Genomic DNA, 72,089 nt, shown 5'->3' with positions numbered 1-72,089 from the left:
TGTGCAGTGTACCGCTGCATCCATTTTCAATAAGCTACCACAAGAATGCAAAGATCTAAGCGGTAATTCACGCGATTTCAAATCTATACTGAAAAGTGTCCTCTTGGGTCTCTCCTTCTATTCTGTCGACGAGTTCCTTGAAAAATTACGCTGATTGTTGTGTTATGTTGTTGATTGCGTTTACATAAATTTATGTCTTGTCTTTTTTTGAGATCATAAACATTTTATTTTATGTGTTATTGCTTTAATGTTGTAATTTCATATACTGACACGTTCCATGACCGTGGAGATTTGTTCCTTAATTTGGTCCTATGGAACTAGTGCACTAGTAAATAAATAAGGGTCATTGTTCATACTAACTAGAACATCGTTGACATCAGCCAGGTGGCCTGTGCAAGGATATTTTTTCTCATCTTGAATGTTTCTGAGTATCCGTAAATTTGAAGTTAGTTATCTCAGTTTTTGCTAATAATAATAATAATTAAAGCGTTGAAAGACATGAATCAAATTACTAAATCAGTTCAAAAGATACTGTGATCAAAAATTCCTCAACGCTATCTAAAAGCCAAATTGGTGCAGAAAATAGTTCCTTGAAATTTTTTTGCTTAATTTGGTGCTATAAAATTTAACCTGTGTGATACGCGTTTCTGTATATAAAAATACTACGAAAAGTGTTGTTGAATGATACCAGCGTCCTACGTGCCCCATTTTTAGCTTATTGTTTTGATTAGTGAAAGACTAATTTTCATTAAAGAAGTATGTTGTTTGCTGAGCTGGTCAGTTAGTAAACTTTGTAGTGTGGAAAATTATATTGCTTTGCTCACGCCTAACAGGAATAAATATTACAGCAGTTGTGAGTGAATTATATCCGTAAAAAGTTCTCAAATAATTCTAGTGTTAAGAGTTTACATATTATTTCTGAATTCTGAATGTAAAGATAAAAAGTTATTGACAATTACTGTGACATTAATTGCCCGTTCTTTACTGGAGACGATTTTTATTTATCCGATTACATGCTATTACTACTGCTTAATGAATCTGGGATCGAATACCGTGTCCTGCTTTATTATCTCTTTTTAATACACTGTTATATTTGGAAAACAAGTTGACAGTCCGATTGCTTCAATATTTACGACACATAATGACGTTCAGTTCATGCTGTAATGGGGTAACATATATTAATTTGCGTTTATGAAAAAGGGTACTATAGTTTCTTTTCGGAGCTTACACTAACGCACACGTCGATCGTGATCGCTACACAGAAATGATATTCGCACGGAGAGGCGTTTTAATTTTTGCAAGTGCACCACGCTACGGTGTTCTTTCTACCGCCACATCACTGAGAGCCTCAACAAAAGTCGCTGTGCTGAATGTCTGAATGTTCGTATTGTTCCAGATGTCGCACTCACCGTGTAAATACGTGTTTTGCTTGCAAACGTGACCGTCTCCTGACGAACCTACACGGTCAACCGAACAACATACCTTACAATGAAGAAATTAACGACCGGATGTCTTAGCTGCTGGTCAGTCATTCCTGTTGTATGATCATTGTCCAGTTACGGAGATCTTCGTCAGCATCGAAGTAGGTATATGAACTCTCCAGAAAGAAAACTGCAAATGCAGTTCTAATCGAAGGCATACCCAATTGTGGCGCCGTATATGTCTGAAAAGCAATTTAACAAAAGCTGAAAGAAAGGCTCTGAAAGATTTGAACGTTGATGAAGTGATAGTAGTTCTTCCTTTTCACAGTGGGACAGCTACTATTGTTGGGTTTTTTGGGTGAGGAGACCAGACAGCGAGGTCATCGGTCTCCTCAGATTAAGGAAAGATGGGGAAGGATGTCGGCCGTGACCTTTCAAAGGAACTATCCCAGCATTTTCCTGGAGCGGTTTAGGGAAATCACGGAAAACCTAAATCAGGATGGTCGGACGCGGGATTGAACCGTCGTCCTCACGAATGCGAGTGCAGTGTGCTAACCACTGCGCCACCTCGCTCTGTAGCTACTATTATTACGAATAAAGAGAATTACCGATGCACAATTTGAAATCTCTTGACGAACAGTGCAAAAGCTTAGGAAAGACACGACATTCAGCATACTAAAGGAAACAAATATTCTGATAAAGTCCTCTACCATAATTCAAAGAGAAGAAAAGCTTTCGTGAAGACTGAAGCTGTTTGTCTCATACTGTTTGGCCTGCACCTTTGTTAGAGCCATAAGATTTCCTGCGTATCAGCGATATATTTCACAACTCCTTTACAACCATATAATGAGACAACTGACTGAGATTTAAAAGAATTCCATCATTTGGTCGGGAAACTTAGAGTTAACTTCGGCTCCTTAAGATATTCTCTTAAGTTCCAACTGAATTTCTTCATTCACTACGATTCTATTCACTGAAGTTCGGATTTTTATGGTAAACATGATGAAATCGCATTTGTACGGAAAAAGTCATGCCTTCAGCTCGAAAAAAAGAAACCAGCTTGTAGATCAGTTTGTGGCTGAAACAGTTTGTGGTTTGGTCACGTGGTAAAAAAGTTCTCGAAGAATAATATTGTGAGATAGACCGCCAGAAGGATGGAACAAACATTTACGGAACACCTCGCACACGGATAGATATTTACATAAAAACTCCCTACATCATTCACAACAGGAAATAAGTGTACAGTTTAATAAAGTGACCTGATACTGCTATCAGGCATTTAAAAAAGTACATTTTTGCCATTAGCTGTGCAAATGTCTGTTTGGTTTTCAAAAACAGAGTTGTACATTAAATGGACATGCAGTTTAACTTACCGTAACATTTCCTTGGATAAACTCAAAACCATAAAATGTTTACAGAAACACATATCATGCTATGATTGCCATACCTGCACAGAATTCACTGTCTACTTCTATACGATTACTTGGAAAATCCAAGGTAAGAGCCTGACAAAGGATTCATGGAACCACCCTGAAGCAACTTCGCTACCGTTCCACTCTCGGATAGTGAGTAGGAGAAACGAAAGCTTAAATCTTTCCTTGCAAGCTCTGATTTCTCATATAGTATTATGATGGTAATTTCTCCGTAAGTAGGTACACGCCAAGAAATATTTTCACAATCTGTGGAGGAAGTTCGTGATTGAAATTTCATAAGAAGATTCTCCCTCAACAGAAAACGCCTTTGTTTTCAAGATTGCCACTCCAATTCTCGGATCAGATACATGACTCTCTCCTATGTACCGATAATACAAACAAGCTGCTCCTCTTTTAACATTTTCAATGTCCTCCGTCGATACTATCTGACGTGGATACCATACTTCACAATAATACTGCAGAAGAAGGTGGACAAGCGTAGCGTAGGCAATCTCTTTAGTACACCTGTTGCATGTTTTTAGTGTTCTGCCAATAAATCGCAGTCTTGGTTTGCTTCCCCAACAACATAATTTGTGTGATCGTTCCAGTTTTAGTTATTTGTAATTGTAATCCCAAGTATTTTGATCAATTTATACTCTTTAGATTTATGTGTTAACAAAATTTGGTGGGTTCCTTGCAGGTGATTTCACACTTTTCATTATTTAGAGTTAAATGCTGTTTTTCGCATCATACAGATATCTTGTCTAACTCATCTTTAAATTTGTTTCGACCACCTTATGTATTTGCAAGACGGTGAATGACAGCACCATCCGGAAACAGCCTAAGAGGACTACTCAGATTGTCTCCTAAATGGTTTATGCATATAAGTAGTAACTGAAGGCCTCTCCTTGGGGGGGGGGGGGGCGGGCAGCAGATATGAATCTGTTTCATTCGATGATTTTCTGTCAGTTATTACGAACTATGAATTTTCTAACAGGATATCACGAATCCTGTTGCACAACTGAGGCGATATTCCATAGGCATGCAATTTTATTAGAAGTCGCTTGTGATGATTAAACGAGACTATCGTATTACAACCTTAAACAGAGACACCAAAAGTTTATAGAACTACGTAAAACAGGCTACGATTTCGTTACCCGCAGAGAACTGATCACGGCTATGAAACAGAACGATCATTAACGTGTTAAGACTAGGACACTTGTTACCATCTCCATGATCGTACTGTTTATTCATAGTGTCAGTTCTCTGCTGGTAACGGAATCATGGTGGTTTTGCAAAGATTTTTGGGTTGGTTTTATCACCTTAGTGATCTTTAATCATAGTAGAATTGTTTTCTGTCGGTAGTTAAATCAAGGCCTTTTATAATTGGTCCTGTAAATTCAGTGGAAAGCTGAATTGGATATCCTTCTAACGTAGAGTTATTTTCTCTTCCTGTGAAGATGTTCACTACGATCTAAATTTGTAGAAAATAATTTAAAAAATTTGCACAGCTGTTGATAAACATGCAGATCTTCAGAAAATCGTTGTAAGTGAAAGTATTGTCCGCAGAGTCTAGAAAATTTTAAGCTCTAGCCACTCGATGCCGAACTAAAACCTGTGAAGTACAATGCAGGAAAAAAATAAGTAGGGTTATACGACTAAATAACAGTGGGGCCAAGGACAAATATTAAATAGAATGATGGACGAACACACTTAATCTCGCTTTTATTAAAAAAAATTAACTACTTCGAGAAGATTTTACTTAAGCGTAACATCATGTTTGAGACCAACATTTAAAATCTATGAGACCCTAAGATCTGTAGAAGGTAACCGCCATCATCTGTCAGCATGTGCGTTACATAAAATTCCTTGTGCGTTAGGTCTAGATTGGATCTACCAAGAGAAGCATGATACAGATAAAAACATAAATGTCTTTGTCGACGAGATAAAGTTGAAGTCTCAACGGTAGCAGAGGAAATAAGGAAGCGAAGTTGTCCGAAACGACAATGACGCCTCTATTGTCTAGTGCTATACAGAGAATCTATCAAAATTTACAAACAAACGACGAAGCCACGAAACTCAGTGATGTATGGGTTGCAGCCCCATAAAATCGATAGTTTTTATTTTTGACAGACGACAGTTCTATATTAAGTTTTATCTGTAAGAAAGATTATCCCTGCCCTTCACGTGTAAACGTATACCGCGCCGATTTAAATCACTCTCCGACGTCCGACCTGTCAGTCGGCAACATTCAGCGGAGCCACGCGTGCCTCCGAAGAAAAGTCTTATGGACCACGACGATACAACCCGGAATATTAACGAGCACCTACGAGATATGCGAGAAATGTTACGCGACTGATGTTTTATTCACTGAAACTTTCACATTTCTCAAGCAAAAATATTGTCTCCTTCAAAATACACTCCTGGAAATGGAAAAAAGAACACATTGACAGCGGTGTGTCAGACCTACCATACTTGCTCCGGACACTGCGAGAGGGCTGTACAAACAATGATCACACGCACTGCACAGCGGACACACCAGGAACCGCGGTGTTGGCCGTCGAATGGCGCTAGCTGCGCAGCATTTGTGCACCGCCGCCGTCAGTGTCAGCCAGTTTGCCGTGGCATACGGAGCTCCATCGCAGTCTTTAACACTGGTAGCATGTCGCGACAGCGTGGACGTGAACCGTATGTGCAGTTGACGGACTTTGAGAGAGGGCGTATAGTGGGCATGCGGGAGGCCGGGTGGACGTAGCACCGAATTGTTCAACACGTGGGGCGTGAGGTCTCCACAGTACATCGATGTTGTCGCCAGTGGTCGGCGGAAGGTGCAAGGTGCACGTGCCCGTCGACCTGGGACCGGACCGCACGCCAAGACCGTAGGATCCTACGCAGTGCCGTAGGGGACCGCACCGCCACTTCCCAGCAAATTAGGGACACTGTTGCTCCTGGGGTATCGGCGAGGACCATTCGCAACCGTCTCCATGAAGCTGGGCTACGGTCCCGCACACCGTTAGGCCGTCTTCCGCTCACGCCCCAACATCGTGCAGCCCGCCTCCAGTGTTGTCGCGACACGCGTGAATTGAGGGACGAATGGAGACGTGTCGTCTTCAGCGATGAGAGTCGCTTCCGCCTTGGTGCCAGTGATGGTCGTATGCGTGTTTGGCGCCGTGCAGGTGAGCGCCACAATCAGGACTGCATACGACCGAGGCACACAGGGCCAACACCCGGTATCATGGTGTGGGGAGCGATCTCCTACACTGGCCGTACACCTCTGGTGATCGTCGAGGTGACACTGAATAGTGCACAGTACATCCAAACCGTCATCGAACCCATCGTTCTACCATTCCTAGACCAGCAAGGGAACTTGCTGTTCCAACAGGACAATGCACGTCCGCATGTATCCCGTGCCACCCAACGTGCTCTAGAAGGTGTAAGTCAACTACCCTGGCCAGCAAGATCACCAAATCTGTCCCCCATTGAGCATGTTTGGGACTGTATGAAGCGTCGTCTCACGCGGTCTGCACGTCCAGCACGAACGCTGGTCCAACTGAGGCGCCAGGTGGAAATGGCATGGCAAGCCGTTCCACAGGACTACATCCAGCATCTCTACGATCGTCTCCATGGGAGAATAGCAGCCTGCATTGCTGCGAAAGGTGGATATACACTGTACTAGTGCCGACATTGTGGATGCTCTGTTGCCTGTGTGTATATGCCTGTGGTTCTGTCAGTGTGATCATGTGATGTATCTGACCCCAGGAATGTGTCAATAAAGTTTCCCCTTCCTGGGACAATGAATTCACGGTGTTCTTATTTCAATTTCCAGGAGTGTCGTTCCTTTCGGCAGATATACAGTGGTGGAGTCATTGGTCCCACTTTTGGTAGCAGCAGTGAAAGGCTTTAACTGGTAAGGTCTTTAACATATCAGTCACATTTTCTGAATGTTCTCCAGAATCCCAAAGTGACGTCCTTGTATGACATTTTTCGATTTCGGGGAAAAAAATTGTTCAAGTTCTTGTATCAGCCAAGTAGTGAGGGAATGGGGAGAGAGAGGGGGGGAGGGAGGGCTGTGGAACAACAGGAAAGCGGTCTGAGGTGAAAAATTCCGTATGGAAATGGCCGTGAGACATGGGGCGTTGTCATGATGCATCATCCGTTTGTCTGCAATGTCAGATCTCGTTCGACTCTCCCTTTTCCTGAGCCTGTCATGGAAATTTTTGTAAACCACATAGTTGACAGAATGCCCTTATTGTTAAATATAGGTCTGATCTCGCAGGAGCACGGCTTTTGATGTTGAAGGTCTCTGTGAGCGAGTTTCATCTTCGACTTGTTCTCGGCCTTCCAAAATTGATTTGTACCAGCGAACGGCTAGCAGTCTTGAAATGTAACGTTCCCCAAAGCTCCATTTCAACATTCTGAAGCTCAAAATCGTGGATTCCACAAGTTAAGTGCAAAACGTGTTAGCATAAACTTGATGGCGAAGTTAGGCCACAACAAAAATTCAACTTCTCTTATGGCGCTCTCAGAATTCTCGTGATGGATGTACAGATCTGGAACTCGGCTTGAGCATGTAGAAGGGGAAAACACTCCAGTCTACACAAGAACGAGACCACAGCGTTGTCATATCGACCGCATGGCGTAACAACCCTAAACATTTTAATAATTATGACTATTCCGAAAGTGAAAATTTGTATTTTACAAGTGTTATCAGTGTCATTACTTTGCTCACGCACCTCATAAGAACAATATGTCTGTCCTGTCGGGTGCCTGTATCACCGGGCTATTTAAGATCGTGCATGCATTGAGCATGGCCCTCCTAAATCAATATACGCATTACAGACATGAGATCTCGACCAAATTGAGCAACAATATCGCTGAACCACGAAACGTAGTGTTGGTGGCAACGATTCTATCACCGCAGAATTTCAACTCTTGTGGTAGACATTTCTGCTTCTCGTGCAAGGAATACCACTATCTGTTCTCGAACGACCTACATTAAATGGTGATTTCTCGACACCACTTTCAGTAGCCTCAGTGTAAAGTAATGCAAAATTTAGAAAGAGGCAAGCAACTTAATTTTGATTATTGAAGATTGAACTGGATTTTCTTTCAGGAAATGAGAAATTGGTTTTACTTTTAAAATAACTACAAGAAAATAAATATCAAGCCCGCAGAAGTCACTCACTATGCAAAACAAAATGGTTCAAATGGTTCGGAGCACTATGGGACTCAGCTTCTGATGTCATTAGTCCCCTAGAACTTAGAACTAGTTAAACCTAACTAACCTAAGGACATCACACACATCCATTCCAGAGACAGGATTCGAACCTGCGACCGTAGCGGTCTCGCGGTTCCAGACTGCAGCTCCTAGAACCGCACGGCCACTTCGGTCGGCACTCACTAACCCAAATACAAAATAATTGAAATTGTGCGCTCTTAATTTGTGCTGTATCTTCCGTTATTAGTTTTACCAGCGAAATTTTACTTTACTTTAAGCAGCCTATGTAATGCTATACAAGATTAAACAGTTACTGTGGCAGAAAATTTAGACTCAAACTGGTCTTTAGCAAGCACACACAATGGTAGTAAATGGTTAATCGCTTTTCATATTCTGACGTCACTCGGTGACTGCTTGGAAAAGTAAAGGGACCCTCCTCGGTAATAATATCTGCATTGACAACACAGGTGCCCTACAAGTTTTAACTATTTCAAAGTTATTATTCAAGCTTCAATTTTAGCATTGGAGGGCAGCGTGGAGGGTAAAAATCGTAGAGGGAGACCAAGACATGAATACAATAAGCAGATTCAGAAGGATGTAGGTTGCAGTAAGTACTGGGAGATGAAGAAGCTTGCACAGAATAGAGTAGCATGGAGAGCTGCATCAAACCAGTCTCAGGACTGACGGCCACAACAGCAACAACATTCAAGCTATCCATACTTTGCGAAAGAAAATCATCAGAGTAAAGCCCCTACATTTCTACATCTGTCAGTTAACAGTCTTACAGTGTTGTAGCTGTGCAGACGGCGAAGAATGTAGCCGACGACAATTGCTGAGCTGCCATCGTTGCTGCTGCTGCTGTTCCAAGAGAACCCCGAGCCGTCTCCAGGGCCACGGATAATTACGGGACAGGCAGTAGTCGGGATTGCAGCCTCTTCCGCCTGTCCACTCCTACCGTGCTCTCAATACTCGCGGGTTTGCAAATCGGCGCGTCTACATTGGCGCGCGTGGATGCACACAGCGTCGGCGGGAGCGCCCAACAAACACTTCCGCACTCTTTCATAACTCAAGATGCTCAGCCTCTTCTCTGCTCACAACGCGACAGAGACTCTCAATAGGCGAAGATAAACAGCGGCATAGCTACTACCATTTTATCGCTGCTATCGATACATTTCAATAGAGTTCTCTTGGCTATTACCCAGCAATTTAGAATATTTTCATTATAATTACAATCAAGTATATACAGTCAAAAATAAATACACTAGTAAACCGATTACGTATGAAATATAGTTTCTATAATACTGCTTACAGCTTCTGAATCAAAAGTGCAGTACAAGGTATGAACCGACATTAAGCTGCTAAAATTTTGGATAGTGCTGAAGGTATTAAACTGTATTTTCGGTGTTACATTATTATTGTCATGCCCCCCATGTGGCTGCAGGATATTTCTGTTCCCAATACACAGTGGCGGGAAGCCGCCCTAATCTGTGTCGAAACTGTACTCATTCTTAGACATTCCAACTGCTTCCCAGACAGTCATTCAGCAAGTAGTATTTTCCTTTGCTGGCATTAGTACGCAATTAAGAGTCAATATTCCGACCACATTCAAGTTCATTTGAAGGCGTAATTTGTTATTAAATCATCTTATCTCTGTGACATCGGAGTTTTCGTTAGTAATTACACAAATTATCGTGAGCTGTTATTGTCGCTGATTTCGGAACTTACGCCAAAGTAACTGTACAGAACAGCTTGCGTCTATGATGAGTGGTCGAGCGAAGTAGTGTTTAAATATCTGTTAGTGTTGGTAGGCTACCTGTAAACTTTGTGTGCTAGAACATTCCCAGGACTTCTATAGGCCAACACACCTAGGCACGAGAGGCTGACTTCACTATACGAGTATGATTTGGCGATGGATGTAATTCAGGAAATCGTAGTCCCATATTGAGTTATGTGGTATGCAGTTGATCTTAATTAAATCTGAGAGTTGTTTTACTATGTTATGTTTAATTGCAAGAACTATGCTCGATTCTGTGTCCTGAGGCAAAATTTGTTTTCAATTATATTTGTTGACCATCCCTAATTTGTAGTTTAATATGCTTCAACCTACATCTGTATCTTGTTTTCCGCCCTAGGTTTCCAAACAACTCTAGAACCTCTCCTAGGATCACGAGAACACAAATCTGTTATTGTGTGGGAACTTGGTAGCTTAGGGCTCTTGTTGGAATATACAGCTGAAGGCTTCAGGTGTTTGGTTATCCGTGCCGGCGATGTGCCTCGCTTCGAGTTGGAAAGCCGAAATCTTTACTGCTCAGCTAGTGAGCCTTCGGGTACTAAGAGACCTGATGAGCACCCAGGTCAAAGCGTGGCTATCGGTTTCCATTTGAAACACTTAACGCTCCAGATAAAACATAAGTTTTCTTTTCCATCCCGAATATGATGGCCGGTTGCCTCCAGTTCATGAACTACTTGTTCTCATTCTGTTCCCTTTCTTCTTCATATTCTTAGAGGAAAATGGCCACTTTTCCAGAATTAGATGCGTAGCCCTGTAAGAAAAAAACCAAAAGTGTGTGTGAAATCTTACGGGACTTAAATGCTAAGGTCATCAGTCCCTAAGCTTACACACTACTTAACCTAAATTCTAAGAACAAACACACACACCCATGCCCGAGGGAGGACTCGAACCTCCGCCGGGACCAGCCGCACAGTCCATGACTGCAGCGTCTTAGACTGCTTTTTTTCTTTTTTTTTCCCTTTTTGTTCATTATTGATCGTTGTGTTTGGTCATTGCGGACGTCGCAAGGCATCCTGTTCAAGTTCGGTGGTTGATCCTTCCACTCAGTTTTTTTATTACGGAGGCCAATCGGCTCTCTGACCGAATACGCTGAGCTACCGTGCCGGCTATAGATTAAACTTTTCACTCGAGGGAAGACTTGAACCAAGGACCTCTCATTCCGCCACTGCTCACGCTAACCACGGGACCACGGCGCCCCTATGGCCGCTCGGCTAATCCGTCGCGGCTGTAAGATAAACTCATGATCGAAATTCTAAACAGTCAACATAGGTACCGTAGCTAAAGCTATTCTTAAAGAGTAACTGCGGCTTGCTAGGTAACGGTCTTCAGGAACGTTTCGCCCTTACTCTGCGACCGCTTTAGCGGTGCAGCCAATTGGGCAACAATTTCGTAGTAAATTTAATGTCGTTTAAATTTTTACAGGAAATTATTTTCTCACAAATCTGCGATTCAATAGATATTAAAGAAAAACCTAAATAGTTGACCTGTACACTTCCAGGACCCCCTCGGTCACATGCCACTGGTATGTTCTTCATGATAATCCCACCTGGTATGTACAAAAATTTGCAATTTCACAAATTTTTTCATCCAGGCGATATGTTTTAGTCTTCATTGACTGCACTATTATGAGAGAATGTGACCTGAAAGTGTGAAGTATGTACCTCAAAAGACGATATACATTTGTTATTCCAATGTAGCAAGGAACGAAAGTTTTTCTGAGATATTAAAACAGCGTCCTCGAAACAGAATTATGCAGAAAGCAGTGAAGGGAAGAGAATAGAACATTGATTTTTGGTTTTACAGTGATTATATTTTTTTCTTCTTTGTTGTAGCCTTCCCTCCAAAGTTTAGTTTAATGCAGCCCTCCACGCCTATCGATTCTTCGCCCGTCTCTTCACTTCTGCGTAGCTACTGCAACCCTACATCCATTTGAACGTAATTACTGTAGCGAAGCACCAGTCTGCTTTTGAAATTTTATCCCCGCCCTGAACTTCATTACGAAACTACTCCATGACGCTTGAGTATGTGCCTCTCACTTTATCTCATTTTTTAGTCAAATTTTACCACAAAACCGCATTCTTCCTGATCGGATTCTGTAACTTCTTACTAGTTATCTTTCCATCGAATCCTCTACGTTTTTCTGCAACACATTATTTCATGAGCTTCTACTCCACTCTCACCTGTACTGCTTGTCGTACCCGTTTGGTTTCCACACTGTGATTCACTCCAGACAAATGTCTTCAGTAAAGACTTATCAGCACTTGGCTCCATATTACGTGTTAACAAATGCATATATGTTTTTGGAGGCGTGTTTCCTATTGTTGGTCCTCATATTTGCTTTTATTCGCCAAAAGTCATTTTACTGAATTTCATGTCTTCACATTTGTAGTTTTCCTCCGCAAAACATGCTTACTTTTATTTCTCCATTTTACATTCACTTTGAGCACTCAAATACTCTTCCGTTACGCTATGAGACAACAGCACTCCGTCCCACCACGGACCCTGAGGCGCACATCGCTTTAACCAGACGTTGCTATGAGTTTCTACATATACTTCAAAAGAACGCCGTAGTTACGCAACGTCTGGGACATGTGCATACTATTTAATAAAATTCTCGGACACCTCTGTTTAAATGCCGAATTGAGCCCTAGAGGTAACGAGACGTGGACACCCAGTATAAAAGGATGTGGGTAATACTGTGTTGACTGTTGCTAGTAGAAAAGGAGCAACGACTGCAAGGGCCAGCCAGGAGAACTCAGTGACTCTGAAGTAGCAAAATGCATAAGTGCTTTGGGAGAGGCTGTGGGCATTTAATGCACCCAAAAACTGATCTTAATCTTAATTTATTTATTTCACGCTACCTTACAGGTTTCGGCAATGCGACATTTTCAGATCTATAACAGGAACATATGAAAGGGTATCACTGAAAAAAAAAATATACAGTAACATAAAACGTGCCGCGTAAAATGGAAATGAAAGAAAAATTATCGCCACAAGAAGGCTTCAGTGTATAAAAATGTATTTAAAATAAGTGCACATGTAACTGTTCAATAAAATGATAACAGATGCGTAATTTAGTATCCATAATACACTCCTGGAAATGGAAAAAAGAACACATTGACACCGGTGTGTCAGACTCACCATACTTGCTCCGGACACTGCGAGATGGCTGTACAAGCAATGATCACACGCACGGCACAGCGGACACACCAGGAACCGCGGTGTTGGCCGTCGAATGGCGCTAGCTGCGCACCATTTGTGCACCGCTGCCGTCAGTGTCAGCCAGTTTGCCGTGGCATACGGAGCTCCATCGCAGTCTTTAACACTGGCAGCATGCCACGACAGCGTGGACGTGAACAATATGTGCAGTTGACGGACTTTGAGCGAGGGCGTATAGTGGGCATGCGGGAGGCCGGGTGGACGTACCACCGAATTGCTCGACACGTGGGGCGTGAGGTCTCCACAGTACAACGATGTTGTCGCCAGTGGTTGGCGGAAGGTGCACGTGCCTGTCGACCTGGGACCGGACCGCAGCGACGCACCGATGCACGCCAAGACCGTAGGATCCTACGCAGTGCCGTAGGGGACCGCACCGCCACTTCCCAGCAAATTAGGGACACTCTTGCTCCTGGGGTATCGGCGAGGACCATTCGCAACCGTCTCCATGAAGCTGGGCTACGGTCCCGCACACCGTTAGGCCGTCTTCCGCTCACGCCCCAACATCGTGCAGCCCGCCTCCAGTGGTGTCGCGACTGGCGTGAATGGAGGGACGAATGGAGACTTGTCGTCTTCAGCGATGAGAGTCGCTTCTGCCCTGGTGCCAATGATGGTCGTATGCGTGTTTGGCGCCGTGCAGGTGAGCCCCACAATCAGGACTGCCTACGACCGAGGCACACAGGGCCAACACCCGGCATCATGGTGTGGGGAGCGATCTCCTACACTGGCCGTACAACTCTGGTGATCGTCGAGGGACACTGAATAGTGCACGGTACATCCAAACCTTCATCGAACCCATCGTTCTACCATTCCTAGACCGGCAAGGGAACTTGCTGTTCCAACAGGACAATGCACGTCCTCATGTATCCCGTGCCACCCAACGTGCTCTAGAAGGTGTAAGTCAACTACCCTGCCCAGCAAGATCTCCGGATCTGTCCCCCATTGAGCATGTTTGGGACTGGATGAAGCGCCGTCTCACGCGGTCTGCACGTCCAGCACGAACGCTGGTCCAACTGAGGCGCCGGGTGGAAATGGTATGGCAAGCCGTTCCACAGGACTACATCCAGCATCTCTACGATCGTCTCCATGGGAGAATAGCAGCCTGCATTGCTGCGAAAGGTGGATATACACTGTACTAGTGCCGACATTGTGCATGCTCTGTTGCCTGTGTCTATGTGCCTGTGGTTCTGTCAGTGCGATCATGTGATTTATCTGACCCCAGGAATGTGTCAATAAAGTTTCCCCTTCCTGGGACAATGAATTCACGGTGTTCTTATTTCAATTTCCAGGAGTGTAGATGCATAAAAACTTTACAATCGGTATATTGGTATTCCAGCCACAAGATATAGAAAAATTTATAATTCTACACACATAATGTTAAGAATCGTGTAAGACTAACAGTTTTGCAGAGAGAAGCATCAGTATATTAAAATATAAAACGTAATAATGTGTATTTAATATACAGCTCAAGATATACTGCAAGAAAAATTTGTATTTTCAGATCTTATTATCATGCATAATGTGCAATCTACTATTAGAAGACTGTGGGCATAGTACACTGTGAACGAACCATTGAAAAACTAGCTGTCTTCCACTGACGTTAGAACCAGAAACACATAAAAACCCAATTTCTTTAAAAATATGTGTTTCATATATTTCATCTTTTTTATCCACTGAGTGCTTGATTCTTCCGTCTTCACTATGCACGTATTATTAACTGAACCATTTGCTATATTTCTCTTAAGGCCGAAACGCGTAAAGCAATATAGAATTAATAAATACAGTGCTAAAGACTAATAACAGTTTTCTAGTAGTTGGATGTCACTTAAGTTACAAATCCATAGACTGCATTTCAACCCTTCTAAAGCTGCCACTATTGGTGACGTGATCGTAAAGTGTAAACGCGGAGGAACAACCATAGGTAAACCGAGATGTGTCAGACCTCATCTGTTGAAGACAGGGACAATCGAACATTGTAGAGGGTAAGTGTAGTAAATCATTTGAAATCAGCAGACTGCGACCAGCCACAGTGAAGAAAACGCTAAATGTGGAAGAGTGAGAACACATTTTACAACTTTGTGGGCTATGCACAGTAGAGGAAAAGTTGTTTATATGAATGACAGTGCACTCTGTCATAAAGCAATATTTGTGATGTAATGGTTTGTGGACAATAGCATCCCTGAAACGCTGGGATTTATTTACCGTATTAATATATATTTTATTCGATACTGTTATGATTACACTTGCTTTGTGCTCGGTTCTGATTTTTATTTTTATGTATATTTTTTCAAGGTTAATACGAGCTTTACTTAGTATTTCATACCGACCTCTAGTACAAAGCAGGGATTGAACATACCGACCGGCTAATATTTTTAATAATAATAATATTTTAATTCGGAATAACAGGTGATTTTCGGTAATTATTTGGCCTTGGATGTAACCGGTACTTTTATTTTTTACTAATATATAAATTTGACATAGCAGCGGTGCTAAGATTTACCGTTTCTATATGAAACTCTTTTTAAAATGGACGAAGTCGATTCCATTGCTTTTAAATACTCGGTTATTACACAAAATGTGAAAAGCGGTCAGAGATGTTTTAATAACAAGACCGACAGTTAAAAACAAGCAACACACACCACATAAGATCTGGTACAGCAGCCCTAGGTTAATGGTGTAGCTTTCGTCTTTTACTGACAAGAAGCACTAATCCGCCCGTTTCCATGGGGAAAAGAGTAAATGCTGTATGCCAGACCTTTCATCTGTAGGTTACCAATAGTTATCGTTGTTAGGATGTTCTGTGGATTCTGAACGGATAGTATCGTCTTTGAATCATTTTGTTACTGACGAAAGGAGTTCGACGTATAGATCGACACCTTAGAGGACTGTACAATAAGTATTGGCCACTGCATTAATTTATTGCTGAAATGTTAACTGTTGTCATGTTTTTGTTCCTGTTATATGTTCCATTTTACCTGCTGCCTAAATTGTGCGTTTTAAGTTTTAGTTTCGTCAGCAGATAATGAATTACATCCTGTACCGAAGCAAATAATTATATTTGAGTACAAAATAGGGTTCTCATTCTAAATAATGAAAGACAAAGAAACCTACAAATTTTACCCAAAAAACTTTATATTTGTCTGCTGTTTCTACAAAATAATAAAAGTAAAGGGGATTAAGGCATCAGCAATAAATTATAACCATAAGAGTTGATTCACAGCTTACAATGAAAATACGAAGTCGCTGATCTGCTGCCGGTGTCCACATAATATGCCTTAATCTGCATGTAGTCTTAAGAATCGGACAACTTAACACGAAAGATACAGTTCTTCAAACTGAGGTTTCACCCTTTAGCAATGAATATTAGTAACTCCCAAGTACTGCTATGGTCCTCGATTACAACAAAACCTTGAGCGGAGTTTAAAAAATCGGGAGATTACTGGGGTTGCTTTGTTGTATTCAGCCCCCACTACTTTTAGAGAAAAGCAGCGAATGGTAGACAGACGAAGTTTACTTTTATTTACCTATTATATTTGATATTTTGATTCCACACGTTATCTTGAAACAAATAAAGAAGAGTCTGTGGGGAGTCTTACAATTTTTCAATCTACACTCCTGGAAATTGAAATAAGAACACCGTGAATTCATTGTCCCAGGAAGGGGAAACTTTATTGACACATTCCTGGGGTCAGATACATCACATGATCACACTGACAGAACCACATGCACATAGACACAGGCAACAGAGCATGCACAATGTCGGCACTAGTACAGTGTATATCCACCTTTCGCAGCAATGCAGGCTGCTATTCTCCCATGGAGACGATCGTAGAGATGCTGGATGTAGTCCTGTGGAACGGCTTGCCATGCCATTTCCACCTGGTGCCTCAGTTGGACCAGCGTTCGTGCTGGACGTGCAGACACGTGAGACGACGCTTCATCCAGTCCCAAACATACACAATGGGGGACAGATCCGGAGATCTTGCTGGGCAGGGTAGTTGACTTACACCTTCTAGAGCACGTTGGGTGGCACGGGATACATGCGGACGTGCATTGTCCTGTTGGAACAGCAAGTTTGCTTGCCGGTCTAGGAATGGTAGAACCACGGGTTCGATGACGGTTTGGATGTACCGTGCATTATTCAGTGTCCCCTCGACGATCACCAGAGGTGTACGGCCAGTGTAGGAGATCGCTCCCCACACCATGATGCCAGGTGTTGGCCCTGTGTGCCTCGGTCGTATGTAGTCCTGATTGTGGCGCTCACCTGCACGGCGCCAAACACGCATACGACCATCATTGGCACCAAGGCAGAAGTGACTCTCATCGCTGAAGATGACACGTCTCCATTCGTCCCTCCATTCACGCCTGTCGCGACACCACTGGAGGCGGGCTGCACGATGTTGGGGCGTGAGCGAAAGACGGCCTAACGGTGTGCGGGACCGTAGCCCAGCTTCATGGAGACAGTTGCGAATGGTCCTCGCCGATACCCCAGGAGCAACAGTGTCCCTAATTTGCTGGGAAGTTTCGGTGCAGTCCCCTACGGCACTGTGTAGGATTCTACGGTCTTGGCGTGCATCCATGCGTCGCTGCGGTCCGGTCCCAGGTCGACGGGCAAGTGCACCTTCCGCCGACCACAGGCGACAACATCGATGTACTGTGGAGACCTCACGCCCCACGTGTTGAGCAATTCGGCGGTACGTCCACCCGGCCTCCCGCATGCCCACTATACGCCCTCGCTCAAAGTCCGTCAACTGCACATACGGTTCACGTCCACGCTGTCGCGGCATGCTACCAGTGTTAAGGACTGCGATGGAGCTCCGTATGCCACGGCAAACTGGCCGACACTGACGGCGGCGGTGCACAAATGGTGCGCAGCTAGCGCCATTCGACGGCCAACACCGCGGTTCCTGGTGTGTCCGCTGTGCCGTGCGTGTGATCATTGCTTGTACAGCCCTCTCGCAGTGTCCGGAGCAAGTATGGTGAGTCTGACACACCGGTGTCAATGTGTTCTTTTTTCCATTTCCAGGAGTGTATGTTCTATGACTATGTTTGTTACTGGAAATAAAAGCAAGGAAAAGAATACCGTAAACCGATTATTTCAGAAATCAGTTAAATTGAGCAGGTTTAACAGAAAAAATCGGTGTAACCGAAAACGGTCGCCCTCCGCCACAGATCATAATCGAAAACCGAAAACCGGTTTTTCCGGTGATAACTGTCACCCTAGTCCAAACTGGCCGTGTTCTAAGAATTAAATTTTGGGAACTGTATCTATTATCTTTATAGTCTCCACGTAGGTTTTATGACTTTCAATCAATTGTTAGTAACTTTTGCATCTCGTATGTAGCTCATAGGAGGCAGATACCTCATACACTTTTTTGATGAATCTACTTTTTAGTGACAACAAATTACTATACTGTTTCATAAGGTTTAATATAGAGACCACCACTATTCTTACCACATATAGGGTGAGGCAGCTAAGACATACGATCCCATACATATCCAGAATAAATAAATATATCGGGGTAGGTTTTCACAAAGCTATAACGGACAGTATGACAAATTTCCTGTGTTTCCCAACTTATTTTTATCGTTTTTAGTCGCCAAATTATGACATCGAACTTTTTCCTTTTTTCTATCCAGTTCTGCCACGTGTTTTTAAAGACACAAATCATTGTTCCCTGTTTTATTAATGTGAATCTAAATCCGGTTCTTAAGATATGCTACTGCGTAGTTAGTGGAAGATATCCCACTGGACATGAGGGAACTATCATAGTACCTAATGACGGTTGTCTATACCATTCCGTGCATGGAATGCCAGGCCCTCAGAAGAGAACATTTTGAGTACGGTGGAGCGGTCGTTCATGAAATGCAAAATAGACTACACGCTCACGAAACTTAACACTTCTATACTTTCATCTGTGGCGAAAATTAAGAGGTCTGTAAGGCAACACCGACAACTCTCTAAGGTATGAAATGCCTTATAACACGGCCTGTGCTGCCATTAACTGGATATGAATTTGAACTCTTGTTTCTCCAGAATCGTTTTATAGCCTGTAGCTATGCTCAAGGTCAACATTTAGAGCAACTGCTATGACAGTCGTAGTAATAAACACACAAACCGTACCTTAGTTACATTGTATTTCATATAATGTGGCAGGTATCTGCTGAATTCCTTCTCCTAACGGCGAGACAGTGTTTTGCGGTGCTGTTATTTTGATAATGTCTGATCAAGTACCACAAATTTTATGTCCTTGAAGTTCTGTTATAAGCGTCTTTCAGATGCTACAGAAAAAAAGAAATGCAGCAGTTCCTTTAGAAAAAGAACTTCCGTGCTGGAGTTCTGCGACTATAAACTATATAAATTCCTTGCGATAGTCAGGAAACTCGCCATATTGTCCTCTACAGTTCGGTGAAAACCGCACCTCGAATTATTTCTTCATTCTGGTTGTATTTGGGCGAAGGAGGGGGGGAGGGGGGCAGAGCTGTCTTTTGTGTTTCACCCTGAATAAATGATCCTTCATCTTATTCTGATAAAGCAGACATAGTCCCTTTTCCCTATAACGCAAGCATCATAGTCAAGCCCAAAGGGTGCACAACATCAAAAGGGACGATAAATGAAATATTCAGAAAAGTGAAACATATGTCCAGAAAAAAATATTGGTTGGTTTCAGTTTTTTTAAAAAAAAGTTTTGTATGAAACAGGACAATCAATTATAAAAGCAGACGAGGGAAATGATTTGTAAATTGGAAATTTCGAATTCCTATATGTAAATAGCTTTAAGAACTTCAGTTAGAAGTTACATTATATAGGGTGAACATTAATAAAGCCGATATCTGTTACCATCTACCATACAAATTCCTTGTGATCGTCAGACTGGAAACGGAGGAATAAAAGTCCTTTGAACTTGTGTCTGGAAATGCATCATTGCCACGGTAGATGGAGCTCACATCTGATCACGTGCCGTGGGTTCCTTGTGTGTTGCAGGCTGTGTGGCTGAAGCAGCGCACCGTACGTAGCAGAGTCGATGTTCATATCGAGTACAAACCTAGATGGTGTTTGTGTACGGCCAGGCAGAAGGAAGTGGTCGAAAGGCAGCACGGGTACACCATTCCAAGTACCCTCACATACACCAACCCAATCACACAACATTTCAAGCCCTTTTTGGGCGTTTGTGCGATCACGGGTCGCTCTCAGACAAACAAACGTGCAGGGAGCCGGTGAACTGTAGGTACACCAAATCTGGCGTACCAGTTTCTACAGGATAATAAGACGAACCCTAGTACAAGCTCCAAGTAAGCGGCAAGCCGAAGGTTATGTACATCCTGCTTGACAATCGATACTATCCCTATCGCCTGCTCCGAGTGCAGGGATTATTAGGAGAGCTTTATCGACGGAGCAACCGTTACCAGAACTGGCATCTACATAATCGTAATCTTTATTAATGTTCACCTTGTAAACTCTCAAACATTTGAATTGGGCAGTTTTTCGCATCGTGTAATCAGCCATTTTAACTATGGAGACATCAGAGATTTGGATTTCATGCAGTTATTTTGAAAGGAATGATATTCTAGGGCAGTTCCACTCGCTGACGCAGGGTATTCACTGCACAGGAAACCTTTTTGAGGCTAATAAGTTATCTCAAATTTCGAAGATGCAATTTTTGAAAGAAACGGGTATATCAATAACATTTCCACGTGACAATTACTATCTTACAAGATATTTCTGAAAAATAAGGTAGCTTTCATAAATAAAAGACTAGGAATAAAAATAGCTTCCACAGTCCACCACTTGCTCTTGCACAAAAAGGAACAAAGAATGCAACCATAAAAATACTTTAAAACGTTCCTTGTGAAACTGAATGCGGTGGCAGTTAGTGAAAGTATTAAAAACTAATTACTGCTGCTTGATAGCTCCTGCTCTAAGGTTACATCTTTGTGTGGTATTGCACTACATTTGTTAATTTTTATTTATGTGTTAAAGAACAGTAAAAATTCCTTTAATGTCAAGTATGTGAACGTGCTTTCACACAGAAAATTTGCAATGACTTAAAGAAGTGTGGACCCGGTAACTGTGCTTAGAATGTAACAAGCGCAGTCATAACGCGCAGCTACGAAACAAGAACTACTATTGCCTTACATCGGTTAAAATATATATTTAGAAATAAAATACTATTTGGGTTCATAAGCTGCTCAGTTTGTGATCAAATACAAGTTATTTAAAATTATATCCTTATTGGTATCAAAGAAGGTTCGTCCAGCAAACTAGATCCCATGCATGGTGCCGCACAGACACAAAACCTTCTCCCTTTCCTTAAGCAGTTGTGTATTGTCCACTATAGCGGATAGTTCTCCCTCTATTTTCAGATTCGTTGAGTGATATGTAAGCCAGACGTCTCGCAAAGTTGCGAAACTACAGACGAAAAGAAAGATATTTGCAGCAGGTTGTTTCGAAAAGGAAACAGTGAAAATGTTAGTTGGATGACATAAATGTTTGTTATCTACATCGACCACAGTAATCACGAAAATGGCAGTGAAAAACTCGAATTCGCTCTCGATTCAAAGTTAAAGACGGGTGAATTTAATTGTAGTTATATTTTATTACCATTCATTGTCAGTTCCTTACCATACAGGATTCGAAAACCCGCTGTTGGTGTACAGACTAACGAAGTTTCAGGGAATAATAGCTATATCTACTTTAGCGCTATTTTTAGTGGAAGGAGAAGACGAAGGGAGAGCAGAGGATGTTTCGTTTAAGTGTAGTTTCAATCTGTTACAAGCTGTGTTCTGTTCGCGTGCTTCATGAACGTGTTACTGAGGTGTAGTTACTGCATGTGGTCATTGTAATTCTTCTGATTCAATATGCCTCGCTAATACGTAAACTCGCAAAAACGTAGAAAGTTCTTTTAGTTTTTGTTACGTTTGGCTCAGGGTACACTGAAATCGCAAAGGATATCAGTAATGCCATATATTGGGAAGGCGTTCGGACTTTACGTTGACTGTAGAATCAGGGACCATAACAAGCCATAAGTTCCTCAAGTATGATGCATATCTCGTGTCTCGAGTCTTCTTTTCGTGGTTTCATCGTAAATGATCTTCCATGGGCTTTGCTATATCCATGATGTGGCGAGAACCATCAAATTATGTTAATGATTGTCAATTTTGTATGGCAGCTCCATTAACGAATGGTATTTCCAAGAAGAAAAACTCTTCCTTGACATATCTTGAAATACCGTAGGCCATGGAAGCAGTGTCTCAAGGACACGGACTGCCTGTTCATGTCCCGCCTGATAGTGATGATGAAGAGAGCGATAGTGAGAGTAATACCCCACCATCGCCTTTAAAAGTCAATTCTTCGGAGATCCTGATTTTATATTTGACTATGAATATACAGTGATTAACAAAATAATACAATGTAAACTTAATGACGTAGTGAAGGATCTGGATTTGCCGAAAGGAAAAGCTGAACTGTTGGCGTCAAGAATACAACAATGGAAATGTCTCGATAAGACAGTACTGACAATAAATGTGTTGCGTTCCGTAACCACCCAATTCCATTCCGTCTATTTTCCGAGAGTGAAAAAACAAGGTATTTTGTAGTGATGTACACGGAAAAATGGGAGATACGGGCATCGACTCCTCCAGAGTAAGTCTCAGATGTATTCTACTGCAAAATTGCAACGTGATACCAAAGATCCCGATTGGGTATGCATTGTAAATGAAAGAAACATATGATAACACCAAATAATTTTAGTTGTGATTGAGCTGTGACAAGTTTAAATGACATATTTCTGGGGATCAGAAAGTCACAGGCGTATTACTTGCGCTGCAACATGGCTGCACCAAGTTCTATCGCTATTTGTGTTTCTGGGATAGAGCACCAAAGCACTTCATTATAAAAAGGAAGAATGGCCTGGACGTCAATCAATTGAACTAAGATCTAACAATATTATGCACAAAGCACTTGTCAAATCCAAGAACATAATTCTCCCTGCTCTTCATATAAAACTGGGACTAATGGAAAACTTCGTTAAGGCCATGGACAAAAGTGGAAAAGCATTTCTCTGTTTGTGCGAGAATTTTCCATGTCTTAGAGAGGCAAAAATAAAATATAGAATGCTCGCAGGTATCCAGATACGCAAACCGTTCAAAGATGAGCATTTCAACACCATCGTGACAGGTGATGAAATGTTATCTTGGCTGTCTTTGTTCAAGTGTCAATAATGTTTCCAGGAAATAAGAGGGCGAAATCTCTAAAGATGTTATGACAAATCTTCTGCACTGCTACAGTAGACCGGGGAGCAACATGTCCTTAAAGTTACATTTATCTAATTTACACCAATAAATTTACGATATGGAAATGAGATACCATGGAAAGTGGAGTGCATCAGTGTTATCCGATTATTGCGGGACACTAATCAGAGGATCACCAACAGAGAAATACGAAGGCCGGGCAAAGCTGTTGCGCCTTTAGTGACCTTCCTCCGAGAGATAACACTTAGATAAATACATGCATAACCTTATACAGCACATCTACGTTTTTAGCACACCCGGACACATAAAAAATAGCCGTTTCCACACCGTATACGGAAAAAAATCGGAGAAATCATTGACAAACTACCAGTGCAGTGAAGACTATCATACACAGGATTAATCAGAGGAAAGCGCATGAAAACAAATCATAAAGCTGTCGTATTACTGTTCTCTCAGAGATGTAAAATCAAGAGCTACGAGTACGTAGAAAAGTGAAGAAGAATCCAAAACTGAGTGCTCCAAAACTTGCTTCTGCAGTTGAAACGCACAAAGGAAACAGATTCAGCAGAGACTGTACTAAAGGTGCTTTATCAAGACGTGTACGGAGGTAGAACAGCAAGCAGAAAACCTTACAACAGTAAAATTAACAGAAGGAAGTGAGCTACATTTGCAAAAGAATGTAAATCCGATGGTTTTGTTTCCTGGGAGAAACACTTTTTTTTCTGACGAGAGTCGATTTGAATCGTTTAAGTTAAAAGGGCGAGCGACAGTGTGGTGAGAAGAGAAGTGTGAACTTGAGGAGAGGAGTATAACAGACTCAGTTAAATGTGGAGAGGGTTCAGAACTCACCGGGGGCTGCATGTGTGAAAATTGTGTGGGAGGATTTGTTTTTTGTTTATGGAGGTATGGACAATAAGGTTATCATAAACATGCTAAGAGACCTTTTGAATGCCGCACTTACCCCAATCTCCAGACATTAATCCAACAGAGAATTTCTGGAACGGGCTCGACAAAAATATGAGGAGTTATCACATATCCAACAGAATTTTTCTAAAGAACGTTTTACTAGAGGAATGGCGTAAAATTATAATGCAAACAACAGAAATGCTGGTGAAACACGTCCTAAGCAGCAGGCAAAAGAGATTTTATGAGGAAATCAGGGCTTATGATGTACTAGTCATAACTCTTAATGTTCGGACTGTTATTTTCAGGAATGCAGACGAATACTTAATTTGCATACTAAATTGCTTATTTTTAGCTCTGAATTTTTAATGTGTTTATGTAAATAGAAATATCTGTTTCTTTATTATAATCCCGTCATCTGTGATTAACAAATAAGTCCTTGTCCCTAATGTACTTCATTCTCAAAACTTTCAATGTTTTCTACAGCCTTAAACATAAAATCGTGTGTAATTACATGACATTGTCAGAAGGAGAGCGGCCTCTATATAAATGTAGAAAGACTTCCTGGATAGATAAACATAGCCTTAGCGTCATATATCTTAACATGTGTATCTTAACATACTTTATTTTTGTATTGTATATAAATAAGAGTGTAAATATTTATATTGCTATCATTGCATTTTAACTTCTGATTATATTATCCCTTGAAGCTGATACATCATTTCATACATAACGAATATGCAAATTATTTTCACAAAGTATTTTCCGATCAGTATGATGGAAAAAATTACTGCAGTAATTTTTGTAAGCTTGTTGTTGCTGTACACAGATTGGTTTACTTCGTACGTAGCTTCATGTTGTCCCTACATTATACGGTATGTTGTAATGTACGAGATAGCTGCCGCCTGGTGGTACTCTGTAGCTTTACACAGCTCTTTTGACAACTTCCAGCCCGCACGGATGGGGGTTATCAACACGCACGTCAGACAGCAGTCGATGTGACCTGTCTGGTGTATTTCACACCTGTGTGCCATGTTGGTAGAGTTATGGCTTATATTTTAGTGTACTTGGTGTTTCAGGGGAGCGTCATTTCTCTCAGGTAAACTTTAATTTAGCCTGTGACGGTACAGTCACCAAAAACTTTTTTAGTGCTTTCTCTTACATAATAATTTAAATTTCACTGTTTACCTCCATGTTTACAGTGGTCAGATAGCAGTGGGTCACGCTACAGCTTTATAATTCACGCATTTGATTATATGTAAATAAGTGTCAACTTTTCTTCGAAATTACGTATGATACTTATAGATCCTGTAACATATTTGTAACGGCTATACATATTAAGATGGCATCATTTGCTGGAACTCGTAATCATGATATGTATCAACTGCGATTTTGGGAATAGAACGTTTTTGGAAGCTTTTTGCAATACCATCATGTACTAGACCAATACTTTTGGGGCATGTGTATCTTATTTGTAAACCCATTGCCAATTGTTAATGGTTATAGTTCAGTTCTTTTATCTTGGCGGCTCGCGCATGGTGCTTGTTGCAACAACGCACGCGCCAAGAGAAGCAGCGCCATAGTACAGTATAGTGTAGTTGGCAAACTTACGTTTAGAGGGGGAGCGCCCAGTTTATGCAATAAAGCCACGACGGCCGCATTAACCCTTTCGCTGCGACAGAGACGTGCTCCCTGCATTCCGCGCTGATCGCGATTTTGTCATCACTGCACTGCTCGCCTTTGCAGACACGTGGTGTTCTGACTGCTTTGACACACTTATCACTAAATTTCACAAAAACTATTTGGCCCGTAAAATTTGATTTTTACGCATCTTCTTGACTGATACCCCATAAAAGACTTAATTTTGTTTCGATGTTCAACGCAGTTATTGTGCAGCTTTAAATGTAGTAAACCATTGCACGAAATTTTGAGTAGTTTGCACAGGTAAAGGTCCATAGCGTATACTTTCCGTATGGACGATTTTAATTGCCACAACGTTGAGAATGAAATCGGGACAAGATACCTAAATTTCATATAAAATTTACTGTATAACAATATCTCATTTAATTTAAGTACCAGATAGGTGTCGGAAATATTCCATCTTTAGCAACTGTAATAAAACTTATTTATACCAGAGTCATTTCGCTTCTTTCTAAAACGTTCCGATTCAAACAAAGTTGGCGAAGTACACAAAACTGAATTGTGGACGTAATAAAATATAGAAACTAAAATATATTGCCAGTGAGGCGTAATACACAAACAATTTGTGTTTGTCACAACGGACAGCAAATATTTGCCTAAACAAAAAACATAAATCAGTCGATGAAAACATTGAATACGATGTTGCGAAAGCAGCGAAGCAAAGAATTGCGTCAGACAATCAAGTAGCTCGGCAACGTACGAGCCGAAATTCTGCTCTAAATAATACTTTTAATACTGTCACAAAAGAATATATCTCAATATGAACAGTAAAACAGCGACTGCACAAGAAAAAGATATACAAACAAAACAGATAACATAAATGTTGTATGTGTGCCTTTTCACTGTTTTTAATTGCTGTGAAATAAAATATTGGAGGACAAAATTAGAAAAACTGAAAACTTATTATGATTATAATGAAGAAACAAAGTATTAGAAATTTCAAAAAATTACATTCAAATGAATAAAATTCATGAAGTAAGACACTTCGATATTGTTTTATAAATAAAGGAAATATTTAGAACCGATCAAAGTTTGAACTCAGAACCTCTCATTTAGTAGCCAGACGCCATAACCATTATGCTAACACAGCTCGTTGTGCAACAGAATTCATGGTGGACTTTAAAATGTCACGCGAAATACCGACAAACACTATTGGTATGATTATAAATTGTTCACCTTTCGTCGAAGTACAGTAGGAAATAAACAATTATCGCTGTTCTTTATTGCGAAAAAGCGGTTCGTGAGAATGATACAAACGCCTTTCCTTGCTATAGCCTGAATTAGGAGGCTTATTACTTCTTTGGTTTAATTAATTGATAGAATCTGAAGCAATTGGTATAGAGAATGCTTTTTCCAAACTTTGTATAAAAGATAGTCTACTATCAAGACATTGTCTTTGTTCAATTACTATATTTACGACTGAACGTTTCTAAAACAGAAGACACTCGTCCGTGCTCTGCACTGCAGTCGAGCTCTGGCAACGTCGTTCTCTGTTCATTGGTTGACTGGGTTTTGTGACGTCAGATGCGCAGAACGAACCTAAACTCGGCCGCCGTCATAAATGACGTGCACTATAGTTGTCACAAATGTTATCTGTGGAACACGCAAATAAATAACGAATAATTTTGAATAGTTGTGGACATCTGTAACGTTCATCAGAGATTGTTGTCTTCCCGTATAACCCGCAAGACATTCTTTTCCTTTTCTGCCGCAGTCCAGGAATAACTGCAGCGTGCCAAACTCATTTCCTTCGGAAGGCCGTTGGCTGACTACCTCGGGGGAAATAGTTGGTGTAACAGAAATTGCAGAAGAAAAAGGGAAGAGTGCAGCGGGGTCGAGCGGCGCGGGTAGTCGGTAAGGACGGAAATTGCCAGACAGCTCGGCAGGTAATTGATGAGTCCCCCCAGTAATTACTGACCTGCAGCTCCAGGTGCGCAAGAGGCGTCCATCGGCAATTCCTCAGCGGAGACGGGTCTGGGCCGGCACAGGCCGAAGTAGAACTGTCGCTTGGAGGACGCCACGCGGGAGCCGTGTCTACCCACATATCTGCGACTCGAGCCCATTTAATGGTGGGAAAGGGGATGGAGGGATGAAACGGCACAGGTGCAGGCAGCCCCTTAACTGATTAGCATACCTCTCTCGTCTGGCAGAAACATCAACACGGCCGGTTAGAGTACCTAACACCCAAAACTCCAGATGTAGGACACTCACATCGGTACCAAACGTGTACGAGATAGGGAATGAACCATAAAAGGGATTTAGTCCATGCTATGTGCTGTCATCCAGTAGAACATGCATGAACGGTAATTAAATGCAATGCCATAACCACGAAGCAAACTAAAAGCGTATCTGTGGGGCAAGGCAAAACAGATCTCGCATAGGTGCGTTGGTAGACAGTGAGGTCATGCTGGCACGGTATCTCTCCGTGCTCGGGTTTAGCTACTCTCTGTAATAAAAAAAGCTGAGTACACGGATCAACGAACAACCTGAACGAGTGTCATGGAATGGCCGCCACGAACAACAGCAATGTCTTATTTTCCTGATTCGTCACAGTCCATGATTCATTAACAAAAGACACTGTGTTCCAATTGCACATTCTAAAAAATTTCTTCCTCAAGTTAAGGGTTATAATCAATAATAGCGCTCTTCTGATAGCCAGGCTTGCCCTCTTTGCCTGTGATAGCCTACTTATTATATCCTTCTCTCACCATCCCTTACGTGTTATTGTGCTTCCAAAGTAATAGAATTCCTTCACTTTGTATACTGTATGTTCCCCAGTTTTGATCGCAATCCTCAATCCTGATACTCCTCATTATTTTCGACATTCTTCGGTTTACTGTTAAACTTCTAAACATCTTTATATTTACGCAATACCGCCATAGTGAAACATATATTATGATAAATAGTTTTTGCACTAACTTTTTCTGTCTACGGGTCGCTAGAAGGAGCTAGGCGTAGTAATCTGCCTGGCTACAAAATGATACTATTTTGCCCAGGAAGACCAATTAATTTTAACAAGTTGTGAAAATGTTATTATAATTAAACAAACACATAAATCTGACATGCTGAAATGAGTATAATTATTTATAATCATCCAAAGAAAATCAGCATTAAAAATTTAGTATTCCAAATGTGATGAACATTAATTAATTTAAAATAGAAGATTATGACCTTGCGTAGAGCTTCAAGTCACGCAGGTGGTTCTATCTAGAAATAAGTACAATAAAACACAGTATGACTACAGGTACTACTAGAACAGGCTGAAAAACGTTTCATTGGAAGAAATTTTCGAGAATAATAATTCAAGCATGAACAGACATTTGGATAAGACATCAGTTAGTGCCTGTAATCGCAACACACCGTAACACTGATAATAAAAATAAAAATGGTTCAAATGGCTCTGAGCACTATGGGACTCAACTGCTGTGGTCATCAGTCTCTTAGAACTTAGAACTACATAAACCTAACTAACCTAAGGACATCACGCACATCCATGCCCGAAGCAGGATTCGAACCTGCGACCGTAGCAGTCGCATGGCTCCGGACTGCGCGCCTAGAACCGCGAGACCACCGCGGCCGGCCGCAACTGATGGTCACAAAGTTGGTGAGGTTACGGAGTTCTGCTACAACACTGGCGAAAAGAGTATTCCTGGTAGAGAGATGTCAACTATCATCAAATATAGCCCTTAATTTGAGGAAGAAATTTCTCAGAATATATCTTTTGTAGCACAGAATGGTATGGTAGTGGAACATGGGTTGTGAGGAACCGCAATATAAGAGAATCGAGTCATGTGACATGTGGTGTTAGAAGTGAATGTTCAAAATTAGGTGGACTGATAAGGTAAGGAATGAGGAGGCTCTGCGCAGAACCGGAGAGGAAAAGAATATGCGCGAAACTCTGACAAGGAGAAGAGACAGGATGATAGGATATGTGTTAAGACGTACGGAAATGACATCCATGGTACTAGAGGGAGCTATAAGGGCCAAAAGTGTAGAGGAAGACAGAGATTGAAATACATCCATCTAATAATTAAGGACTTAGGTTACAAGTGCTATTCTGAATTGCAGAGGTTGCCCCAGGAGAGGAATTCGTGGCGGGCTGCAACAGACCAGTCAAGAGACTTATGAGTCAAAGAGAGAAAGAAAGAAAGAGACAGAGAGAGAGAGAGAGGACTGGTACAACTCTCAGAAGTACGTTTCAGCTGTCTCCTTAAACAGACCTAAACTAGGAACAAATAGCCTAACATTGAAGTAGGTCGAATGCTTATCTCGGCCAAGAGAAAATGTAACATTGCACATTATGTCATGAAAAGTATCTGGAAACCTGGCTGAAAATAACTTACAAGTTCGTGGCGCCCTACATCGGTAATGCTGGAATTCAGTACAGTGTTGGCCCACCCTTAGTCTTAATGACACCTTCCACTCTCGCAGGCATACGTTCAGTCTGGCTGGAAGTTTCCTTGGAGAATTGCAGCCTATTCTTCACGGAGTGCTGCACTGAGGAGAGGTATCGATGTCTGTTGATGAGGTCTGGCACGCAGTCGGCGTTCCAAAACATCCCAAAGGTGTTCTATAGGATTCAATAGAATCCAGGTCAGGACTCTGTGGAGGTCAGTCAATTACAGGGATGTTATTGTCTTGTAACCAGTCCGCCACAGACCGTGCATTATGAACAGCTGCTCCATCGTGTTGAAAGATGCAACCGCCATCCGCGAATTGCTCTTCAACAGTGGGAAGCAAGAAAGTGCTTAAAACATCAATGTTTTAGGCCTGTGCTTGATAGTGCCACTCAAAAGAAGAAGGGGTGCAACCCCCATACATGAATAACACGACCACACCAACACTCCACCGCCTCCGAATTTTACGGTGGGCACTACACATGCTGGCAGATGACGTTCACCGGGCATTCGCCACACTCACACCCTGCCATCGGGTCGCCACATTGTGTCCTTGGTTCGTCACTAAACACAGTGGTTTTCCAATGTTTATTCGTCCAATGTTTACGCTCCTTACATCAAGCGAGGCGTCGTCTGGCATTCACCGGAGTGATGTGTGGCCTACCATGAAATCCTAATTTGCTCACCTCGCGCCTGTCACAGTATCCTGATGCAGTATCAAATTCCTGTGTGATGGTCTATATAGACGTCTGCGTATTACACATTACGACCCTCTTCAACTGTCGGCGGTCTCTGTCAGTCCACAGACGAGGTCGGGCTGTACACTTTTGTGCTGTACGTACCCCTTCACGTTTCCACTTCACTATCACATCGCAAACAGTAGACCTAGGGATTTTTGGTGACCTAGAGATGTTTACGAGTGTGGAAATCTCGCGTACAGATGTGTGACAAAAGTGACACCTAATCACCTGACAACGTCCGAAGTCCGTGAGTTACGCGGAGCCGCACTGCATTAGTCGAGCGGTCTGAGGCGCTCCAGTCATGGACTGTGCGGCGGAGGCTCGAGTCCTCCCTTGGGCATGGGTATGTGCGTTTGTCCTTAGGATAATTTAAGTTAAGTAGTGTGTAAGTTTAGGGACTGATGACCTGAGCGGTTAAGTCCCATAAGATTTCATACACATTTGAACATTTTTGAACAAGTTACGCGGAACGCCACATTCTGCTCTCTCACGATGTGTAATGACTACTGAGGCCGCTGATGTGGAGTATCTGGCAGTAGGTGGCAGCACAATGCACCTAATATGAAAAACATATGTCTTTGGGGGTGTTCAGATACTTTTGATCACATAGTGAGCACGCTTCGGTTTTAATTTATAGTAAATCAGGCTACTTCTATAAAAGAAAATATAAACAAAACTTAAACAACGACGCCCACAGAGGTTGAACTAAAGGGACAGATGGTAAAACTGTAATCACATAAATCCAGAGTACCAAAGACATTACAGATAACTATACAACTAATATTTATACATTACAAACAGGGCTCAAATCCGATAAATAGGAGGTAGACAATCAGCAAAGAATAACGGTGGCATCAACAATTTCAGCAATGTAAGTCAACTAAGTATGAATTGGTAAACACTTCAAACAATATTAAGGTTAATTCAGACCTAAAATATTACATCATAACATTGCTGATAACTCCGAATAACTGTTTGTGCAGTCTACACGCTAAGAAGTTACCAAATAAGACCGCCAAATGTCAATGACTACGGCTCAGTCATCGCAAATTTGCACGTGAAGTCTATAGCCACAAATAGCAGACAAAATCCCAAAACCGTCTTCCATCAAATTCGAGCGACGTGCTACTCAGGTATGTAGGGTGGTGGAATGGAGGATCACACTCTCGCTCAAAGCCATATTCGGCTATGACAAATGCTCACAGCATGCACTTGCCTCGTAACTGGCGGAACTTCTCCTTGGTTGGCTGTCCTGCAGTTATCGTTCGTAAACGAGTTAGAGGGAGCTCATTCATAACTCTGGTGGAGTGCGCGCATGCGCCCTGGTGGGATGGGATATCTATATTATGGCTGCTAAAATCATTACCGAACCCCCGCCATATTTCACTCTTACAACGTAAACCCCACCAGAAGTATGAAACAGTGTTGAACAAGACTCCTGCAACCAAATGACTTCCTTTCCATATGAAGTGGCTATTCATCGACAGGGGAGAATATTTATTGATTTATTCGGCATCTGTAAAAACATGCGTAAATGTAACTGTGTGGTCCAAAATGAAAAAAATGGTTAACTGATTTTTACTTCAAAGAATATTACGTGGGAATTAAGATATAACAGTATAATATTTAGCCTCGGCGTATTCGTAGTTTAAGGAGCATGGACTCAAATATTGAAGTTATTGTGGGCCCACGCAACACTCGAAGAATGCTCCTCTTACCATTATATTCTGGCTGTGGTACTCGAACCCTGACTCTCGACCTAAGCTACAAAGTAAAATCTTAAAACTAGTGTTGCTCTCCGCTGCGGCTTATCTCTATGAAAACATGTTTCTTAAATGTTAATGAGGGCGATCTCAGCGCTTCCGCTATGACTTGGGCTTTTTAGATCGACGCATAACGGCGTCCGTTGAAGCAGCGGCCGCTAAAATTGTGGAGCTGTAAGTATCATAAGAAAAATTAAACTAATGCAAGGAACATGACAGAGGGTTCACTGTGCATCGAAATAACTCGCAAATAAACTTTAATGTACTACACTCCTGGAAATGGAAGAAAGAACACATTGACACCGGTGTGACAGACCCACCATACTTGCTCCGGACACTGCGAGAGGGCTGTACAAACAATGATCACACGCACGGCACAGCGGACACACCAAGAACCGCGGTGTTGGCCGTCGAATGGCGCTAGCTGCGCAGCATTTGGGCACCGCCGTCGTCAATGTCAGCCAGTTTGCCGTGGCATACGGAGCTCCATCGCAGTCTTTAACACTGGTAGCATGCCGCGACAGCGTGGACGTGAACCGTATGTGCAGTTGACGGACTTTGAGCGAGGGCGTATAGTGGGCATGCGGGAGGCCGGGTGGACGTACCGCCGTATTGCTCAACACGTGGGGCGTGAGGTCTCCACAGTACATCGATGTTGTCGCCAGTGGTCGGCGGAAGGTGCACGTGCCCGTCGACCTGGGACCGGACCGCAGCGACGCACGGATGCACGCCAAGACCGTAGGATCCTACGCAGTGCCGTAGGGGACCGCACCGCCACTTCCCAGCAAATTAGGGACATTGTTGCTCCTGGGGTATCGGCTGCAAACGGTCAGCTCTGCTTTCATCTTGCAAGCAAGACTGGCAGCCTTTACCACTTTTGTTAGCCGCTCGAAACCAGAGAGAATCTCTTCTGATACAAAGTGACACACATCATTGGTACCGACATGAGCAACCGCCTGCAGCTGGCTCCATCCTATGCTCTTCATGGCATCTGGGAGGACCCCTTCCACATCTGGAATTTTTTCACCTGGTATGCACAAGGAGTGGACATTGGTTTCTTACCCTTCTTATCAGCCAAGTCCCTAAGGGGCCGCATAACGCGCCTAACGGTGTAGATCCCAACTACCAACAATCTCACCCTCTGTTATGGCCCACATCTTGCAGACTGAGTGGTTTCCTCTGAAACACCACACTCTGCCTCAGCGACAGTGTCAGCCACAGACAGCTCCTGGAACCTGTTTGTCAGACAAACCGGGGAGGCCTTGCGTGTGGTCGCCTGGGAAGTTTTCGACGCTTACCTCGCTCTGGGGCGACCTCCCACTCGACCACAGGTGAGGGGTCAGTTTCAGAGGTAGCAGTAAATGGGTTGACCACAAGTGAGGGCCGATCGGAGGACTCTGACGTGATGGACATCCGTTGGATCCCCACGGCTGGCCCACAGAAGGAGTGCCTAGCCAAAGTGGTGCATCCTCAAGCTGTGTAACCGAAGCAATCACAGCCTGAAGCTGAGAGCGAAGTGTCACCAACTCGGCTCGCATCTCTACACAACAATCGCAGTCGCTGTCCACACTAAAGACTGTGGAAAACTAAACTACGCAGATTACCGGACTATCGGCATGTGCTGCGCAACTCTGTTGTAGACCCTGACGGAAACGCAGGGACTGTGTCTAATAATACGCAGATATTGAAAAACCTAACTACCGAAGCACTGAGGTGAATCTAAATAATTCACCCCTGATTAGGTACTTGTAATATGTCACAAAATCGGTTTACTTTCCGAAGCAAACGGAACCGCGAGAACTGTGTGAAACGCCGTGCTTAACTCGCATCACAGGACAGGTAGTTTAAATTGCGGAAAGGGGCCAAAATAAGGGGCTGTCAGTTACACTCGAACATAAAACTTTATTATTTGATCAAACATTACAAGAAGCCAAAAAGAATTTTTTTAAACACACAGCTTTAATCTTTGGGGTTTAATTACTGGCTGAAAGCCACTTTAATTTTAAAAGCGGCTGAAGGCCAGTAACGTAAAACGCAAGCATAATCAGAAATTTAAAAGGCAAACCTTATTGCACAACAGGTCTTTATTTAGACTGAAGGCCCAAAGAATCTGAGATTTTCAGAGTGAACAACTTGAATTCAGAATCGGCTGAAAGCACACCAGTTAAGGCTAAACAGCATTAAATGTTTTTAAAACTACAAATTCCTTATGTAAAACAGTGCTTAATTGGGCAAAGCTCAACCAAAACAGAAATTTAAAAGGCAAACCCTTATCTTAAAACAGTTCCTTAGTTAGGCTGAAGGCCCAAAGAATCAGACACTTCAAGAGCAAACAAGTTAAATTCAAATTGGCTGACGGCCTTACACTTAAAATTCCATAGCCTTATTTTTTTATAATACCAAATTTCTTCCGTGAAACAGTTCTTTGATTTAGGCTGAAGGCGTTACGAGCAAAACAACACAAACTCATAATTGGCTGAAGGCACAACATTTAAAATTAAACAACATTAAAACCCTTAAAATGCCAATGGTCTTACGTGAAACAGTTCTTTAAATTAGGCTAAAGCCCTAAAGAATCTTACGCTTTAAGAGCAAAACAACCTTAGTTTAAAAAAACATCAGCTGAAAGCCATACAAGTACTAACATCAAGAGCAAGTAAAAGAAAGGGGAAGAAAACCCAAGGGCGCTTAGATGTTCGAGAGTCGGCGTGGAATTGAAACACTAACGCTCGCTTAGGTGAGACAGGCAGTCGGGCCAACCATTCACGACCTGACGACAACCCAACCGACCGACAATCAACGGACCCACCGACAAGGTAACATACACTTCTTCCAACCAGGGCGCAACAGGGAGTTCAACGGAACAACGTAGAAGATATTGACGCCCACAACCAATCATACATGGAGCTGTGGAACTACACACCGTGCTGAACAGCAACAACACGATGAGGTAACTACAGTGCCTGAAATTTACGTCAACGGCCAGGGCAGGTAACCAGAACATTAACGGCCACAAGGCAGAAGATTCCGCTAGTGTACTTCAATTCAAATAAACAAATAGTGAAACTCCACCGGATGGTGGCTAGAATTTTCCAACTTGAAAAACACGTTGTTGCTTGCTGGAATTTCCCAACAGGCGAAAACGATCTCCAAATGACACAATGTGAACAGTCTTGACTTGCTGGTAGATTAAATTAAAACTGAACTTTGATGTCCAGGGTTGGTGAGCAACGGATCTCGTAGCATTGGGAACATCGCCCAGCCGGGAACTATAAGCGCCAGGTCAAAGATAGTAAAAGGTGCGACTATCGATACACACCGCTGCTGCCACCTTCAGATAGAGAGGATAATAGCATAATCGCAATAACCGCGGGAGACAGAATTGCAACTATGGTCTAATCCAGCGCATAGCATGAGGCAGCCCCGGCTCACTATGGCTATTAGACATAAAATTTACACGCAAAAAACTCTAAAAACTAAACTATTACAGCACACAGATGATGCAATAAAATTCGCTCCTTGTTAGGAACTCGTAAATGTCACAAAAGCGGTTACTTCCCTTTGCTGCGTCTGTCTCGGTCGGCTACAATTGCCTGACTGTCTTTACGACACGATTGTACGGGACAACTGCTATATAATCAAATTTTTATGGCTTCGGCACCACGTTTTCACGTTACAGGCACTGATAAGTGGTTTTGTAATTCCACCTTGCCCAGAAATTCTCTGCTTATGGAGCTCCATGCAAATTTTATTGCTGCTGACAGAGTTCGCTAGTGCAACATTCGGTTCTGCAGTGACATTTTTAGCTGTCAACCTCTTATTTTTCGTTACTGTCCTCTTCAGGTATCGTCTGCCACGATTACTCAACACGCACTTTCGTCCGCCTTGTGACTTGGTGGATTATGTTTCCCGTATCTCCCCATGCGGTATAAATGTTTAGTATGAAGCATCTTGAAACACCGAACACTGGTTAAGAAGCACCTACCATAAGAGCACCAACAGTATGTCCACATTCTAAATCACTTAACACTTGCTGTTACAGTACACACTATTCTCACCACGGCTGACACTTGCAACGTATTTAGAACGCTGCATTGGTGCCGTTCGTGACCAAATACAACAGCGCAACCTGCAGGCATGGTTAGCACGTGCATTTACGATCAAGCACGTATTTCTCGCGGTGTTCCCACATTTTTGTGGAACCTGTGTAATGAGTTACATATCTAGGGATGAAATCAAACAGAAAATTGATATTATTAAGATGAAATATCGTACAACGTGTTTTGACCATATTCATTGCATGAGAGAGAACCTTAAAAAAAATCTCGATTTCTGAGACAAATATCAGAATGCATGTGGGTGTGATGAAGCGTTACAAGCCTCATACCCGGCCTGGGTGCCTATAGTAAGTAGATTCGCCACGTTCTAGTATACGCTTCATAAATTCTTGTCACTTCTGCGGCTAAGATCGTTCGTCACCCTCACGAAGCTGGAAGCCGTGTATACCTCCGAGGCAATACATTCCGCTCTCAAAAACTTGGGCAGAATGTGAAGGATGGTTCCCAGGCGCCTACGTCATAAAACTGAGGCAGAGCAGTAAACTAGACAGTACGGGGACACCATATATGATGCGGCTAAGAACATACTGTCTTCGCTACCACACAAAGGAAAAACTAGTATTTACAACTCTTGTAAAGCATAAGTTAGATACAGAAGACGACTTAGACGGAAATGGCGGACATCACAAGATTGTATTGCAAGTAGTTTCTGCTGGAGTGTTTAAGAAGAACACAACGAAAATGCAGGTAATGTGGCGAAGATTTGTAACAGGAATGAAATTAAATGGACCAATCTAATTTACATTATACAGTATTTCAGACAGCATGCAGGTGGTTTCATTTACATCTATAATGTAACAGTCTCTTGATTTATCAACACACCTCAAGTAATCTGTACCACATGCTGGAAACTAAGAATGAAATTTGAGCCCTGGTCTCGTCCTTGCCGTCCTTAAGCTCTTTCATGGATTCTCTTTCACTTCCTCATGACCTTCCTCATCTTTGAAGCGTTATTTGGCAGATATTCGTACGGTTTGATTTACATGAATACTGTTTACCTAAGTTCTGGTATTCAGCTGTATCTTACTTTTGTTTCTAATGCTCTTCATTCTCCCAATTTATCATTATGCAAATCTGGTTACACATAATCAACTAGAAAATCGTAATAATAAATGCAGAATATTTAACTTGTAAGGCGACGCCGCTAAGAAAAATAATGTAAAGAAGAAAGGAAAAGAAATCTGATGGTGTGTTAGATGATGATCGGTTTGGCTTTAGGAAAGATAAAGGCACCAGAGAAGCAGTTCTGACTTTGAAATTGACAACGGAAGAAGCTTGTGGCCTAATGGCGGTAATCACAACCATCCTCCGTCTCCAATTGCAGCCCAGACGTCACTTAAATTTTGAATAAAAATATCAGCAGTGGCAGCGGAAGACTTCCATCACATAAATCACACTAATTCTTCCTTGTCGAAGAGGGTGGAGGAGCAGACAGAGGTTCAGGTCATTCACTCCAGCTTGGGGTGTGTAACTGCCCCTAAAGGCAGCAATGATCAACGGCAAGAGGACGCAAAAGGCAATGGAGACCACTGCTCTAAAGGCCCACAATGTGTATTCATAGTGCATGCGGCCTGTAATTAAGAAAGTGAAATGATGATCTTTCCATTGGGAAAAGATCCCAGGCTAACCCGCATTCGGATATCCAGCAAGGGGCTGGCAAGAGGGACGTGACCTTGAGAAAAAGATTGAATAACCGACGAAAGGAGAACGTTCTACAAGTCGGGACGTGGAATTTCATAGGTTTGAATGTGGTAGAGAAGCTAGAAAATCTCAGAAAGGAAACGCTAAGGCTCAATGAAGATACACAAGGAGTCAGTGAAGTGAAATGGAAAGAAGAAAGGATTTCTCGTCAGATGAGTATAGGGTAATATCAACAGCAGCAGAAAATAGTATGACTGAGTAGGATTTTTAATGAATCGATAGGTAGGGCACAGAGAGAATTACTCTAAACAGTCCAGTGACAGGACTTCTCTTATCAGAATCGACAGCGAACCAACAACGATAGTTCAGGTATACATGCCGACGTCAAAAGCTGAAAATGAAGAGATGGAGGAAGTATATAAGGATACTGAATGGATAATTCATTACGTCTAATAGTCATGGAGCACTGGAATGTGGTTGTAGGGGAAGGACTAGAAGAAATGGTTGTGGAAGAATATAGGCTTGGTTCTGGGAATGAGAGAGGAGAAAGACTAATTGAGTTCTGCAGAAAATTCATCAAGGAATATCCAATATACTGTTCAAGAGTCAGAAGAGGAATGGGTACACATGGAAACAGCCTGGAGATACGGGAAAAATTCCGTAAGATTATATCATTGTCTAGCAGAGATTCCGAAATCAGACACTGGTTTCTAAGGCACACCCTGCGGCAGATATAGACTCAGATCACGATTCAGTAGATATGAAGAGTAGTCTGAAGTTTATGATAGTAGTAAGGAGGAATCAATGCGCACAGAAGTGGGCTAAGGAAGTACTATGGAATGAAGAGATACACGTGAAGTTCTCTCAGGCTACAGATACTGCGATATGGAATAGTACAGTAAGCAATTCAGCTGGAAAGGAATCGACATATCTGAGAAGGCTAATCACAGAAGTAGGAAAACAAAAACACAGATACAAAGAAGGTAACTGCGAAGGAACCACGAGTGGTAGAAGAAATACTTCAGTTGATAGACGAAAGAAGAAACTATAAAAGTATTCCAGGACACGTAGGTACATAGAAATGCAAGTTACTTACGAATGAAATAAATAGGAAGCGTAGGGAAGCTAAGAGGGTTGGTTGGGTTGTTTTGGGAAAGGAGACCAGACAGCGAGGTCATCGGTCTCATCGGATTAGGGAAGGACGGAGAAGGAAGTCAGCCGTGCTCTTTGAAAGGAACCATCCCGGCATATGCCTGGAGCGATTTTGGGAAAGCACGGAAAACCTGAATCAGGATGGCCGGACGCAGGATTGAACCGTCGTCCTGCCGAATGCGAGTCCAGTGTTTAACCACTGCGCCACCTCGCTCGGTAGGGAAGCTAAGACAAAATGGCTGCGTGAAAAATGTGAACAAATAGAAAAACAGATGATTGTCGGAAGGACGCGGCGTATAGAAAAGTCAAAACAGCTTTCGATGAAATTAAAAGCATGTATGGTAACAGTAAGAGTGCAATGGGAATTCCACTGTAAAGTGCGTAAGAGATAGCGGATAGGTGGTAATAGTACACTGAAGACCTTCTGATGACTTGGATGAAGAAAACACGATATAGAAGAGATAGGGGATCCTGCATTAGAATCAGAATTTTAAAAGCTTTGGAAGACTTGGATCGAATGAGGCAGTACGGATACCGTTCCATCGTAATTTCTAAAATCATGGGTAGAGGTGGCAACAAAAGGACTATTCATGTTCGTGTGTAGAATGTATAAGTCTGGCGATATACTATCCAACTTTCCGAAGAAAAAAAAATCATCCGCACAGTTCTGTAGATTCCAAGAGACGATAAGTGCGAAAACTATCGCGCAATCAGCTTAATGCCTCATACATCCAGTTTGGTGACAAGATTAATATACAGAAGGCCGGAAAGGAAAATTAAGGATGAGTTAGGTGACGATCAGTTTGGCTACACGAAAGAGAAAGGTACAAGAGAGGCAGTTCAGACGATGCTGTGGATAATGAAAACAAGGCTAAAAAAAATAAAGACACGTTCATACGATTTGTCGACTTGGAGAAAGTGCTCGACAGTATAAAATGGTGCAAGATGATCGAAATTCTGGGAAAAGTAGGGGTAAGATATAGGAGAGATGAGTAATGTACAATATGTACAAGAGCCAACAGGGAATAATGAGAGCCTACGACCAAAAACGAAGGACCCGGATTAAAAACGGTGTAAGACAGGGATACAGTCTCTCGCTGTCCCCCTCCCCTCCACCATTCAATCTGTACATCAAAGAAGCAATGATGGAAATAAAGCAAAAGTTCAGGAGTGGGATTAAAATTCAAGGTGAAAAGATATCAATGATACGATTCGCTGATGACATTTCTTTCCTTAGTGAAAGTGGAGAAGAATTACATGATGGAATGAACAGTATAATGAGTACAGATTATGGATTGAGAGTAAATCGAAGAAAGACGAAAGTACTGAGGTGTAGCAGAAATGAGAAAAGTGAGAAACTTAACATGAGTATTGACGGTGATTAAGTAGACGAAGTTAAGGAATTCTGCCACTTAGGCAGCAAAATAATCAGTGACGGACGGAGCAAGGAGGACATCAAAAGCAGCCTAGAACTAGCAAAAAGGGCGTTTCTGGCGAAGAGAAGTCTACTTGTATCACACATGGGCCTTAATGTGAGGAAGACATTTCTGTGAATGTACGTCCGCAGCACAGCATTGTATGGTAGAGAAACGTAAACTGTGGGGAAACCGGAACAGAAGAGAATCTAAGCACTTGAGATGTGGTGTTACAGACGAATATTAAAAATTAGGTGGACTGATAAGGTAAGGGATGAGGAGATCCTGGAAAGGAATATATGGAAAACACTGAAAAAGAGAAGGGACAGGGTGACAGTACATCTGTTAAGACTTCAGGGAATGACTTCCATGGTACTAGGTACTAGGGGGCAAAAACCGTACAGGAAGACAGGGATTAGAATACATGGGACAAACAGTTACAGACTTAGGGTGCAATTGCTACTCTCAGAGATGAAGAGGTTGGCACAGGAGCGAATTTCATGGCGCACCGTATAAGAGCAGTCAGAAGAATAATGATGAAAAAAAAAGTTATTGAACTGTGACTTATTTAGTTTGCTGCCATATTACTTTGGCTTCAGGCATTTGATCTTAACGGCACTGGCGCATAGCTATACTCCTAAGAAAATTCATCATGTGACTGAAATTCCTAATCGTGTGCGTAAGTAACACGTTCACTTATGATACACCTACTGCAGGGCTCCGCGTATGTCGTTTAGTAACACTTTAAGAGTTTGATGTTCCCTTGAAACCTCAACAGTTAGCACTAGAGTATATACTGATGTGACAACTGTGTAACATGTTTTGATTACATAAACAAACAGTATAAACGACGATTTCCGTGTGTGACGTTATGTGTTATGAAGAAGGCACAACACTTCCTATCAAAATGATTGAAAGTGCAACACAGGCAGAAAATCACACATGCAAACATCACAAGAAATGTTTATGTAAACAGATGCACTTGAAAATGAGAATAAATCTAAGTAAGCATGAAAAATTTCGTCACGGTACAGTTTTTCATTACGTAATTTATGAATGATACAGTTACAGGCTTTCCAGAGTTATCGATGATGATGAAAAAATTAAGATTCACGTTAAACTGAGAGAAATTGTTTAGGGCAGAAAGTAGATGTGAACAAAAGGAAACGCTTTCTTCGAATAGATGATTCAGTCGATTGTTTGAATCAATGTAAATTCATTGAAAGGTATCATATTTCCTGTGGCATTCAATCCACAGTTTGACCGATTTATTCCTGAAAGGTGTCAACAATTAGAAAAAGGACATCATATCATGTGGAATAGGGGTAATTAGCAAGTGTAAAACATCTAACGAATTTGTATCCGCATTTCTCAATCAATACTGGTCTGGCAGCAAAGACAAAAGTGTAAGAAGCAAAACTGTTGGAAGTATAAGCTTCACCAGTAGTGGTTATGTTAGTCACAAGGACTTTTTCCAACAACCGATCCATTAAAATAATGTGACTTCATTGCTATTATAATACTGAAATTCCCGGTACCAGTAAAGGAAAAACTTGTTAGCGTCAACAAAGATGATGTCAATATCTAAATGCACGCACTTGAGAAATCAGATTCGGTGTCTTGCAAACAGATATGGGCGCAATGGGTGGAGAAGAAGTACATTGGAGAGCAGACAGACATAATAACAACGAGCGAAACACGGACCGTGGCGCGAACAGCAACTTCGTGGCTGACACACGGGAAGAGATTAGACGAGCGCAACGAAGTCGCAGACGAGCTAGGAAACGGAGGGACACATTTCTGCGGGCATGAATAGAAGAGTTTATCATAGAAGCAACATCGAATATCGACATGGTCAAAATCGGGAACACGCACCTGAGAGATACAGAAACCGTGAATTAGTGGAACAACATCAGGATCAGGTATGCTTTGCTATGCCAGGTAACCGAAATTTACCAGGTGGCCGAGTTAATTGGCAATATTACTTCATTTTCTTTTCATATTCTCAATTCTTGCTCTTCCTTCATTCAGAAGTGGATCTATCGTCTTTATTAATCTTCACTGCCGGGGATAAGAAAGGGAGTGATGAACTCTGGGATAAGTTTAAAGGAAATACGCAAGCTATGTTATGGTGTATAAAGTGTGAAATACGTTGAACTGATAAGACGTTATATGACTTTGTGTGAACGTTATGTTAACAAAACACCATAATATTGATACGTGACAATGTTTTACTAGTATGTAAAGATGTTCTGTAATGAGCAAATGTAATGAATACAAAATATGGAACAGTTGGTATGTCTCGAATAGATACTACTGAGAGGACACTAGCAAAAGCATTTTTTTGTTTTGTTTAAGTAACAAATTTTTGGTTTGTAGCAAAAACACTCATCAATTGATTCTAGTAATGTTTAAATATTTATAAGTAAAATTATACGGGGTGATCCAAAAGTCGGCAGTGCCGTATGATTGTTAGCCGCGAGTGCTGTATGATTGTTCGCCTGCCTGCGTTACTTGCCTTCAAGTGGACTCTCCCAACATTCCACTGTTTCGTTTATCTCAGCTAGTGACAGTAGTATCGTTGGTGTGTGTCGTTACGTGTTGACGTCAACGCTCAAGTTTAGTTCCTTTGTTTCGTTTTTGTCACTATTAAAATGCTAATCATTGAAGAGCGTGGGCTTTTAGTCGAACAAGTGTTCAAAGCTGGCGGTAAATACACAGTTTCAGTTCGTGAAACATTTAATTCAGTTCTCCCGGAGACAACACTACCACGTAGCGATACTGTGCGAGATTTAATTAACAAATTTCGAAATACGGGTTCAGTGACAGATGCACCGAGAAGTGTTCGTCCTAGCGTTTTGTCTGAGGATAAACTACTCGATATTTCTAATAGAAAGTCCATGAGTCCGAGCAAATCAGTAAGAAAACTCGCCCAGGAAATCGATGTTATTGTCGGAACGAACCACAAAGCTGTAAGGAAAAAATTAGAACTTTTCGCATACAAAGTGACAGTCGTGCAAGAATTGAAAAATACTGATCATGTTAAGAGACTGCATTATTGTCAATGGTACAAAAATTGGGTTCAACAAAATGGAAGGGACATTCTTAATGAAACATTTTTCACTAATGAGGCGTGGTTTCATTTATCCGGGCACATGAACTCTCAAATTTCTCGTATGTGGAGTACTGCAAAGCCATTGCGTATTCATGAGGAACCACTTCATTCTGTGAAAATAGGAGTTTGGATAGCAGTTTCTAGACGTCGGATTTTGGGTCCCATATTTTTCACCAAAACAATAAACGCACAACGATACTGCAGTGATATTCTGTACCCATTCGTAGGAGAACTGGTGTTAAGTGAAAAACTAAACGGTTGTCTTCAACAAGATGGTGCAACCGCGCATACGGCTCGCGTTTTAACATCACTGCTTCGTGATGTTTTTGGTGATCGCACAATTTCACAAGGACTTGACGTCCACGATCGCCTGACCTAACACCATCTGACTTCTTCTTCTGGGGTGCAGCGAAAGCAACTGTCTATAAAAATCGTCCAAAATCCATCGATGAATTGAAAACTACAATATCGACTTTCACTACTTCTGTTACAGAGGAAGTGTTACAGCTTGTGTTTGGAAACCTGATTAGACGAATTGAACTGCGTATTCAACAACAGGGGGGGGGGGGGGGGACGCTTTTAGCATCTAAACTGAAAATTTGTAAGTAAAAACGAATATTCAACAATTAAATAACTTATATTTCACTGAGTTTCATTTCGGTATATTCACTGCGGCATCCGGCACGCACGGCTAACAATCATACGTCACTGCGAAGAGACTTTCTGAACATCCCATACTATGAACTGATCGCTTTCGTAATGAACAGGTATACATAGGCTTCAGTTGCAAATGACATGTTAACAGACACAGTCTATGACTAAACACACATTTTCAGGCAAAACAAATAGGTAAAGAGATATCAAAATGGTTCAAATGGCTCTAGCACTATGGGACTTAACATCTGAGGTCATCAGTCCCCTAGAACTTAGAACTACTTAAACCTAACTAACCTAAAGACACCATACACCTCCATGCCCTAGGCAGGATACAAACCTGCGACTGTAACAGTCACGCGGTTCCGGACTGAAGTGCCTAGAAACGCTTGGCGACCGAAGCCGGCAAAGAGATTTCACGATCATGAAGACTTTTAAGAAACAAATGACACAGAAAACATACAGTATTTTACAGGTCCGCCGGAACAGAAGAAGTGGGTCTTACCGAACAGGTTAAGTTGTCGTGATGAAGTTACGAAGCGGTGACGTAATAGTAATTTACAGAGGTGGTAACAGAATATGTTACAGCTAGTACACTGTTTCACTGTCCCAATAACGTGTAGTAAGAATGAAGAGTGGTATGCTGATAAGTGAGAGTTTATTAGGTGACGTGATTTTTGGCAGTGAGTATTGGGTTGAAATTTATAATTAAGGGATACTCCTGCCAACGATGTTTGTGTTGTACGTGGGAGAATAACAAGGCGATAGTAAGTCAGTCAAAGGGAGAAGTTGTGGTTATGATGATTTTTCAGGCGACGTGTAAGTCGGCCAGTAAATTAACGGAAATTGAGATACTGAAGGATGATATGGCTTTCTCCAAAGATGAGTTAAGTATTAGAAGCAAATGTACAGTTGGTAAGTAAGAGGTATAGAATTTGGTACAGGAAGACCACAAATGACACAAAAAATGGCATGAAAAAATTTCAGGAGTGGTAGCACAATATGTTGATTGTAAGATCATCAATATACGTAGTATAATACATACAAATGATTATACAGACAGCAGAATATTTACCTATCCTCATTAAACACATCTTAGAATAACCCATCTTACTTCGTCATCATCATCGTCTTCTTCAACTCAGGTATTAGGCATTTTTTATTTTTTTATTGTTATTATTATCTTTTTTTGCTTGTTACAGTACCCATCGCTATCTCGGTCTTCCTTCACTTCTTCTCCCAACTAGCTTAAATGTACTTATCTGAAGAAGCAATTTTTAATTTTTCTCCATTCAGTCTTTCGAGAGGTTCATTTCAGTATCCATTATTTTCTTGTGTTTTATCGAGGATGTTAGGTGTACTCAGTTCATCTACATCGATACCCTGTAAGAAAACGTATGGTGCGTGGCGGAGGGTACCCTATAGCACTACTTGTCATTTCCTTTCCTAATTCACTCGCCAATAGACCGAGAAAGAACCACTATCTGTATGCCTCCGTATGAGGCTTAATTTCCCGTATCTTACCTTCAAGGTCCTTATGCGCAATGTATGTTTGCGGCAGTAGAATCGTTCGGCAATGAGCTTAAAATGCCGGTTATATAAATTTTCTCAATACCGTTTCTCGAAATGAAAGTCGCCTTCACTCCAGGGATTCCCATATGAGTTCCCGAAGCATCTCCGTAATACTTACGTGTTGTTCGAACCTACAGGTAACAAATCTAGCAGCCAGCCTCTTCAATGCGTCGATGTCCTCCTTCAATCCGGCGTGGCACGCATCCGAAACACTCGAGCATCACTCAAGAAAAAGTCGCACTAAGATTCTAATTGCGGTCTCATTTACAGGTGGATCCACTCTTTCCTAAAATTCTCCCAACAATCCGAAGTCTAGCAGGCGCCATCCCTATCACAATTCCCACATGCTCCTTCCATTTCATATCGATTCGCAACGTTGCGCCCAGATAAGTAAGAGAATTGACGGTATGAACCCGACACTAGTGATACTGTATCCGAAATTCAAGTGGTTCAAGTGGCTCTAAGCACTATGGGTCTTAACATTTGAGGTCATGAGTCCTCTAGACTTAGAACTACCTAAACCTAACCACCTAAGGACATCACACATATCCATGCCCGAGGCAGGATTTGAACCTGCAACCGTAGCAGCAGCGCGGTTCCGGACTGAAGCGCCTAGAACCGCTCGGTCACAAAGGCCGGCTACTGTATCCGAACATTACACGTTTGGTTTCTACTCATCCACAGTAACTTACATTTTTCCATATTTATAGCTAGCTGCTTTTCAACACGCGAACTGAAAATTTAGTCTTCCTACATACGTTGAACTTCGACGTTTTGCCGTACATGACGGCATCAGCAGCAAACAACCGCAAATTGGTGCCCACCCAGTCCGCCAAATCATTTATGTATATGGAGACACAACAGCGGTCCTATCACACTTCCCTGGGCACTCCTGACCATACCCTTGTCTCTGATTAACTCTCGTCTTCGAGGACAGCATACTGGGTTCTATTGTTTAAGAAGTCTTCGAGCCCCTCACATATCTGTGAACATATTCCATATGCTCGTACCTCCGTTAACAGCCTGCAACGGAAAACCGTGTTAAATGCTCTCCGGAAATCTAAAGATACGGAAGCAGCCTGTTGCCCCTGATCCGTAGTTTTTCTCTAATTTCTGAATTTCAAAACATGTCGGCTCTTGTGCATCTCTTTACTGCTCTTAGAAACCTCATTTCTATTGCATGTATGCTACCTTTTTGACGTTTTCTTGTAACCATCGCCTGACTCGCATAAACAAACATAATACATCTGATATGCAACGATTTTTTCTTGCAACCGGAACACAGTGGCATAGCAGTGATGGATATTTTGAAATATTGATATATGCGAATGCCTAAACACACATTTGATTTGCAAACATTGTTCCACATTTCTTGAAACAAACATATGAAATCAAATACGTTACACTTTTCGGGTAAGGACACTATGCAATATGATTTTCAACGTTTCCGTAGTTTTCGCTGTTCCTGAAGCATTTCTTCTCTGCTTTGAGATTTGTTACAAATTTTTTTTCACATAGAGTTTCTTTCGGCAATTTTTCATTTAAACATAAGTTCCACGAGAAACTTTATTTCATTGTTCACATGCTTTAGTGTTGTGAGATTAATTTTTGCTATTACTATGTAGTTTTGCGGTTTTTTGGAAAAGAGTTTCCATAGGTGATTGCTTAGCCCAAGCATAATCTGTTACTATTTGTGGTAGCTATGCAATTGCTAACCAAATACAGGACGTTTAAAGTACTGTGAAAAATATCTAGTACACATTCTTTTTTATAAAGCTTGGTTATCAAGACAGAAGTTGGGAACTGCACGATGTATGTAACATATATTTTGAGGGATTGAGGTTATAGGAAAACTGGATGAGAAAATAAATGTATTTTGTAATTCCGATCGATTTCAGGGAGCCACAGTGTCATGTATATGATTGTTATATTCGTGTTTTTGACGTTGGAGCTCGTAACACAAAAAGTAAAAAGGCTTTCTTCAGACTGATGGCGAGTTACACAAAGTGAACTTCTCGCCGTAGTTCGATTTCACCTACCATCTTGAAAATTTACAACAGCTGAGGAGCTCAGGAAATGATTGTGATATTGGTGATGATTACAAGCTGGAAGAAGGTTGGGCACCAGAATTATTTAGTCAGAACGAAGTACATGATTCAACTCGTCACTTGAATCTCACGAAAGTTGCTGCTGAATTGCTTGGGTCAAGACTGCAAGCAAAATATCTTCTACCATCCGGAGTAACAATCACTTGGCACAGGAACAGAGAAAATGAATTAAGATAATTCTTTAAGAAAGAAGACCATATGATTTTTTGTTGTGACACTGAGGATTTGTTGAATTTATTTAACGTCAGATACCATAAAAGTCAGTGGAGGTTGCTTATAGAATGATAAAAAAGTAATGTGAAAGTTTTACTTTTACGTAGAGGAAATTTGTTTGGCTTTATACCTGTCATCCCTTGAGGTCACCGTCACTATAAGTATGAAAAGCTCAAAGACCTTTTACAATATGAGAGCTATAACATATTTCTGGACAACAGCTCGGAATTTGAAAGTAGTTGCCTTGTTACTGGGTCAACAATATGATCACAAAAAAGTCGCATTTTACTTGTGAGTGAGACAGTCGAATCAAATAAAGCACAAGAATAGCTAACTGGCCTAAAAGGAAAACCTTCCAACCCAGTGAACAGAAAATAAGAAATAAACCAACTGTTCGACAGAGCAAGGTACTATTGCCCACCCTTCGCATCATGCGTTGATTAATGAAAAAGTTCGCTACAGCAATTTCAAAAGCTGTTAACTGCTTCCTGTGCTTGGTAACAAGATTTCCTAAAGTATCTAATGAGAGACGTAAAGAAGTGATCATGAGAGCAGCAGGTCAGGAACTTATTGAAGGACAGTTTGTTTAAAATGATCTTGTGAATAAAACGTATTGACGTTAGCTTAAAGAAGTAGTTGCCAACATTTTGGTTAACAGGTAATGTCCAAATAATAAAATCACGGTTAAAACGATGTTGCAGATTTTTCTGAAATTAGGATGTGTGTAAAACCTCACTTTCTACATTCACATATAGACTTCTTTCCTTTTAACCTTTGCGATATCGCTGGATGATAATGAGAACGCTTCCATCAAAGATGAAAGGCAAAGTGAAATGAGTACGTGATTGGTGCTAAAGAAATATGACACTGGTCACCGGAGACATTCAAGGAAGAAAATTCCGCCCAACGTCAGAAAGAACTTCGTGCAGTGAATTCAGAGAAAACTAATCATAGTACACCCCTTGTATTTTTATAATTACTATTACCACTTTTAAATGAACATATACGACTGTCTACTCTAATGCTGTGTGTAACGATTCCGTACGTCGACACATTATAAATAATTTATTTTTAATGTAGTTAAGAAAATTCCCTACTAGACAATCAGTAATTTCAGCAAAAATTTCAGACGTGAGCTGTACAAAAATCTGTCATGATACAGATGAACGCAAATGGGATTGCAGCTCAGTATGAAAAATACTTTAAATATCACCTTACAGTCATAAAACATAGTTACAACAGTTTTCAAATCAACGTAGTTTAATTGTAGGTAATAAATAACACCGCAGCTAAGCAGAACTTATCACTATTTGTTGAGTGAAGACAATAACGCATTTTTGTGAGCATATTTCTTTTTTCTGATATTTAAGCATAGAGCCAGAAATGATTTCATCTTCAGGATTAAGAGTTCACTCAAAAGCAATAAATCACATTTCTACTGTTCGTGTTTCATTACACAAGTTACTGTTGTCAATACAAAACATTAGCTGACTATGTATTTCAATCTGTGTGAAAGTCAATGGTGTTCTATCTCAGTAATATGACATATCACGAAAATAACACATTTTTCTGTAGAGATGTTGACAATTCGTCTATGTGGGCGGCATTCACTACGTATTATCACAGTTAATAACTCATTATTAACAGGATACTTATTTATCGAAATGTTAACACGTAATGATTATTGCTAGGATTCATTTTGATTAATTTTAAGTTTTGACAGTGTAAATTATGTTAGCAATTAACGCAATTGTTTTTGTATTTTCATGTAAACAGGGGCAAACAGTATTCACTCCTATCACAACTTCGAGAAGAATGATGCTACGTTATTAAATAACATTTCTGATGGCCGATTCACATCCAGACGTCACTAGCACACACCTACACCATGCCACCATCGCCTATCAAGTTAATCCATCTCCATGTCTACAAAACTGAAATGTTTTTGTACAATGTAGTGTTTAACAAAAAGAGAACGTTTATTTCAAGACAGTAAAAGTTTAGAGAAGTAATTTGTTGAAGTGCAGTTTTGCGAAATTGAATGTCAAAGTGATGAAATTAGTAAGTGATAGTATGGTAGGGTGACAGTGTGCGGAGGAAAAAAGTTTTTCAATAATAAAATGCCTGTGTAAGTATTAACATTTTTTTATATAATTGCAGGTCCGCTGTTGTACTATTTCAGCAAAGAGTATTTTTTTGAAAGATTAGTTAATACGATAGTAATGAGGATTTTGTTGTAAAAATAAACAGAATGATGAAGCATTCCAAATTTGAAAGTTTTTACATAAAAAATGTACCAGTGCATGTGAACTGCCTGATGAAGCACTCCTACCTTGACACATTTGTTTGATAAACCGTGAGGATTAAACTATCTAAGACTTCATGATGATAAACTGTGTGTGAAGTGGAAAAGAAGAATTTTAGATTTAGATATGGTACAATTTTTACCGAAAGATTTTCTTTCTGTTTGACTATGTTCAAATAAGCTAAATTGAAGAAATTTCGCATAAAGTGAATCACACAATAACCCTGGCTTCGGTGTGGGACGGCGGTGGGTGAGTAGATTGCGGTAGTCTGTTCTGGGGTTGTGAACTACTGAGGGCTACGGCGGGGACGAAGCCTCTCCGTCACTTCTAGGTCCCCAGTTCCATACAATACCAAACTACTTTTGATTTGTCTTTCTATATTGATTTACTATTTGATTAATGTTTTCAGTAACTGATGCTATGTATTATGATGTTGAATAACTACTCCATTAATATTTTGTAAAGCATTGCCCACTTTATTTAATAATTTTGCAGATTAATGTTAGGAGCTTAGAGAAAGCTTTTGACAATGTTAACTGAAATACTCAGTTCAAATTCTGAAGGTGGCAGGGGTAAAATACAGGTAGTGAAAGGCTATTTACAAATTTTACAGAAACCAGATGGCAGTTATAAGAGTCGAGGGACATGAAAGGGAAGCAGTGATTGGGAAGGGAGTGGGACAGGGTTGTAGCCTGTCCTCGATGTTAGTCAATCTGTATATTGAGCAAGCAGTAAAGGAAACAAAAGAAAAATTCGGAGTAGGTATTAAAATCCATGGAGAAGAAATAAAAACTTTGAGGTTCGCCGATGACATTGTCATTCTGTCAGAGACAGCAAGGGACTTGGAAGAGTAGTTGAATGGAATGGACAGTGTCTTGAAAGGAGGGTATAAGATGAACATCAACAAAAGCAAAACGAGGATAATGGATTGTAGTCGAATTAAGTCGAGTGATGCCGAGGGAATTAGATTAGGAAATGAGACACTTAAAGTAGTAAAGGAGTTTTGCTATTTGGGGAGCAAAATAAGTGACGATGGTCAAAGTAGAGAGGATATCAGATGTATACTGGCAATGGCAAGGAAAGCGTTTCTGAAGAAGAGAAATTTGTTAACATCGAGTATAGATTTATGTATCAGGAAGTCGTTTCTGAAAGTATTTGTATGGTGTGTAGCCATGTATGGATGTGAAACATGGACGATAAATAATTTGGACAAGAAAAGAATAGAAGCTTTCGAAATGTGGTGCTACAGAAGAATTCTGAAGGTTAGATCACATAACTAATGAGGAGGTACTGAATAGTATTAGGGAGAAGAGAAGTTTGTGGCAAAATTTGACTAGAAGAAGGGATCAGTTGGTAGGACATGTTCTGAGGCATCAAGGGTTCACCAATTTAGTATTGGAGGGCAGCGTGCAGGGTAAAAATCGTAGAGGGAGACCTAGAGATGAATACACTAAGTAGATTCAGAAGGATATATGTTGCCGTAGGCACTGGGAGATGAAGAAACTTTGCACAGCGTAGAGTAACATGGAGAGCTGCATATAACCAGTCTCAGGACTGAAGACCACAACAACAACAACAACAACAACAATGTTAGGAGATCAGTTCGGTGCAATTTTCAAAGACTCCATGATGAAATTGCTATTGCGAGGCCATTATCGTTTCACATTCGTAAACCGATTTCCAAAATTGTTTGTTGTCTACACTAACATTACAACTTTGGGGATCTTCGAAGCGAGGGAACAGGTGGCATTTCTGCCTCTGTATTTGTAGCGTCTGATCATGCCCTCCACTGTTTTTGAAATACCGTCACGTATCGATTACGGCACTGATGTCAAAGAGACGCTTTCTGGCGGCTGTTTTTGAGACCTTAGGCGTGCAACGGCCAGAGACGGTCTTATTTCGAGTGACATGTAATAGAGCGGAACTAGTTAGCAATCTGGCGTGCCTCTTGCGGTTGTGGCGATAGCTTTCCTTGTTGCATCGTCGACGCTCGAAGTCATATTTAGAGCTCATATTTAGAGCCTATTGTAACAAGTTTTTCATTGTGCCTTCATGGGCTTTACGGTGGAGTTGCGCACTGTTCGGTATTATTCCGTGTAGCAAAAGTGCTTCAAGTATTTTGTCCTGTTGTTTGATCGTGGTTATATATTCGTCGAATGTTGGAAGAATCGGACTGAACTCGTACTTTCTGCTATCTATAGTGTTAGGGACCGGCAAGCGGACGTCTCTCTCGTTTGCGGTAAATGTAGCGTGTGTTTGTGTTCCCAGTGTATCATGAATCAAGAGTTCCGAAATGCGTTGGCTCCGCTGGGAGTCGTTTCGCAAACTACTCGTGGGTAGTGATAATGCACATGTGTTGTGTTCGGTTGGTGTGTTAACCGCGCGCTGAAATATTTTAAATTTTGTATCCGTTTGATATTTATCATCGGTGAGGGTGTGTGTTGCCGAAATGGTTTCGCTCCACGACTATCGAAATTGTTTTGATCACTTCGCGAGTTTCCAGACTGACATGCCACACGTAAACTGATGTTTCTATTTGACCTACGTTAGCCGGTTTAGCATTTGGAATTTCATTACCAGTGCTTAGTGCTATCGGCTGTGAATGTACATTGAGGCCTGAGTTGCACGACCGGTCCGAAATCCTGAATTCGATTTCTGTACTTGTGTTTGCGAGTTCGATCACGTCAACTACACTGAAACGCCAAAGAAACCGGTATATGCATGCGTATTCAAATACAGAGATATGTAGACAGGCAGAATAAGGCGCAACGGTCAGCAACGCCTCTGTAAGACAAGTGCCTGGCTCAGTAGTTACGTCGGTTACTGCTGTTACAACGGCAGGTTGTCACGATTTAAGTGAGTTTGAACGTCGTGTTTAAGTCGGCGCACTAAAGATGGGACATTGTATCTCCGAGGTAGCGATGAAGCGGGGTTTTCCCGTATGACCATTTCACGAGTCTGCCGTGAATATCAGGAATCAAGTAAAACATCAAATATCCAACATCGCTGCGGACGGAAAAAGATCCTGCGAGAACGTGAGCAACGATGACTGAAGATAATTTTTAATCTGATACAAGTGCAACCCTTCTGAATATTGCTGAAGATTTCAATGCAGGACCATCAACAGGTATCCGCGTTCGAACTGTTCAACGAAACATCATCGATGTGAGCTTTCGGAACGAAAGGTCCACTCTTGTACCCTTGATGACTGCATGACACAAAGCTTTACGCTTCTCTTGATACCCGTCAACTCCGACATTGGACTGTTGATGACTGGAAACGTGTTGCCTGGTCGGACGAGTCTCGTTTCAGATTGTATCGAGCGAATGGACGTCAAAGGGGAGACAACCTCATGAATCCATGGACTCTGCATGTAAGCAGTGGACTGTTCAAGCTGGTAGAGGCACTGTAATGGTTTGGGGCGTGTGCAGTTGGGGTGATATGGAACCCCTGATACGTCTACATACGACTCTGACAGTTGACACGTACGTAAGCACCCTGTCTGATCACCTGCATCCATTCATGTCCTTCGCGCATTCCGACGGACTTGGGTAATTCCAGCAGGTCAATGCAACATTCCACACGACCGAAATTGCTACCGAGTGGTCCAGGAATACTCTTGAGTCGAAGCACTTACACTGGTGAACAAACTCCACAGACATGAACATTATTGAGCATATTTGGGATACCTTGCTCGTACTCTTAGTGATTTGTGGACAGCCCTGCAAGATTCAAGGTGTCAAATCCCTTCAGCACTACTTCAGACATTAGCAAGCCAATGCTACGTCGTGTTGCAGCACTTCTGCGTGCTCACGGGGGCCCTGTACCATATTAAACAAGTCTACCTCTTTATTCGGCTCTTCGGTGTAAATTGACGGAGTGGTAGTGTTCTTGAATTCTTTCTCTCTCCGTTGATATTATTTGGTAACTTATTTTGAAGTGTGAAAGCCCTGGCTAGCCTCTACCATGTTCTATCAGCGCCAGGTTAGTTTCCTGTGGCAGACCCCGATAAGCAGTTGTCTGCGTAGGATTGTAGTTAGTTTCCTTGGCATATTTGTTCCAATCTGTCATGTATCACAGTTCCTGGAATCGGTTGCAGTTTGTGTGTATGTGTGTGTGTGTGTGTGTGTGTGTGTGTGAGTGTGTGTGTGGAGGAAGCACAACAGCGAGGTAATCAGTTCCCTAACACGTCTTCAAAGAAGCAAATGTGGGTGAAATCACTAACATCTTTTCACACAGTGAGGAGAAAACGCATAAAATTACGTTCATTCCCTCACTTCCAACTAGCGCTGATCCATATAATCACGCTATCTCTCACGCCTTCACACATGGAGGATGCTATGTCGAGAGTAAGCAAAAAGACACCTCCTGTCCAGTCTCTGTAGTCGGAGATGGACTACTTTATTGGCTGGATGCTAATATTACAGAACATGAAGCGCAGCCGGCCGCAGTGGCCGAGAGGTTCTAGGAGCTTCAGTCTGGAATTGCGCGACCGCTATAGTCGCAGGTACCAATTCTGCCTCGGGCATAGATGTGAGTGATGTCCTTAGGTTAGTTAGGCTCAAGTAGTTCTACATTCTAGGGGACGTCCCATAGTGCTCAGAGCCATTTGAACCATTTGAGACTGAAGAGCGCTCAGGCAGTCGGAGAAGAGTTGACCGCCGTTTCCTGAAACGTTGTTGTGATGCGTCGTGTAAGGAGGAGAAATGCACACCATCGTTTCCAACTTTGATAAAGGTCGGATTGTAGCCTATCGCGATTGCGGTTTATCGTATCGCGACATTGCTCCTCGCGTTGGTCGAGATCCAACGACTGTTAGCAGAATATGGAATCGGTGGGTTCATGGAGGTTAATACGGAACGCTGTGCTGGATCCCAACAGCCTCGTATCACTAGCAGTCGAGATGACAGGCATCCTATCCGCATGACTGTAACGGACCGTGCAGCCACGTCTCGATCCCTGAGTCAACAGATGGGGACATTTGCAAGACAACAACCATCTCCACGAACAGTTCGACGACGTTTGCAGCAGCAGGGACTATCACCTCTGAGACCATGGCTGCGGTTACCCTTGACGCTGCATGACAGACAGTGCCGCCTGCTTTGGTATAGTCAACGACGAACCTGGGTGCATGAATGGCAAAACGTCATTTTTTCGGATGAATCCAAGTTCTGTTTACAGCATCATGATGGTCGCATCCATGTTTGACGACATCGCGGTGAACGCGCATTGGGAACGTGTATTCGACATCGCCATACTGGCGAATCGCCCGGCGTGATGGTATGGGGTGCCATTGGTTACACGTCTCGGTCACCTCTTGTTCGCATTGACGGCACTTTGAACAGTGAACGTTAGATGTCAGTTTTTTTACGACCCGTGGCTCTACCCTTCATTCGATCCCTGCGAAACCCTATATTTCAGCAGGATAATGCACGTCCGGATATTGTTGGTCCTGTACGGGCTTTTCTGGTTACAGAAATTGTTCGACTGCTGCCCTGGCCAGCACATTCTCCAGATCTCTCAACAACTGAATACGGCTGGTCAATGATGGCCGAGCAACTGGCTCGTCACAAAACGCCAGTCACTACGCATGATGAACTATGGTATCGTGTTGAAGCTGCATGGGCAGCTGTATCTCTACATGCCATGGGAGCTTCGTTTGACTCAATGCCCAGGAGTACCAAGGCTGTTATTACGATCGGAGGTGGTTGTTCTGGGTACAGATTTCTCAGGATCTATGCACCCAAATTGCGTGAAAATGTAATCACATGTCAGTTGTGGTATAATGTATTTGTCCTATGAATACCCGTTTATCATCTGCATTTCTTCTTGGTGTAGCAATGTGTATGTTAAGTCGACGATATGTCGAAATCAGCGTCTGGCGTGCGGATTGTCAGCTGTTTCTAAGCAACGAGGTCGTTGTTGGGTGGTATACCTGTCAGTGCTGGCTAGTTTACAGACGTGTGCGCCTTGTGTTGCGTTATGAACAATGGACGTAAATTGTTCAAATGTGTGAATTCCTAAGGGACCAAACTGCTGAGGTCATCGGTCCCTAGAATTACACACTACTTAAACTAACTTATCCTGTGAACAACACGCGCACTGCCTTACCCGAGGGAGGACTCGAACCTCCGGGCAGCGGGGCCGCGTAATCTGTCACATGGCACTCCTAACATCGCCGCCAGTGCGCGCGGCAATGGACGTATGTTTGTTATGTTTCTTCAGTGGTTCTCTTGAGCTCTCATCTACAATGTTCTAAAGCGAGAACTGTTTTAATTCTTTAGAGATAAATTAGTCTAGAGCCCCGATTACCACTAAAGCCAACGCTGCATACTGGAATTTAATGTTAGGGTCGATAAGGCTAGTGACTGTTTAGTTACTTGATCAGCCTAGTGCCTGTTTATTTATAGAGGGGTAGATTCCCCGCTCTAAACTGAAAACGCAGTTTAAGCTTCGACTAGCGCCGATTATTTCAGTCATGTTTTATCTTAAGTGCCTACTGGCACAATTTTAAGTGCGTTTAGGCACATTAAAGTTAATAAGTGAGGGTTCTAGCTTAAATAGCTCTGAGGGTAGTTAAGAGAGCGACTGCTAAACTCTTTTAGTATCTAGTAACTTTTACTGCTATCTGGGCACAGGAAAAATAATGCTCTACTGAATGTGTTGGTGTTATTTTGAATGTCGTCGATCTGTGGTGTTCCTTCTTGAAGTGCCATCAAGATGCTTACCCGCTTCTCTGTTTTAGAGTAAAAGTACTTCCGTTTCCCATTCATGCTATACACTGCGCAGTTGAGTGGTGCTTTCCGGCCGTTGCTACCGACACCGCGCTGGTCGAAACTGGTGGAATCTAACACCTGGAGTCCACCTCACCCCAAGGGCATCCAGTGTTCCAACTTGGCATCGGATCTGAGGATTGTGTTTTTAATGAAATCTGAGTTAGAAAAACTGAACGATGGAAAAATTAGTGGGTGTCAGACCAACCAACATCAGTCGCAATCAGCGCAGCCCGTCAATTCCCAACCACATACGTGGCTGTTTCAAGCCTGAATTAGTAGTTGACGAATAGATGTTACTTCAGGTACGTCATAAGAGGTGGAGTGAGATGGAGACATACTTCCATTCATTAACGTTTCTTTCACATGCATGTGTTTAGATTTCATTAGCAATTATCACAGCGATCATCAATAGTAAGATGTCACACACTTTATTCAGATTCATTTCAGTACCTATATTCTTCTATAACAACTTCAATATAGTGTAATGCAGACGAAGCACTTCGTGCACGCCAAAAACGTGGAGCGAGTGGTTTCTGACTGACTGTAGCAAAGTTCTAGACAGCGTCGAGTGAATGCGCCCAGCTCGAACGGCTGGTGGTTGTGGTGAAGGTGGCAGGTCACGCGTTTGTCATTTTAGTTATGCTCCGTAACTGTAATTACTTCCATGTATCGTGTCTCTGCTATCAATACAGTGTAGGGTGTGTAAATGGAAAGTTCATTTTGTTATGTGATTTATGTAAATTATTTTATAAAGAAGGACTGATATTGTTTCTCTAATAGCACAGAGGAAGAAATAGGCAGGACGCAAGTTGCTCTCAATACTGCGTCATGTTTGCAATCGGTTGCAAAGGTTGAACAGTTCCAAATAATCAGCACACTTTCTGACTGTATATTGTTGATTTAATGTAATACAACATACGAACAGTTAAACAAATGTATACACACATTTCACATGATTTATTGAGGGCAGTACTGTATGAATTTTGTCGATTTATGTAACTGACACTGTGCTGAAGAGAAAGGGATAGGTTTAGAGTATAAAAGTAAAATAATCGTAAACTGTGAGTGAGGTTCTGGAGATTACCCATCGTTGGTAGACATTACTACGATTTTCTCGGTTGGTCCATCATGGAGAGGGTACATCTACTGGTTAATTAACTGATAATATTAATGAAAGTCACCAACAGCCGTCTACCTTAAGATGTTATTTTATTTTATTTCGAAGGCTACCAGTTTCACTACTTCACTATGCCATCTTCAGACCCCAATATGCATCTCTCCAAATAAACTAAAATGTCATATAGACCCATAAACCTATGGATGTCGTGAATTCAATCGTTACCCTAGTGCTTCATTCGAAGACTTGATAGCAGCTCAAAACTACAGTTACTATCAAGTCTTCGAATGAAGCACTAGGGTACCGATTGAGTCACGACATCCAGAGAAGTATGGGTCTGTGAGACATTTCGGTTTATCTCGAGAGATGCATATTGGGGCCTGAAGATGGCATAGTGAAGTAGTGAAACTGGCAGCCTAAAAATAAAATAAAATAAAATGAAGTAATGTCTTAAGATACACGGATGTTGGTGAATTTCGTTGACATTGACAGCTAATACGATTGGGCCAAATGCTGAAGGAAATAACTAGTACCTCTAATGCATTACTATCTTCTACCATAGGCGACCAAATTTCTAGAGCATATTTCTACATGGTTGTCATCTGGTAGAGCTTCGTCCCCTCCTTTCCGTATGTCTTGGCACCCAGTAAGGTGTTTCCTGCGACTTTACGCCCCTTTCATTGCAGCTATAATGTGTCTTCCTTTCCATTTTTGTCTTAACCCAATTGTATGTTTTGGAGTCTCTTCTAACAAGTACTAACAGGTATCGATCACTTCCTAGAGGAGAAACTCTAAAGTTTAAGTACTTTTAAAACTGACAGACTGTATCCCACTGTAAGAGGTCCATAATTAAAGAATTTGTTGCTAGCGCACTCGAGCTGATCTAATTTCGATGTTTTGCTCACGCGCTGCCTGCGATATGTAAGCTAGAAGAGAATCATCTGACCAAAGAGCAGTATTGACTGCAGTAGGAACTTGTGTAGCAGTAGGAGTAAGTTGTTACTAGCGAGCAGTCGTGTCTGGTGTATCGTGTTGGCTGGGCCGGTCGTGTGCAGCGATGGCGGAGCCTGAGCGTTGTAGGATAAGGTGAAAGCAGCCTCGCTCATATGTAGTATTGTTACATCAAGTCCCATGTAAATGTTTATAAAAATCTGTTAATAATAATCCTTCTCATAAGAAGTAACTTTTGACATTTATCTCAATTTAAAGAATTCACTAATTTCTCCAATCCTTGGCAATCCCGATTATTGAAAAGAAAAGTCAGTTCTTTCCTTTTTTATAAGACAAATCTATCGGCCAGCGTTGCACTTAGCTGCCCCAGGAAAATTTCTTATACGAGCAGATATATACGCGTTATCCGGCGATCTAATTAAGGTAAGATTTTTCAGTTGATTCAGAATGATGTATCAGGGCCATGACGCAGCATTGCTGACGTCCAAAATTTACCAGGTTAAATTGACTGTCAATTATTGAAAAGTTATAAGTGACGAACATTTTTTAATTGAGAGTTTAGTCACATTTTATTATTGATACGTTACGCAATTTTCCTGTCGGTAGGTTACACTGAATGTGAACGACATAATTATATTTTTTTTACTGTTGAGAGGTTTAGGAATTTTCTGTTTTGAGGTTACACTAAATGAGAATGTTATTCATATTAATTTATTTTGTTGGGAAGTTACACTTGGTATTTTGTGGGGAGGTTACACTTGGCGAGAAATTTTCCTGGCTCAGCTAAGTGCAATGCTGGCCGATACATTTGTCTTATAAAAAAGGAATGAACTGACTTTTCTTTTCAATAATCGGGATTGCCAAGGATTGGAGAAATTGGTGAATTCTTTAAATTGAGATAAATGTCAAAAGTTACTTCTTATGAGAAGGATTATTATTAACAGATTTATTTTAAAACATTTACATGGGACTTGATGTAACAATACTACATATGCGCGAGGCTGCTTTTACCTTATCCTACAACGCTCAGGCTCCGCCATCGCTGCACACGACCGGCCCAGCCAACACGATACACCAGACACGACTGCTCGCTAGTAACAACTTACTCCTACTGCTACACAAGTTCTTACTGCAGTCAATACTGCTCCTTGGTCTCAGATTCTCTTCTAGTTTACATATCGCAGGCAGTGCGTGAGCAATACATCGAAATTACATCAGCTCGAGTACGCTAGCAACAAATTCTTTAATTATGGACCTCTTACATAACCCTCCATTGGGGGGCAAAAATTTGGCAGCGAAGATGAGTCAATTGGACTTGCCATGAGCAAAAAATTTTTGTATAATCTATTTAGTTTACTAAGGCTACAATCACAGAGTATATACATCATTAATAAGTGCAGAACATATTAAGAAATTAAATAAAGTGAACACGCACTGAGTACAAAACATATTCAGAAATGACAAAGTATACACGCACTGAGTACAAAATACATTAACAAATGACATAAAGTGCACACGCGCTGTATACGTGTTTAGCATTTTTACATGAACTGATCACATTAACAAATGAAATAAAGTGCCCACGCACTGTATATGTCTTTATCATTTTACAAGAATTAAAATGCACTGTATAAGTTTTTACCATTTTTTTTACTTGAACTGAAAACATTAAGAAATTAAATAAAGTGCACACGCACTGCATAAGTCTCTATCGTTTTACAAAAATTTAAACGCACTTTATAAGTCTTTACCATTTTATAATAACTAGGAAAGGAATGGGAAGGATTGCATCATGGTTGTAGCACAGTAGGTTGCACGTAGCTGCACTGAAAGTCCATATCTTTTTGCAGAAGCACAACACCAAGTAAGACAATCTGAAGTTCTCTTCCCTGAAGCATTTATCAGTGTAGCCAAGACACTGAAATGTTGTATTAATATTCATGTTATCATTTTGGTAGTACCTTAGGTACACCAAACAGTGGGACCATAATAACATCTCCATCGTTCAAGGTTGTGGACAGCTTGATATGTCAACACCATATTCTTGTAGAATCCATACCCTTACAGCAACGTAGAATTAGTGCAAAAACCAATATAGTGCTAAATGATCATGAGGATGGACAGGATAAACGGATATTGCAGTAATTAGGTCAGAAGGTGAAGGACACATTAAGTCTTATGCTAGTCATCATAGAATTAACACTAGTGCATCAACCGATATGAACAATTATTGGCACTCATTGACTAGTTACTAAAGATGTAGGAAGTATTGAGTATTACTAAACACTATTCATAACTCATCTGATTGAATCAGTGGCATTCATTGGCCAGTTACTAAACATGTAGCAAGTATTGAGTATTACAAAACACTATTCATGACTCATCTGATTGAATCAGTGGCATTCATTGGCCAGTTACAAAGTATTCATATAGTGATACGAAACATTATTCAGTGTTATTCACAAGTCATCATTGAAAACAGGAGTTATTGAGTGTAGCATCAAGTTACTGGTGTTTATATACGATATCATGTAAGTGACATAACACATATTTAAAATGTAAGACATCGGAATTATTACTCAAGGTCGGTGTCAAATAATACATAGACATAATGGAATCAATACGCAGAAAATTTGCATTATCTTTAGGACTAAAAATATATCTTAAACTTGTAGCATTATTTAGTTGTATACTGGTAATAGTTGGCACTCGTAATAATTTTTTTTAGCAATGCATTGCACTGGGATCGATAATTAATTCCTGGGGCATGAAAATATTTGCTTTTGACTTATTGCTGGAAATAAGGATTATTAATGTCATTCGTCATGAGTCAGCTGTAGAAAGGTTATGAAACAAGTACAGTACATGTGATCACATTCGTAAATGATAGACACAACTGGGTAAAAAAAATGCAAGTACTAGAACAGGTTTAATAACTAACTACTTATAGCATATTATGTCACGAAAAGCTTCTCCTGGAAAAAAATACAAAATGGATTATTGAGCTGAAAGAAGGAATGCATATTATGCTGAAAAAATATTGAACTTCGAATTAACAGATAATGAAACGTGTACTTAATATGTATGTACTCTAGCTGTCTTTTCCAAAACATTCAGGTATTATACTATGCGACATAAGACGTACTGTCGAAAGGAACTGCAACAAATACTTAAATAACTACATAGCATTTCTTAACTAACAGTAAATACATAAACTTCATCATTATCATCATCTGCAAAGAAAAACTTCATTATTCATATTAGCATATTCTTCATATAACTATTCATCATCATTTATTATTATCTGCAAAAAATAGACACTTCATTATGCATATTCATATTACCATTTACTTCGTACAACTATTCATTATCATTCATTACATCATATAGTATACAGTTTCTTACTTCTACCATATTTCATCACTAAAATTAATATCTGTAGTTCTGTCTGACAGTCTGCATCAATCGCCTTGTATTCTGAAAAAAAAAAATAATTAGTCAAGACTGCTATCATACGATGTGTACAGTATATTCTGGTTAATGCTTGTTAATTCTGATCCATTTACTCTTCATGACAAGATATTGCATTTTCTTTCATTCATTCTGATGGTAAAATTTCCATTTCATAGTAAACCACTGTGGTTGTTTAATTAATTTCTTTTACACGGTATTGCTTTCTGAAAAACGATGAATATGGATTAATATCTTGCATTTAATTCATATACCCATTAAATAAAAACTTGTTTCTAGTAATATAATTAAGCATACAGCATAGCATGACAGAAAACATATTAGGTCAAAAACATAGACAGTTTTCAAGTGCAAAAAATGTACACACAGTTTCATAATGTAGTAACAAAAAATGTAAAATAGTCAAGATGTTGAGATATCATAATGCAAAATGTCAATGTCAACTGGTGTTTGTTACATCTTAAACATTTCATAGTGCATACACACAGAAATTCTACTTTCGAAAGGAAAACAATCATACATACAGAAAAAATCGAAAATGTGCACGGTCTGATATATAACGACAAGAAAAGTGACCTGCCAACCTTACCTTGCCGGGCACTTGCCAGGAAAAAATATGATAATCATCAGTAAGTGTTCGTATCAATAACCGGAAAAGGCATTACAATCTTTTAAATCATAAAGTATGTTCATTCAATAAAGGGTTTAATATTGGAGACGTGGTGATTGCCTTTGCTTTTTCTGGTTCTCAAAGTTTCAACATGTACCACATTGGGATGAGGAATGCTGCGAATTCTGTATGGACCTGCGTATAGAAGTTCAAATTTACTGCATCTACTCTTTCCTCTGTTGGATAAATAATGCGTGCGTATTAATATCTTCTGTCCAATGTGGAAGTCACGGCGTGTACAAACCTGTTTGTGCTGTCGTCTCCGGCGCTGTGCGGCACGTTTGATATTGTTGAGCGCAATGTCAATTATTTCATGGTGACGTAGTCGACGAGATGTAGGAAAAGATACTAATTCTTTAATTTTGTTAGGTGGTTCGACATTTTTCAATATAACAGTCGGAGATAGCATAGTAGAGTCATTTGGTATGGAGTTAATTACATCCTGGAATGACAGTATGTGTGTATCTCAATCAATATGTCTTTTATGGCAGTATATTCTACATAATTTACCAATTTCTTTTATCAGTCGTTCACAAGGGTTCGAAGAAGCGTGATACTTGGATATATAGATCGGAAAAATGTTTCTAGCTCGTAACATACGTGTCCATATCGCAGATCGAAATTGTGGTCCATTGTCGGAAATTACTTTCAATACACGCCCTACATGAAATAAAAAATGTTTTACAAATGCATTCGAAATAGATTTAGCAATGGCTTTGTGCAACGGAGTGAAGGTAACAAATTTCGAAGTGAGTTCAACAGCGACAAAAATGAAGAAAAAACTTTTATTAGTTCTTTGAATTGGACCAAAAATGTCTAGAGCGGCCATGTGTCTCCATTTAACAGGTATAATGGGATGTAACGGAGGAATATGTGAAGTCGTGTCTGATTTAGCTTTCTGGCAGATTTTACATGACGCTAAAACTCGTCGAATACGTTTCTCCATGTTGGCAAAATAACAGTTCTGTCTCAGTATAAGAAAACATTTTCTGGCTCCATAATGTGCGCAACTTAAATGAGTATACCAAATTAATTTGTTAACAAGTTCGTCAGGAATGCATAATAACCAGTTGTTGCCGTCAGAGTGAGAGCGGCGAAACAGAATGTTATTGCGTACCGTGTAATGGTTTCTAATGGGAACGTTATTCTTATCTTGCCAAAGCTGTTTAATTTCTTTCCATATGTTGTCTTTACTCTGCTCTTGTGCTATGTCTCGTAATGACGATGAAATGAAATTTTCAAATGCGACTTGTTGAATATACATGACGCTAGAATTTGCTTGGCAGAAGTTGGTTGCGATGTCTTGCTGATTGTTGCTGACAGAACGGGATAGTGCGTCTGCTACAATATTTTGTGTACCGGGAATGTGAACAATTGTGAAATTAAATTCCTGTAAATAAAGTTTCCATCTGCTTAATCTGTCATATGTAAATTGAGCGGAAAGTAAAAACTGGATAGCTCTGTTGTCTGTGTAAACGGTAGTATGTCTTCCATAAAGAAAATGCCTAAATCGGGCAAATCCCCATACAACACATAATGTTTCAAGTTCTGTAACAGAATAATTGCGTTCAGCAGGTGACAGAACGCGACTTGCAAAAGCAATGTTTTTAATTACTGTATTACCGTCTTCTTCAATTTCCTGAAAAATGTGTACGCCTAAAGCTGTGTTAGAACTGTCGGTGGCAATGGAAAAATTTCTAGTAATATCTGGGTGTGATAAAAGTGGTGCGTTCAACAAAGTTTGTTACAGATTGACAAATTCAGACTGCGCTTGGCTATCCCAGGACCAAATAGTGTTTTTACCCGTCAGTTGGCACAATCTACGGGTGTCTAAAGCAGAGTAATGAATAAATTTACGGAAAAAGTTAATTAATCCCAGAAAGCTCCGTAATTGTTTCTTTGTTGTTGGAACAGTAATGTCACGTAAAGCTTGAAGTTTTTCCGGTCAGGCGCTATGCCTTCTGCTGAAATTACATGTCCCAGAAATTTTATAGAAGTTTTGCCAAAGTGTGATTTGCTAAGATTAACTGTGAGTCCTTGTGCACGAAAAGTTTGCAACAGTTGTTCCAGAATCAGATTATGTTCAGACCATTTAGCTTCTGCAATAAGAATGTCGTCTACATACGTTGTGATTCTGTCTTTTAATTCTGTCGGAAGTATAGTATTCAAACCGCGAATAAACGCTGCTGAAGAAATTGTTAAACCGAACGGTAATTTACAAAATTGATAACAGTCACCAAAACAGAGAAATGCTGTGTAATTTCTGCAGTTCGGGTGGAGCTGAATTTGCCAAAATCCCGATCTCAAATCTAATGTGGAATAAACAGCAGTACCATGAAATTTCTGTAGAAGTTCTTCTAGTGTCTGTGGGCGATCTGTTTCATTAATAATAATGTCGCCGACATGACGCGAATCAAGTACGAGTCGAAGTGATCCATCCTTTTTCTTAACAATATGGAGCGGGTTTATGTACGGACTAACTGCCGGTTCAATAATACCTTGGTCAAGCATAGCTTGCAATTCTTTCTTAACCTGTTCTCAGTGAATATACGGAATGGGATAATGATTGGCTTTAAACGTGTCGTGCTGTTTAACTTGAAATTCATACATGAAACCGGACATAGTACCAGGAATGTTGTCAAAAACTGGAGCTTGCTGAAAAAGAATTTTGCGTAGTTGCATACGTTCGTCGTCTGTATTTGCACTGCTCTGTTTAACCTTATCCGAAATCATTTGTATAACATCATAGTCGGCTTCGTCTGGTGTACTGTAGTTGTGAACATACGTATTTGTGAACAATGTGGAATGACAGTATATGTTACGTGATGGAGAAATGACCTCTGTCCGATTAATTGTTTGTTCTTCTGCAGATAAAGAGTGCTGAAATTCTAATGCCAGTTGTACATTTTCATCCTTTAACATTAAATAGGAATTTTGAAAGTCAATAATTGCGTCCTGTTGTACCAAAAAACTCGTACCTAAAATAACGTCTGTTGTCAATAAGGGAACAATCCAAAAAATTAAGTGGAACGTATGACCTGCAATACAAAATGATAAGTGTGTCTGTAATTTTACATCTACTCCTTTACCAGATACTGCACCTTTTACTTTAGGTTTGCCTAATGGTAACGTAGGATAAGTATTCTCTTCGTTACATTCGTTGAACGTTTCCTCATTTATAACTGACATAGGTGATCCAGAGTCGATTACTGCTGAAAATGTGGATGATCCAATCTTTACTTCAATGACAGGGTGGGAAATGGTTTTTTGAATAACTGTTTTTTCCTGCAAAAGAGTGTCTCGGATGTCGTCAAAAGTAATAACATTCTCGTGAATAACATTCTGCGTGTCAAAAGTAGTGCTTACGTTGTTGGAAGATGCAACCTGTACTGTATCTAGTCAAATTCTTCCTGACGTACTGTTATTTTCGGGAGGATGCAGTGGTATTTCGACTATTTGTACTTTTCTGTGATTTCTTCCTGACGTATTAGGTTCGGGATGATACCGACTGTCTGGTTCATTCCTGATAATCTGTTGTTGCGGATGATTCTGCTGCTGGTAAGACCGACTGTTTCGCTGAAAACTGTGCTCATTACTTTTACGTCTGTTACAATAATCATTGCTATATGGCGCGTTGCGATAGGAGTTGAAATGATGCGTATTCTGTGCGTAGTGATTTCTTTGTTGCTGTGGGTTAATATTTGGTGGAGCCGACGCTATACGTGTAGGCGGCTAAACATTAAAGCTTGGTTGACCTTGCAGACTACATTGTTGGTTAGGTATGCTAACCGACTGGTTTTGATGATGTTGCGGGGAAAACCCTCTATTGTTGCCAAAATGTGTTTGCGATTGCTGATAATTTTACACATACTGATGATTAAAATTTAGTCTTATTAAAATTACACTGGTAGTTCTTGTCGCTTCGGGAGTGTCTAAAGAAAACTGTCACTTGGTTTTCTTTACTCATTATTATCCTAGATAGTTGGATAGTTGAAGAGCTTTTTTGATAGATATAAAGGATAGTAGAAGAGAAGGCAGCAGTGCAGAAAACTAAAGATGAAATAGCACTACTACGGCTCGGGGCCCTGTGCACGCTACGGCACATATTCATCGAAGCGTAATGAATCCTCTGAGGTCTCTTACGCGCTGCAAATAAATTTTAGTTTCTGCATTACAGGCAATGCCGGTGAAAATTCAAAAACAAATTGTCGTATCCAGTCTAAAGGATATATTTGTGTTCTGTCATTTTTAAATACCTTAGATTTTTTCACGGATAAAAATTGCTTATAATCAACGTTATCGTCTCTGAGTGTGTGAACTGGTTCAGGATTTATGATAATCCGTTTGGCTGTGACTCTTCGGAATCTAAGTCACGTACTCTCTGTAAATTACCTAAATTATACTGGCTGTGTGAGTGTGAGAAATGTGGCGTATGCTGTGCCGTGTTAGAGGCTGAAACATTTTTCATCTCTGTCACTTCTTGCTGTAAAGACGACTCTTTTCTACGCAATGTATTACTGGACGAAACTATCTCACTGATTGTCTGCTGTAAATTTTGGAATTGGGGTGTTTGATTGAAAGAAATTGGTGACGTATCGTCTGATTTGGTGTCATTGTTATTTTCGATAATGTCAATACGACTGGCCAATTCAACATATTTTCAGTCAGTGCTTTTACCTAATCGTCAATTTTAGTATCACAAGCATTAATTTGTTTTTGGATTTTACGTGTGGTTTCGTTTAATTTCTTAACGTCTGCATTAACAGCATCGGGATCCTGTATTAATTCCAATTGTTCAAGTCTGTTGGTCACTGTCTGAAAGTTTACTGTGTGTGTGTCTGTTTTTGTTTTAAGATCGGAGATTTCATCATGCAAATCGGTGTTCAACTGTTTAATAGTACTGATTTCGTCTGATACTGTAGCAATGTTATTGTCTACGTATGTTTTTGCTTTCGTAAATAATTTACGCTTATCTTCCTGTCTCTGTGCAGTAATTGTTTCCATGACTTGTTTCTTTATTTTGTTCTGTTCCTGTATGAATTTACGGTAACGCGTTTCACTGTTTTGTAGGTGATGATTAAAACGTTCGTCAATTAGGCTTTTCTGTTGTTCGAATTTCATGTCTACTTTCGCATCCAGTGTGCGTGAAAGTTCTGCTGACATTAATTTAAACTCGTCGCGTAACTGTGTTGCGTTTGCAGAACATTGTTTAGCGACTGCACTAATTTCATCTCTAAGTAATTTAGTTGTGATTGCATGTGTATTACTTAATTCTTGTGCAAAGGATCTAATTTCTTCACTACTATTCCTAGCACAAGCCTTAATTTCCTCACGTAATTGTTCTTTAGTATCATGAAATTGCACGGCAACAGCTGCAATCTGTTCATTAATCTGTTTAAAGTTCTTATTAATTTGTTTGATCGACCTGTCGTGTTTTTCATTCGACTGTTTGAAACTTTCATTGAGTTGTTTGAAATTGTTGTCTTGCTTTTCATTAAGTTGTTTGTTCGATTCATTAATTTGTTGTTTGAGATTTTCATTAAGTTGTAGCAATAGTGCCATAACTCGATCCATGCCAAAATTAGCTGCTGTATTCTCTGTGCTGTGTGATGTCGTATCTGCATGTGTCACGTATTGTATAACTATTTGGTCATTGTCTGATTCACAAAAAGGTTTGCTAATCGGATGTGCTCTGTTGGTCACTACAGCGGAATCAAATAAATCTGACGTGCTTTGTGTATATTGGTCACCTTCGTTAGAAACAATTATCTGTTCGCTACGTAAATGTTTCAAATCAGCCGTGTCAAACAGGACAGCGTTCATTGTAACGGAAAGTGCCGCATCATCAATTGTCGTTAAATTTACAGTGGACACAATTGAATTTGTTTGCTCATCATTTAGATTATAATCATTACTGGTGGTCGGTACGCACTGATTGTCTGTAACTGAAGGATTATCATCAAGACACTGAGTGTCGCTAGTATTATCAGTCAAATTATTAAAGTCGGCTTTTTCACCCATTACGACTCGCGGTGTACTGTTAGCAGTTTTTCGCGGCATTTTCAGAACTCAAAGTTAAGCACAAAATCAAACAAAGACAAAGCAAAATGGAACAAATACAATTACAACAAAGAGCAATAAATTGCCGATGATCTGTGAAAGAAAGAATGACAAGTTAGTAAATGCGTTGCGCCAGATGCAAACTACCTTTAACAATGGTGTAAATAAGAGCAGATTTATAACTGACTACTTCTCAGAAATTCACAAAAATACGATCCTGGCCGGTTGTCGCCAAGTGTAACCTCCCCACAAAATACCAAGTGTAACTTCCCAACAAAATAAAATAATATGAATAATATTCTCATTTAGTGTAACCTCAAAACAGAAAAATTCCTAAACCTCTCAACAGTAAAAAAAATATAATTATGTCGTTCTCATTCAGTGTAACCTACCAACAGGAAAATTGCGTAACGTATCAATAATAAAATGTGACTAATCTCTCAATTAAAAAATGTGGGTCACTTATAACTTTTCAATAATTGACAGTCAATTTAACCTGGTAAATTTTGGACGTCAGCAATGCTGCGTCATGGCCCTGATACATCATTCTGAATCAACTGAAAAATCTTACCTTAATTAGATCGCCGGATAACGCGTATATATCTGCTCGTATAAGAAATTTTCCTGGCGCAGCTAAGTGCAACGCTGGCCGATAGATTTGTCTTATAAAAAAGGAAAGAACTGACTTTTCTTTTCAATAATCGGGATTGCCAAGGATTGGAGAAATTAGTGAATTCTTTAAATTGAGATAAATGTCAAAAGTTACTTCTTATGAGAAGGATTATTATTAACAGATTTTTATAAACATTTACATGGGACTTGATGTAACAATACTACATATGCGCGAGGCTGCTTTCACCTTATCCTACAACGCTCAGGCTCCGCCATCGCTGCACACGACCGGCCCAGCCAACACGATACACCAGACACGACTGCTCGCTAGTAACAACTTACTCCTACTGCTACACAAGTTCCTACTGCAGTCAATACTGCTCTTTGGTCAGATGATTCTCTTCTAGCTTACATATCGCAGGCAGCGCGTGAGCAAAACATCGAAATTAGATCAGCTCGAGTGCGCTAGCAACAAATTCTTTAATTATGGACCCTTACACCACTGTCACAAGATTAAACTGGTCATTTATAATATCATAAAACAAGTTGATAAGCTTCTATTTTGTATTTTGGGGCTGTCAACTAGTTGGTGAACAGTAATATAAATAAACGTAAAGTTTCGATTTAGTTCTGTTTGTTTCTTTTGCTGACCATTAGCTACCTGCTTTCAACGGCTCCCACAGTTAAAAAATTTAAGACATCTCAATTCTTCCTATGACTGCCACTAATTTGTATTACTTTCTGTTAGATTTGTACATACAGTATCATTTTAATACTTGCCTAATAAAATTTTAGACATATTATCAAATTTGTTTATTTTAGTCAGTTCATGTTTTAGCCGCGCGGGATCAGCCGAGCGGTATCTGGCGCTGCAGTCATGGACTGTGCGGTTGGTCCCGGTGGAGGTTCGAGTCCTCCCTCGGGCATAGGTGTGTGTGTTTGCCCATAGGATAACTTAGGTTAAGTGGTGTGTAAGCCTAGGGACTGATGACCTTAGCAGTTACGTTTCATAAGATTTCACACACACACACACACACACACACACACACACACAGTTCATATTTTGTTGAAACTACAATTTTATCAACAAAGTGTTAGTGTTTCAATTTTTACCATTAATTCGCCTTTTTGAAGTATCCCGTCTAAGACTGCTTGTAAAATTAAACTATTTGTCAGGCTGTTATTTCAATTCTCCATTGTGACAAACGGATAACTCATACTGATTGCTCTGTTTCGATATATTGTTCCCCACATTTTTTTTGTCAACGTTTCTTTTCACTTAGGAAATAACAAATAAGAACAAATCAAACCCATCTCTGACACC

Source organism: Schistocerca gregaria, chromosome 2 (assembly GCF_023897955.1).
Source record: "Schistocerca gregaria isolate iqSchGreg1 chromosome 2, iqSchGreg1.2, whole genome shotgun sequence".
In the NCBI taxonomy this organism is placed as follows: domain Eukaryota; kingdom Metazoa; phylum Arthropoda; class Insecta; order Orthoptera; family Acrididae; genus Schistocerca; species Schistocerca gregaria.
Note: the sequence above shows the minus strand (reverse complement) of the source record.